Genomic DNA, 72,089 nt, shown 5'->3' with positions numbered 1-72,089 from the left:
GAGCTGTACAAAAAGGAGATTTAAAAAACACAGTAGTGGTGAGGGCCACTAGCACTAATTCATAGGGACTATAAATTGCACCTGACCTTTGTTGTTGGCTTGATTTACTCCTTTTCGTTGTTAATACGTTTTGACTTATCATTGCTTGTAGGGAAGTATCACACTTGCGGGGTAGAGAAGTGACGGTTCTGTTCAAAAACATGTTTTTTTCTCATATTCACAATAATCACCTGTGCCAACAATTTAAAACAAGCATTTGCAATGCAATAGGTCTCACATTTATTAGAGTTTGAGCTATTGGCATTGTAAACCACAAAGCCATTTATTTATGTGTTGACCTAAAAAGGAGAAAAAAAAGCCTAAGACGCATTCAAAAATGTGTCCATCAATTTCATTTTAGTCAATAAGTAGCTACGATGCAACAAGAATAACATTTTCCTGGATGTAGCCTAGAGTTGAGCTTGTTCAGGAACATGAGTATAAACTGCAAACACCACTCACAAAAACACACCACTTAATGCATGATTTCCATTGGTGGAACAGAAACAAAGTAACGGTGCTGCTGTTGTAACCAGGAGAAAGGCCCAGCCACAGTCCTTGGTGTTCAGCGTATCCAGAGTCACAACTTAGGGCAACCAATAAAAGTGAACATTATTTTACATCACGTTAAAACGGTCAAAGGATATATTGGCTAAGGGGTGGGAACAGAAACGTTTCACCATCTTTAGAGGCTTGTAGATCCGAGGTGGCCAGTTGTATATACACTGAGCTTGGAACTTCTCCAAAGTCAACAAGTATAGTGCTTGCAGCAGAGAGACAGGAGTTTTTTTAATCGAAACTGTAGCAGTGGTGCACGCTTCCATTATGTGCACAGTGCTGCACAGACATACACAAAAAACTAGTGCATGTTTTCGTGCCACACATAGAATGGTTACTGAAAATGAATCCACAAAGTATGGTTCCTCAAGCGTACATATCAGAAATAACAGCTGTTCAAGTTTACTCACTTATACATCACAGGCAGCAGCAGTGTAAGCTTTCCTTTGCTTTTGTAACTGTGCATGATTGTATATGATGGAGAGCGAGGTGTGTGGTGTATTAGAGTGAAGTGTGTGCTAGTTAAGTCTGGGCATAGTTTGCGAAGTAGTACTACGTGTAGCTACGAGAAGTGCACTTCGCACTCCGGGAGCTATGCGTAGCTACGCGAAAGTCGTAGTCCACTGCGCAAAATGCTGTTCGCACTGATTGCACAGTGCCGTATGCTTGTCAGCACTGTGCAATCAGGGCAAACTGCATCTTGCATAATGCAAGCGGTCGCTTTCTGCCGATCGAGTAGATTTCTACTCGAGCAGCAGCTTTCTCAACGTGGACTGGTAGTTTCTCATCGCGAGCGGTCGTGAGCATACGTGACCACTCGCAATGACAAACTTGACCTCCCCATGTTGAGAATCTCGCCTGGAGGTTTATTTTCCACGCTCGCGATCGGCAACTTGAGGTTGCTGATCGCGAATGTGGAAAAAGTCTCGCCGGGATGTCATTTTACTTGATTGCGGTCAGCAACTTGACGTTGAGGACCGCGAGCAAGCAAAAAATGACCGCTGCACTACGCTACGTGTGTTTGCACTGTGCTACATGCAATTCACGTAGTGTGAAGTAGAGCAAACTTCGCAAACTACACAAGCGTAGCTTAGTGCTTTGCACAGGGTTAGTGGTAGTAAAAGATCACTTTTGACATGGTGCAAATCACAAGGTTAAGCGATGGTGTATATGAGTGAAATGAATATTTGCAAGAGGGAAAAGATAGCAACACATGGTTGTTGAAAGTTCCTGTCTGCACATCATGACGTACTTTTCCACACAATCCAGGGTGATATGGATAAGTGAAGAGGGGGTGTAAGGGGGCAGGGCTGGAGTGCTAAAGAAAGGGAGAGGCAGTATCATTTCTCCGCTACTATCGTCATGCCTTTATGAAGCTGTAACCCTCCAAATTTGCGCAAGGGGTGCTCTGCTTTGAATATTTATGCTACAGCAAATACAAACATAAAGATGTTCTATTTACAGCAACTCAGCACATTTCTCGGGCCTGCCAGCCAACAGATCTAACACAGCCCCCCGCCATTTGTACAGAATAAACAAAGTGTGTGGTGTATTTAAAAAATGCAATCATTAAAAACTAAAAAAGAATCAAATTCCTTCTGGATGGATGAAACCATGTGAGCCACTTAGAGCGCAAATTATCCAAACCGCTTAGCTGTGTAGGCTCAAATACATGTATATTTTGTAACAACGCAGCGCTTGTGTCCTTACCTGTGTGTGGTCCTATAGAGTTGATTGTGCCCCAAAACATGCCTTTGTTCCGGATTTTGAACTGGATTCGGGTTTCAGGCTCTCTAGTTTCAAAATCTGCAGGTCAACATGTTCACCAGCCCCTTCTCTGCTAGTACAGTTAGCACCCACCCTTCCTCTTGGCCTCAAGTAGCTTAAAAGCACACAAAGATATGCACGCTCGAAACGTTATCTTCTTGGTACATTCCTAGCCGGATTTAGAGATTGCCTATAGGTTCGTGCAAATAGGTTTTAAGAGTGAATGACATTTTTGAACAAAGAAGCGAGGCAGATTTAAAGTTAGTGGTGCTGTCAGAGTGAAATTTTGTTCTCACTATGTCCCATGTCGGGAGTGATTATTTGTTGCTGCCCGTTGTTCTCGAAATGCCCTTTATTCTCGAAACAAATATTTTCTCACCAGCTCTGTATGTTTGGTTCAACTGTTTTCACATAACACTACAAACTTATTTCAATGCATACTATTTTTTCTTTCCTCCATTGAAAGCCCGCGGTTCAGTTGTCATGTGGCTTCCTTCAGCCATTCCTTGCTTTTCACAAAACTAAGCATGCTGGTAAATGTAAACCTTTAATTTGAATATCAAAAGCAGTTATAGAATGCAAATTACACTCGGCAACAGCTCCTCCACGTGTGGGAAGGGAAAAGGCAATATGAAAATGCCAGCATCCGCAAAGGAATTTACAGGGAAGTTGGCGCTCGGAAAAACAAGGGCAACCTTCAACAAGTGCTTGCCATAGGAGAATTACACTTGCAACAGCTCCTCTTCATATGGGAAGACATTGTCCCGCCTTTGCTCATTAGCGTGCGTTTAAAAAAAAAAAAAAGCAAGCGCAAGCTAATGCCAGATGGGGTAGCTTTCTAAACCCCTTTCAAGAGGTCTTGTGCTGCGCGAACAGTGCTACGCACTGCAACGCTAGGTGCGAGACCTAAAAAGTTGGACTTTTTATTTTATTCTGTACTAGCTTACCCGTCGCGCGTTGCTGCGATCTCTGAAGAAAGGAAATTTAAGGAAACTTGTTATGATAACATTCAATTTACATTGTGTCATTTTTATTGAAACGTATTCATTTTAATATGGAAAACATTTTAAAGTGTTATTTTAATTCTGTTTATTTATTCGAGTGCTTGTGGATACACAGCATTTTTAGTTTTTCCGTCTGGGGCGTACATGAATAAATCAGAAGGTTTTTCAATGCGTGAGCTGGCCACATAAAGTTGTCCATGTGAGTAGCACGGATTCTCCAAATATTGTCCACACACTTGCAGGGATTGTCCTTGTGCTTTGTTGATGGTCATTGCAAAAGCGAGTCGTACTGGAAACTGTAAACGTTCAGTATTGGAAAGATTATGAGGGCCCTGGGTGCCAGGGGGCCGATATTTAACAAATGTTTCTTTATTTTTTTTTGCCAGAAACATTCGCGGGAGTGTACTCAACAACTTTAAAAAAAGTTGTTGTTTTTTTTGCCAGAAATCTTCGCAGGAGTATAATCAACAACTTCCCAAAGTTTCATGCCGATCGGATGAATGGTGTAGTAATGCATAAAGGACAAACAGACAGATATACATTCGTTTTTTTATATATATAGATTATATAAAGTACGCATTCCACTTCTGAGTTTATTTATAAAGTGTAATCTCCCAGTGGCATCTGCAGAACGAAAATAGTGTTCATTAGGACATTGTTTATCCTCTGTGCTTGGTGCTGCTTTTGCCACCCTTGAGGCCAGGGGTCACAAAAGCAGTGCTAGGGGTTGCAAGCAGCAAGTCAGCGGTTGCAGCTGCGACCCTCGGCGACCCTTAAATGACATCCATGATGTTAGATCTGGAGACACTGGTCCCACGGACAGGCTTTTTAGGTTTTGTGAGGCCTGGGCCTAAAATGATGAGGCCTTAAGGACACTTCTTTCGTTTTTTTTTACCAGGGACCAGAACCACCTTTTAAAGGATTAAAAGAACAAATGGGCCCCAGGGAAGGAGAAAGCATTGCATCTAACCCCATCCAATTGTATAGCCAAGTAAGCTGGGTTATTAATATTAAAGAGGGTCGGTTTGGTTCGAACTTAAAATGTATAGATACATTTGGCTGAAAAAGTGCAGGACCCTGGAAAGAGAGGGGCCTGGGCCATAATGTCCCATATGTCGCCTGACACCCACTCTTGTGAGATATATTGCACACTTCTCTCTAACCTATCTTTTCCCTTTTCCAATAACCTCTAAATCTTCCTCTCTTTACATCTCACCTTTCTCTCTCTCTCTATCTCACCTTTCTCTCTCTCTCTCTATCTCACCTTTCCCTCTCTCTCACCTCTCTACACCGCACCTTTCTCTTTTCTCACCTCTCTCCAACCCACCGTTCCCCCCTCATCCCTCTCTCTGTCTCTCTTCCGCATACTCCAGCGCCTCTCTCCTTCGCTTCTCTTTGTCCACCCAGCCTCACACCTCTCGGCTTGTTACCTCATACCTCTCCCTTTTCTCCCCTCCCTTCTCCCAATGTACTCCTTTGGCTCGCTCTCTCTCTCTTCCTCCCTTTATATTTCTCTCCTCCTCTTTCCATTGGTCCCCACCTCCCCACCTTCTCCTGCACCCCTTTCCTTTCTCTCAATCTGCATCTCTTTCGCTCTCCCTCTCTCTCCCACTCTGTAACTCTCCCCTTCTTTACTTAGGAGTCCATAATGTGCACAATTAAACTTTCACCTGCTAATTAGTGCAAAGTTTCTTAAACATACACTAGATTTCAGGAGTCGAAGTTTACCTTTTAAGACAGCGGCTCCTATCCAGGAAAGGTGCGATGTCAGGCTGCAATCTGGGGTTCCAAACCAGGAATGGTGGAATGTCAGGCTACAACGAGCGGCTCCTGCCCAGGAAAGGTGAGATGTTAGGCTGCAGGAGAGGTTTCTGGCCAGGAAAGGTGGGATGTCAGGCTACAGTGAGGGGCTCCTGCCCGAGAAAGGTGGAATGTCAGGCTACAACGAGCGGCTCCTGCCCAGGAAAGGCGGGATGTCAGGCTGCAACAAGCGGCTCCTGCCCAGGAAAGATGGGATGTTAGGCTGCAAGAGAGGTTTCTGGCCAGGAAAGGTGGGATGTCAGGCTGCAGACAGTGAGGGGCTCCTGCCCGGGAAAGGTGGAGTGTCAGGCTACAACGAGTGGCTCGAGCCCAGGAAAGGTGGGGTGTCAGGCTGCAACGAGTGGCTCGGGCCCAGGAAAGGTGGGATGTCAGGCTTAAGCATGGGCGGAAAATCCGTTTCGCTCGCGGATTTTGCGGATTTTCGGTAAATTCGCAATCCGCGAGATTCGCGAATCTCCCGCAAAATCCGCAAATCCGCGAGCAGCGGATTTTGCTCGCACTGTTCGCACTGTTCGTGTGAGTTCGCGCCCCGCGAATAAGTGCAAAATTGCAGAAATACGATCTTAGCAAAACTGAAAGTAACTACTTACCAGGTTCAAAAGTTCAGGCTCATCATTAGTAGCCATTTCCTGTAGTGCTTCCTGAGGGGCCCCTCCAGAGTTCAGTTGCCAGTTGAAACTATTATGTGACCCTGCTCTGAACCTCAGAATAGTTACACATATGCCACAAAGGTCCTGAATTACAGCTAAGGGAGACAAGCAGGAGCCAGGCTGGAAGTTCAAATCCATTAATCAGCCCCTAATGCATTATTGTCAGTTGGGGCAGGGCAGGTGTTGTAACTAATTTTGCAACAATGAAAGCACTTAGCAAGTGCAAAAGATCACTAATCAGGAAGCACTAAGGAAGCAGGTGCCAGCTAAAAAAATATTCTGTGACACATTAATCAGCCCCAAATTAATTCAGGTCACTTGAGGCAGGGAAGGTGTGCTTGCGTTGCCACAATAATGTACACTGACTGGACAACCAGAGGGTGCTGTGATGAAACAGAGGGTGGCATGGGTGGGCCAGAGGGTGGCATGAGTAGTCAGAGAGTGGCAGTGGTGACAGAGAGTGGCAGTGATGAAGAAGAGTGTCCCAAACAGGCTGGACACGTAGAAACAACAAGTTCGCGAAACTTGCGACCCGACAGGTAAGTTCGCAATTTGCGACATTGTAAAAAACCCTCGCGAACTGGCAGAAACCCGCGCAAACACAAAAAAAAATCCGCAAATTCGCGAGAATTCGCGGATTTTGCGGATTGCGAGTTCGCAAATCCGCAAAATTGGCGAACGCGAGATTCGCAAAATTCGCCCATGCTTAGTCAGGCTGCAGTGAGAGGTTCCTGTCCAGGAAAGGTGGGATGTCAGGCTGCAACAAGGGGCTCCTGCCAGGGAAAGGTGGAATGTCAGGCTACAATGAGTGGCTCCTGCCCGGGAAAGGTGGAATGTCAGGCTGCCATGAGCGGCTCCTGCCCAGGAAAGGTGGGATGTCAGGTTGCAAAGATAGGTTCCTGCCCAGGAAAGATGGGATGTCAGGCTGCAACGAGTGGCTCCTGCCCGGGAAAGGTGGAATGTCAGGCTGCCACGAGCGGCTCCTGCCCAGGAAAGGGAGGATGTCAGGCAGCAGCGAGTAGCTCCTGCCCAGGAAAGGTGGGATTTCAGGCTGCAAAGAGAGGTTCCTGCCAAGGAAAGAAGGGATGTCCGGCTTCAACGAGCGGCTCCTGTCCAGGAAAGATGGGATGTCAGGCTGCAACGAGCGACTCCTGCCCAGGAAAGGTGGGATGTCAGGCTGCAACGAGGGGCTCCTGTCCAGGAAGGATGGGATGTCAGGCTGCAAAGAGAGGTTCCTGCCCAGGAAAGATGGGATGTCAGGCTGTAACGAGGGGCTCCTGTCCAGGAAGGATGGGATGTCAGGCTGCAAAGAGAGGTTCCTGCCCAGGAAAGATGGGATGTCAGGCTGCAACATGCAGCTCCTGCCAGGGAAAGGAGGGATGTGAGGCTGCAACGAGGGGCCCCTGCCCAGGAAAGATGGGATGTCAGGCTGTAAAGAGCGGCTCCTGTCCAGGAAAGGTGGGATGTCAGGCTGTAACGAGGGGATCCTGCCTAGGAAAGGTGGGATGTCAGGCTCCAACAAGGGGCTCCTGCCCAGGAAAGGAGGGATGTCAGGCTGCAACGAGGGGCTCCTGCCCAGTAAAGGGATGATGTCAGGCTGCAATTAGGGGTTCCTGCTCAGGAAAGGTGGGATGTCAGGCTACAATTAGGGGTTCCTGCCAAGGAAAGGTGGGATGTCAAGCACCAACGAGCGGCTCCTGCCCAGGAAAGGGAGGATGTCAGGCTGCAGTGAGCAGGTCCTGCCCAGGAAAGGAGGGTAGTCAGGTTACAACGAGGGACTCCTGCCCAGGAAAGGTGGGATGTCAGGCTGCAATGAGCAGCTCCTGCCCAGCAAAGGTGGGATGTGAGGTTGCAACGAGCGGCTCCTGTCCAGGAAAGAAAGGCTGTCAGGCTGCAAAGAGAGGCTCCTGCCCAGGAAAGGTGGGATGTCAGGCTGCAAGGAGGGGCTCCTGCCCAGGAAAGGTGGAATGTCAGGCTCCAATGAGCGGCTCCTGCCTAGGAAAGGTGGGATTTCAGGCTGCAGCGAGCGGCTCCTGTCCAGGAAAGGAATGATTTCAGGCTGCAACGAGAGGTTCCTGCCCAGGGAAGGTGGGATGTCAGGCTGCAATTAGGGGTTCCAATCCATGAAAGATGGGATGTCAGGCTGTAAAGAGAGGTTCCTGCCCAGGAAAGATGGGATGTCAGGCTGCAACTAGCGGCTCCTGCCCAGGAAAATTGGCATGTCAGGCTGCAATAAGGGACTCCTGCCCAGGAAAGGATGGATGTCAGGCTGCAACGAGGGGCTCCTGCCCAGGAAAGGTGTGATGTCAGGCTGCAACAAGGGGCTCCTGCACAGGAAAGGAGGGATGTCAGGCTGCAAGGAGGGGCTCCTGGCCAGTAAAGGGGTGATGTCAGGCTGCAATTAGGGGTTCCTGCTCAGGAAAGGTGGAATGTCAGACTGCAACATGCAGCTTCTGCCAGGGAAAGGAGGGATGTGAGGCTGCAATGAGGGGCCCCTGCCCAGGAAAGATGGGATGTCAGGCTGCAAAGAGCGGCTCCTGTCCAGGAAAGATGGGATGTCAGGCTGTAACGAGGGGCTCCTGCCCAGGAAAGGAGGGATGTCAGGCTGCAATGAGGGGCTCCTGCCCAGTAAAGGGGTGATGTCAGGCTGCAATTAGGGGTTCCTGCTCAGGAAAGGTGGAATGTCAGGCTACAATTAGGGGTTCCTGCCAAGGAAAGGTGGGATGTCAAGCACCAACGAGCGGCTCCTGCCCAGGAAAGGGAGGATGTCAGGCAGCAGCGAGGAGCTCCTGCCCAGGAAAGGAGGGATGTCAGGTTACAACGAGGGACTCCTGCCCAAGAAAGGTGGGATGTCAGGCTGCAATGAGCAGCTCCTGCCCAGGAAAGGCGGGATGTGAGGTTGCAACAAGCGGCTCCTGCCCAGGAAAGAAGGGCTGTCAGGCTGCAAAGAGAGGCTCCTGCCCAGGAAAGGTAGGATGTCAGGCTGCAAGGAGGGGCTCCTGCCCAGGAAAGGTGGAATGTCAGGCTCCAATGAGCGGCTCCTGCCCAGGAAAGGTGGGATGTCAGGCTGCAGCGAGCGGCTCCTGCCCAGGAAAGGAATGATTTTAGGCTGCAACGAGAGGGTCCTGCCCAGGGAAGGTGGGATGTCAGGCTGCAACGAGCGGCTCCTGCCCAGGAAAGGAGGGATGTCAGGCTGCAGTGAGGTGCTCCTGACTTGAAAGGTGGGATGTCAGGCTGCAACAAGGGGCTCCTACCCAGGAAAGGTGGGATGTCAGGCTGCAAATAGAGGTTCCTGCCCAGGAAAGATGGGATGTCAGGCTGCAACAAGCAGCTCCTGCCCAGGAAATATGGGATGTCAGGCTGCAACAAGCGGCTCCTGCCCAGGAAAGGTGGGATGTCAGGATGCAACGAGGGGCTCCTGCCCAGGAAAAATGGGATGTCAGGCTGAAATTAGGGGTTCCAACCCAGGAATGGTGGAATGTCAGGCTGTGAAGAGAGGTTCCTGCCCAGAAACGGTGGGATGTGAGGCTGCAATGAGGGGCTTCTGTCCGGGAAAGGTGGGATGTCAGGCAGCAATGAGGGGTTCCTGCCCAGGGAAGGTGGGATGTCAGGCTGCAATTAGAGGTTCCAACCCAGGAAAGATGGGATGTCAGGCAGCAACGAGCGGCTCCTGCCCAGGAAAGGAGGGATGTCAGGCTGCAGTGAGGTGCTCCTGACTGGAAAGGTGAGATGTCAGGCTGCAACAAGAGGGTCCTACCCAGGAAAAGTGGGATGTCAGGCTGAAAGATGGGATGTCAGGCTGCAACGAGCAGCTCCCGCCCAGGAAACGTTGGATGTCAGGCAGCAATAAGGGGAATAGTGGAATGTCAGGCTGCGAAAAGAGGTTCCTGCCCAGAAACGGTGGGATGTGAGGCTGCAACGAGGGGCTCCTGCCCGGGAAAGGTGGTATGTCAGGCTGCAAAGAGAGGTTCCTGCCCAGGAAAGATGGGATGTCAGGCTGCAATGAGCGGCTCCCGCCCAGGAAAGGTGGGATGTCAGGCTGCAGTAGTATCTGGAATTGGCTCAGGGCACGTGCACCCGGCCCCTTTTAATAGCAGGGTCACATGTTCTGTGACACATGTCATGGATGGGTGTGGGGTGGAGTGTAAGCCAGCCCTCGGGGAGTGCCTGGCACAATAAACACTAGAACGGTGACCAGCCGGTCACTACAGTAACAGTTTTCAAGACACTGGACTCAAATGTACATTACATTTGCAGGAGCAATAGCAATGTCAGGTGTGCAATTACAGGGACTACCTATTTTTCTAGTGGTCCCTCCCTGTCACCCAGAGCCAAGGTCAGTCCCTCGGTCATTGCAGGAAACACATTGTTTCTGCCAGCGTACAGCTCGTTGCAGCCTGACATTCCACCTTTCCTGGGCAGGAGTCCCTCGTTGCAGCCTGATATCCCACCTTTCCTGGGCATGCACCCCTCCATATAGCCTGGCATCCCACCTTCCCTGGGCAGGAGCCACATGCTGCAGCCAGACATCCCAATTTTCCTCGTCAGGAGCCCCTCATTGCAGCCTGACAACCCACCTTTCCTGGACAGGAGCCCCTTGTTGCAGCCTGACATACCCCCTTTCCTGGGCAGGAGCCACTTGCTGCAGCCTGACATCCCACCTTTCCTGGGCAGGAACCCCTCACTGCAGCCTTACATCCCACTTTTCCTGGGCAGGAGCCCCTCAATGCAGCCTGACATCCTTCCTTTCCTGGGCAGGAGCCCCTCTGTGCAACCTGACATCCTATCTTTCTTGGGCAGGAACCTCTCTTAGCAGCCTGACATCCCTCCTTTCCTGAGCAGGAACCCCTCACTGCAGCCTTACATCCCACTTTTCCTGGGCAGGAGCCCCTCAATGCAGCCTGACATCCCTCCTTTCCTGGGCAGGAGCCCCTCTGTGCAACCTGACATCCTTTCTTTCTTGGGCAGGAACCTCTCTTAGCAGCCTGACATCCCACCTTTCCTGGGCAGGAGCCCCTCGTTGCAGCCTGGCATGCCTCCTTTCCTGGGCAGAAGCTGCTCGCTGCAGCCTGACATCCCACCTTTCCTGGCCAGGAACCCTTAATTGCAGCCTGACATCCCCCCTTTCCTGGGCAGGAGCCCCTTGTTGCAGCCTGACATCCATCCTTTCCTTGGCAGGAGCCCCTCGTTGCAGCCTGACATCCCATCTTTCCTGGGCAGGAACCCCTAATTGCAGCCTGACATCCCCCCTTTCCTGAACAGGATCCCCTTGTTGCAGCCAGACCTCCCTCCTTTCCTGGGCAGGAGCCCCTCATTGCAGCCTAACATCCCACCTTTCCAGGGCGGGAGCTGCTCGTTGCAGCCTGACATCCCATCTTTCCTGGGCAGGAACCTCTCTTTGCAGCCTGACATCCCACCTTTCCCGGGCAGGAGCCCCTTGTTGCAGCCTGACATCCCACCGTTTCTGGGCAGGAGCCCCTCGTTGCAGCCTTACATCCCTCCTTTCCTGGGCAGGAGCCCCTCTGTGCAGCCTGACATCCTATCTTTCCTGGGCAGGAACCTCTCTTTACAGCCTAACATCCCACATTTTCTGGGCAGTAGCCCATAGTTGCAGCCTGACATCCCTCCTTTCCTGGGCAGGATCCCCTCGTTGCAACCTCACATCCCACTTTTCCTGGGCAAAAGCCGCTCGTGCAGCCCGACATCCCACCTTTCCTGGGCAGGAGCCCCTTGTCGCAGCCTGGCATCCCTCCTTTCCTGGGCAGAAGCCGCTCGCTGCAGCCTGACATCCCACCTTTTTGGGCAGGAACCCTTTCTTTGCCCCGGAATCAACTTTATTGGGGTTGCTGAGGTGCCCTAATTGCTTTGGAGCCTTTCCCCGTCGAATTACGACCGAGAACGGCGGACTTAGCCGAGGTGACGAGGCGGCGACGCACGAGGTTGGTGCGGCCTACACTGCATCGCCCGGAGATCTTCGGCTGCCATTACCCGGGGGACCCTGGGCGACTGCGACCTGCGGAGGGGAACAATCGCAATACAGGACGCCCTGACTGGGACCATCCCGAGCTTAATCTACCCCCCTGTGGATCATTTCGGCTAAAGCCGTCTGGACGAGGTGACAGGGAGGTGCCGACCTGTCTGGCGGCTGCTGGACAGCGCAGAGGGAGGAGAGGAGAAGAGGTGCTGATCCGACACTACCCCATATAGCTCGGGGGCAATTCAACGCACATTGAGAGTGCACGGTGATCGCTGTCTCCTGATAGCTCCGTCCTCCCGGTGTCGGCAGACCGGGGGTCCCGGGGGGTGCGAGGGAGCGTGGCCTGATATCCCGGGACGCTCCTGGAAATCGCGGAGCGCGCGGGGGCCAGCCGCGGCTCCCCATCATGACGATGAGGAATCGCATGAATAAGCCGGGGAAGGATGGTCCTGGGATAGGTCCATCTGCATCGCCACCCGGTTCCAGCAAGTCACCCCCGAAGGAGGACGGGGACGGCCCTGTCACAAAGGCCTTCTTGATCGAACTTTTTGCATCCATCAAGGACAACATCACAGAGCTGAAGTCGCAGCTGGCCTCCGATCTGCGCGAGGTCCGCCGAGATGTGGATGACATCGGAGAGTGGGTGACGACCCTGGAGGACCACGATCTAGGCCTTGCTGGTGACGTCCACCAGTTACAGCAGGACATGCTGAGACTCCGGGAGCAAAATTTAGACCTTCAGGCCCACTGCGAGGATTTGGAAAACCGATCCCGCCGTAATAACATTCGAATCCGAGCGGTGCCCTGGGAAGGAGAAGGTGGAAACTTGCGGGAGTATGTGGAGGCCCTTTTTCTGCAGATTCTAGCAGAGGCGGATCTCTCGGAGATCCGCATGGACAGAGTTCATCGAGTTGGGTTGCCACGTGGCGCGCGTTCACCGCCGCCGGACATTTTAGTTTGTGTCCACGACTTTCAATTGAAAGAGAGGATCCTAAGGAAGGCCAGGGATACCAACAACCTACAATTTCGGGGACACAGCCCCCAGCTTTTTCAGGACTTGGCGGCCTCCACGTTACAGAAGCGGTGGGACTTCTGCCCGGTCACGGCTTTCCTGCGGGAGCACGGGGTGTCCTACTCCTGGGGCCACCCCTTTCGGCTCATCTTTAGATGGAAGAACAGGCTGGTCTAAATACGATCCCTGGCGGCTGCCAGGGAACCTCTGGGCATGGAGGAAGAGGCCGCGTCGGCTGGCGCCAGCGCTTCCCCAAGAAGACGACGCAGTTCCCGCTCCCCGGCATGACAAAGAGTGGGCCGCACTGGAATGGCGGAAGGCCCGAATCCATCGGCGAGCCTAGGTGGCTTTGGTGACTGATTCGAGCCGGATAGACAGCTCTTCAGCAGCCTAGGCTCCCCAAACATCGGCCTGCGGGGCTGGAGGGGCTCTACCACCTCAGGTACATTACGGGACCTTGCTCCACTGGAGGGTTACCCCGACCGTGAACTCGAGGGGGGCATTACCCGGGTCTTCTACCCCCGACCCTTATGGTCATGTCCAGCTGCTTCTTCTTTTGTTCTATTTTTTCTCTGTCAGGTTCTGGGGCTGTTTTCTTTGTATAGTGACTTGGGGTTCCCTTGGGTTGGGGGGGTGTTGATTTGGAATGGGCTCAGTGGTGGTAGCGGTGGATCTGGTATGACTGTGGGTTTATTCGGGCTGTTTAGGGCACTACAGGGGGCACTATGTGGAGCGGGGCGGGGGAGGGGATTGTCTAAATGATGCCAGTCACGATAGGTTCATGGAATGTTAAAGGCCTTAATTCCCCCCAAAAGCGTCAGAAGGTGTGGAAATACATTATAGACCATCATCTGGATGTGGTGGGACTGCAAGAGACTCATTTGGCTCATAGGGACGAAACCAGGCTCAAGAATAGGCAATACCCACTGATTTACAGGTCCTCGGCCACCACTAAGCACCGGGGGGTGGCACTCTTGTTCCGCTCTACATTACAATTCCAACCCATGGGTGTGCGTAGCGACAAGGAGGGTAGATGGCTGATGGTGAAGGGGATGCTCCTTGGCAAGCTCTGTACGTGGGTGGTTCTCTATGCGCCGAACACGGGCCAAAACGGGTTCCTTGAGGCTTTCTTGCGGGAGGTGGGGGAATTTGGGGAGGGTGCTTTGGTGGTAATGGGGGATTTCAATTTGGTTTGGGACAAAGAACTTGATTGCTCGCACCAGCAGCGGAGGGAGGCAGGCCTTTTTTCCTCCGAGTCGCGTGATGCTATGGAAAGATTGGGTCTCATTGATAGCTGGTGCACCCTCAACCCCCATACTAGAGACTATACATTCTTCTCTCATGTTCACCACACGTATTTGCGTCTTGATCACATCTTTCTGAACCAGTCGTTACAGGGGGACCTGAGGGAAGGTAGGATATTTCCGCTCTCTGTATCGGATCATAGCCTCTGGCAGTGTGCCTGACTTGGGCCCCGGGGACGTCCCCCCACCACAAATGGTACTTCCCTGTCTCTCTTACACGAGATCAGGAGTCATGCACAAAACTCAGGGCGGCCATTGGTGAATTCTTTGAGTTTAACAAGGAAGGGGACACTTCGGTTTTCACCCAATGGGACGCCTTTAAGGCGACAACACGGGGCATGTGCATTACTTTGAACTCCGCCTTGAACAAACTTAGGCGTGAGGAAAGGGAGGCGCTGGAGGCGGAGCTGACGACACTTGAAACTGCGCACAAGCAGAATCCTTCTAGAAGTAGTATACCCTCCTGCGCTTACGGCGTCTTTCTTACGCACAAGGCAATAAAGTAGGGAAACATCTGGCTCGACAGCTTCGCGATAAGCGTGAGAGAGAATACATAGGCGGCATCCGGGCGCCCTCGGGCGCCTTGGAGCATCAGGACGCGGCCAAGGCGGAGCTCTTCAGCAAATTTTATGCCGCCCTGTACTCGGCGGATAGCCTGGTGCCGGAGGATCAGGAGGAGTACCTGAGGGCTCATCCGCTTCCGCAGGTTTCCAAGGAGTGGAATGACCTTTTGGAGGCCCCCTTTACTAGGGAGGAGGTGTTGGCCGCGATTAAGTCCCTTAAGCCACTTAAGGCGCCTGGCCCGGATGGCTTTACGGCACCCTTCTATCAGACCTTTGCCTCTGAGTTGGGCGACTTTTTGGTGACACTCTTTAACGGCATGAGGGAGGCGGGTCAGACTTCGGGCTCCATGGCGGAGGCGATGATTTCGATTATCCCCAAAGCCGGGAAGGACCCCTCAAAGTGCGAGTCCTACCGGCCCATAGCTCTACTGAATGTAGATGCCAAATTATATTCCTCCATCTTGGCTGCGCGACTCCAGGACCTTATGCCTGCCCTCATTCATCCCGATCAGTCGGGATTTATAAAGGGTCGCCAGACCCACGACAACACCAGAAGGCTGATTCACCTGATTGAGAAGGCCAATCGCTTCAAGATCCTGGCGGTCTTGGTGGGCCTTGACGCTGAAAAAGCGTTCGACCGGGTAGACTGGAACTTTCTCTTTGGTACGCTGGCGGCCTATGGTTTCTCCTCCAGATTCATAGCTATGCTGCGGGCCAATTACCACGGACCTCGATCAAGAGTCATGGTTAACGGCCATGTTTCACCTTTTTTTGCGCACTCCCGGGGTACGTGGCAGGGCTGTCCCTTATCTCCCCTTCTCTTTGCGCTTAGCATTGAACCCTTAGCTCTTACGGTACGGAAGACCCGGGCATCAGTGGACTCCCCTTTTCAGGAGAGCAGCATAAAATTTCCCTCTTTGCTGATGATGTTCTGCTGTCACTGACAGACCCGGGAAGCTCCCTTCCACAGGTACAGGAGGTACTCTCTCAATTTGAGGCAGTGGCAGGTTTTAGGGTCAATCCTAGCATGTCCTACATCCTTAACCTCACGCTACCATCTGCTGAGGTGGACCGCATCCGGCCGCTCACGCCCCTGTCGTGGGCCAGCTCTTCTATACAGTACCTAGGTGTCCGGCTGACCTCGTCCGTCACCACTCTGTATGCGGCCAACTTCCCGCCTTTGTTGACCCAGATATAGACTGAGCTTAATCGGTAGAAGCCCATGTTCATTTCTTGGCTGGGCCGTATCCATGCTATTAAAATGACGATGCTCCCCAAGCTCCTGTATCTATTTCAAGCGCTCCCTATTACATTGGATGGGGGCTTTTTTAGGCGCATTAAGACCATGATCCTACACTACATCTGGCAAGGGGGCCGCGCTAGACTTTCCTTCCTCACGTTGCGCAGGCCTTTGAAGAAGGGTGGGGTCGGCCTCCCAGATATGCATCTCTATTATAAGGCGGCGCAACTCCGAGTGCTGGTGGAGTGGACCCAGATGGAATCGGAGAAGCACTGGTTGCATATGGATAGGAGTGTGGCGGGGAGGTCGATATGGGACCTGGTCTGGAAGGCGAAGGGAGATCGTCCTCGGAATGCCTATATTAGCACTCCTACGAGCACTACCCTGAAGGTCTGGGACTCGGTTTCCAGCGATGAGAGGTGGACCTCCTTCCCGTCCCCCTTCACCCCTATACATTTTAACCCGGCCTTTCCGCCGGCGCTTGTGGAGGGCCCCTTTGATGTGTGGAGGGCGGGAGGGTGTCACGCGCTCACGCACCTGTTTCACGGGTATGAGCCACTCAACTTCCATAATTGCATGCGTGACTATGCGGTGTTACCGTCCGAGCGTTACCGGCATGCCCAAATGCTACACTGGGCGTTGTCACCTGAGGTGCGGGACGCAGCGACAAGGCCTCCTACAGATTTTGAATCCTTTATCACCCGCACAGCATCCATGAGAGGGGTGATCTCATTCCTTTATGGCCTTCTGCTTGCTACGGCTATCTCGCCTCGCCCTCGTTATATGGGTTTGTGGGAAGAGCACCTGGGTCGGGATATCTCCGACGAGGAGTGGACTCACCTCTGGCGTGACTTGCACAGATTTAATCATTCCATTGACCTTAGGGAGGCCCACATGAAAGCGATGTTGGACTGGTATCTTTACCCAGCCCGGTTGAAAAAGATTTTTCCCTCCACATCAGATAGATGTTGGCGAGGATGTGGCCTCTTGGGGGATTTTCGCCATAATTGGTGGGACTGCCCTGTCATTCGCCCCTACTGGGAGGAGATACTGTCCCAAATCAAAGATGTGCTGGGTTACCCAGTTCCTGACTCGATGGGTTTTGTTCTATTGGGTCTCTGTGATCAGCTCCTGGAGCATCAGACCAAGGCGGATAAACAAATCCTTTGGCTCTGCATTGGTGCAGCTAAGCTGACCTTGGCGGCGGCCTGGAAAAAGAAGGAGGCCCCTGCACTTTCCCTCTGGTATGCGAGGTTGTGGAAACTGCTGAGTATGGAGCGTATGGCGGATGTTTTCAGAGGAGATTTCAAAAACTTCGTTTTTCGATGGGGCCCCCTGGTCCGCTTCCTTTCTCAAGGTCTGCCGTCGGCGGTCTGCCCACCCACTTTGCGTGTGCTCCATTTGTTCCAGGTGTGAGAGGATGTTTTGATGTGTGCCTGTTACTTAGCTGCCACCACTGGGGGGAGGGGGGATGGAGGGTTGCAGGAGTTTTGGGGGGAGGGTGTTCTGTTCCTTCTATCTCTATGGGGGGTGGGGTTTTGTGTTTCACCTCGCTGCATTGTTTTTCTTTCGGCGGAGGGACGAGGAGGCGCAAATTAGACTGACCGACTGAGCCCCCGACTTGGGTGGCTGATGCCTGGCGCCACTGTGAGACTATGCCTTTATATGGACTCCCCCTTGGGGCAATATTACTAGCTGGCGAACTTTGAGAACCATCCTGGCCAGGGTGGCCGAGTTGACCAATCTTCAGCAATGTTCAGTCCCCTCTGCCATGTAGAGCGAGCTCCTGCGAGGGCTCTTGTCGCATTTATTGTGTTTCTATCTTCTTCTTACTTTCTTTCTTCTTCCTTCTTGTACTTTCAATAAAAATATCTTTAACAAAAATAAGTGACGCAACTCCAGCAATGTGTCCTTTCACAATGGGCAGCCCAATGTGTAAGGGCCTGCGTCAGTCTTACGCCTGCTGTGAGGCAGGCGTAAGAAATTAACGCATTTGAGTCCTTGAAGTGGCGCAGTGAAATCTCATAGACTTCACTGCGTCACTTCTACGACCCTTCTTTGCGTCAAAACGACCCCTTGCATACATTATACCCGGCGCAGGGATAATGTGGCGCAGGGGTTTACAAAGTGACGCATCTACCTAGATGCGTCACTTTGTAAATATGGCGCAACAAGGTGCATTTTCTACGCCACTGGTGCGTCACAAAAGGTGACGCACCGGCGGCATAAAAGTGACGCATGGCCTCATAAATGAGGGCCAATGTACTTTATTATACAGACCTTCTGCATGATCAGTTGGTCAATTAGTGCAAATTCCATCCTAATCTGGGCTGGCGAGGTGTTCTTCAGCAATTTAAGTAGAATTCTGAAGACTGTGCTCTGTGAGTTGTACAAGACGGCCCCAATTTCCCGGGGAAAGCCTCTAACCCGTATGCCAATGTTGGAACTGAGACTATTTTCAGCAATGATTCAAAGCATTTTTTTGGTGCTTTTAAAAATTGGTGACCTCCTTTGTCGTCTAGACAACATCCCAAGTATCTACATTTGTTTGCAATGGTCAGGTGGTGGTTGTTAAGAGGCCAGTGGTATTGTTTTTTCTTTTTACAAACAAAAATGACAATGTTGTTTTTTTTGTGGTTAATTTTCATCTCATTCGCACGGCAGTGGATGTATAAAACGTTTAGCAGTCTTTGGATCCCTGTCGGCGTTTGGCTTAACAGGACAACATTGTCCGCATAAAAAAACGAGGTGATGTGCTGGTTTGCTAATTGAAGAGCATCGTCGAATGCTTATTGTTTCGGAAACCATAGTGTGTGATCCTAATTTTACTCTGTATTAAAGTAGAGCAGCAGAATACCTTGTAATAATCTTTCTGGGATTTTCCAAGCTGTACGTTTAGACCACAGTAGCTGACGATTAACCTGAAACGTTTCCTTCCGGGGGAGACGGCAGCCCAGAGTTTAGGTTTTAAGCGGGGAGCCGCGAGTAAGGCAACAGTTACCGCGTGAAGAGTACCCGTGCTGTCTTCACCTAAGGGGGATTTAATACTGCCCCAATGGCGTTTTTCGGCCAGGTCGCACATTTTTGCCCTGACCTTTATCACGGAGACTGCCCGTGATGGTTAAATGTTATTTAATTTTTCACACTTTGAGCCTCACAGTAGGGTGCGCCTTAGCGCGCGCATACTACTGGGGGTCTAATTTTAGGTCCTGACGAATGCTGAGCAAATTGCAGTCTAACAGCAGAAACATGTTGACCATCATTTTTGTATAATCTTTAAGGACATTGGTTTCCTAACATAGAACCTATCAGTCCGTTCACTTGTTTTTAATAAATACAGGTTGGTCATTATTAAAATAGGTATAAAGACTACAACCTAGTATTTTTTTTAAATTGCACCTACTATCACCACACTTTGATTTGGGCACTGTTGCATCCACTACATCCTGCTCCGCTGTAAACAGGCATTGTAGCACGCTGGGGAGGTACTAGATCACTCCAGCGGGGACCCCATGATGAAGCATGTCACCAGCTAGTGGTGAGTGAGGGTCCTTCTACAACAGGGAGATCCCTGTCCTGTTTTACAAAGTGGGATACAGGTACCCAGTTGTAGTCACAACCCAACTGGGTTAGGTGTTTGCCACTCCTGTGAGATGTTTTTGTCTTGACACATCACAATTTTTTAAGACATATGGTGTTTTGTAGCTTATTAGTTGAGTTTGAGCACTGTGCTTTTCACTCCTTCGTTGTTATCGCATCACCACAGCATCACTCAGCACCACCACAGCATCACTCAGGCGAACCACATCACTATGCGCTACCACAGCATCACTGAACGCCACAGCATCACTTGTCGCCACCACAACATCACTCAGCGCCACCACAGCATCAATCTGTGCAACCATTCAACAACAACTGGTTCAAATATGTTCTCTCAATGTTTCAAGCTTTATTACAAATGTCACAAAAAGATGTTAATATTTCACTTCTGTTCTTTGATTTTCGTCACAATAAAATACACTGAACATAATCTTCACAAAAGTTATTTACAAAAGTTTAAACTATTGCTATTATAAATTACAATAACTTTTATTTAAGTATTAATTATTAAAAAAAAATAAAAGCCATTGTTATTTGTAATATCAATACATCTAAGTCACGTAAATATAACACATATTGCATTACAAATGCTATAGGTGTCACATTTGCGAAAGTTAAAACTATTGGAATTGTAAATGACAAAGCTATTAATTTCGCTATTTTGAAAACCAACACATAAATAAAAAATGTGTCATTTACAATACCAATAGCTCAAACTTTCCTAATGCGAGACCTATTACATTGCAAATGCTTGTTTGTTAATAGGATGTAGAATTGATCCTTGCCGGGACTTTGGAATGATGTTACTGATTATGCATCCCTAAATACATTTTCCAGTGCTCCCGACCAGTAATTGATGACATAGTTATAGACTGATGCTGGGATGCCATTGGGACCTGGAGCACTGCTGCCTGCTCTACATATTCGGATTAATGTTGCTATTCTGATAGTATTGAAAGTTGTCGCATATTGGCAAAGTTTTGCATTAATTGGCATTAAGTTCTGCTGTGCTGAAATTTGTACTCTGTAGAGCTGAAAAGGCATTTTGGATGTGGCTCCTTTGTATAAAGTAGTGACGTGCATTGTCCAGTTTTCCGTGGTGACGTTGTTTCCACTTGACATGGTTGGGCTCGAGCCACTATTCAGCTTGTTTATGATTAACCAGAAACGTCTTGCGTTTTTGTTCCGACATGCCATGAACAATTCGGTCTGGAGTGATTCCTCATATTCTTGTTTGGCTTGCCAGGTTTGTTTTTTGGAGTTGCTGTGCAGAGCTTCGACCTCGTAGTGTAGGGTGAGGTTTGACTGTATTTTAAGTGATCAGGCCTTTTTGCTCAGTGCTCTTTTTAGCATCCTCAGCGTTATTGTGTGCCAAGGTTTAGTGTCCATGATATTTGTGGAAGAGTTGTCTTGTTGACTACTGGCCAGGGTGGAGAGTAGCTTTTGTACTAGCATTCCCCAATCACTGGTGATGTTAATTAAAGGAATGTCCTGATCAGATAACAGTGTTTTCCAATTATCATACTTTGTGGCAACTTCTGTGTGTGAAGGAGATGAGTTGTGATTTTTTACTGATTGTATTTATGTACAATGTCTGTTTGGCAAACCTTACATATATATTCCCTTCGCTCAGTAATTGTATCTTATGTTTTATATAAGGATTTGATATGTTTATTTGTTCCCTTTCCCTTCTGTCATAGCACATTCCACTGTTCAGTATCTGTGGCAGTTGAACCAATTCTGCTTGAGGCTTCGAGTGGGTTGAGGTTGTGAATGTTTGTTTCTAATAAACCTTCCTTCAACATTTTTTGGATTCATTCAGCTTTATCATCTCACTTTCTAAAAGTGTCATTTTCAGACCTGTAATTTAAAAACTACTTTCACTAAAAGATCTATTTTTAAATTGTCAGAGACGCCAAACTACAATTTTCTAATTGCTCCCTCTTGGAAGATACACTTGTAAGAAGTTACAAGGTAGCTCCAATGCTAATCTATGGGAGAGATAGGCCTTGCTGTAGTAAAAACCGAAATTAGCAGTATTCACTACCAGGACTTGTAAAACACAACAGTACATGCCCTACCTTTTAGATTCACTGCACCCTGTGCATGGTTGGGCCTACCTCAGGCGTGCCTTACAGGTAATAAAATGGGAGGTTCCCCCCGCTCTAACCTGCGGCCGTCGCGGTGTGGCAAACGTAGGAGTATGGAGTATGGAGATGGTTCAGACATTTACATGAGCTTAGAGAGAGCATTCAGCTGATGGGAGTTTTTGAGAAAAAATTCCTTTGCTAGTTTCTGAAACCGCTCAACGCCCTCATAAAAAATAGAGTTCTGTTTCTGTCCAGTCTGTTTCATGTCCATTGGAGGAGTGGCCAGTTTTGAGGGGAAGTCTGTGGGAGAGAGCAGCTATCTCTGAGGTTTATCAAACTGGAAGTGCTTTATTAGGTAGACAGATGCTTAGCAATGCATAGGATCTGATTAAGATCTTGGCAGGACTTGCGGCACTGCTTGCCTGATTCAGATGTTGGCGGGGCACTGGAGGGAAGGCACTTACGGTCCCGCCGACTCTGCCGGGATCTGTCTTCCACGTCAGAGGTATCAGAGGCTGAATCAGCTTTTGGAGGGACTCTGACCAAGATTCCCGCCTTCCAGATTACAAAAGGCCTTTCTGCTGAGGCAACTGTGTCAGGGATACCACCAGACTTGGGGTGGCGGAAACGAAGAAAAAGGGGTGGGGACTCACCTTTTTTGGTGCCTTACCATCGATTCCATCTACAAAGCCATTGTCCAGGTCCTTGCTGTACTGCTGCTACTTGACCACAATGCTCAGCCACCCCGTTGTCACAGCAATCTACGGTAGGGTTTTGTGGTGGGTGTGCGTGTACAGTCACTGGTGTGTGCTTGTTGTTAGTGTGCAATGAAATATGTAAAAACAAGGGCAAGTACACACTACCTGCATGTACATATTGACATCTAAACAACATATATGTGTATTGAGATGTAAATAAGTAGTATTTACTGTCTCCACACCACCATTGCCTCACTACGTCAAGGGTGCAATGCCAGGAGACTGCCAGCTCAATGACAACATCTAAATTGCTTGGCACATTCCCTCCGACCTGATGGAATACTAATAGCCAGCAGAGAAGACTGCCACCGCGGCGGCATCCATTGCCGAAAAACATCAAAATTCGGCGGGTGGACCTCCGACAACTCAATGGAGTACATGGGACCACAGCCACAGCGGGATTGGGGTAAGACCGCCAAGATCTAAATCAGGCCCATAGACTTTCAGGTAGCACTCTTCCTGGTAGACAAAGCGAAGCTATGTAGCTCTCTGTCCACTAATAGTGTAAAGACATCAAAGGCAAGAGGGGAAGTCTTCCTCTGTTCAAGCTCCTACACTGTGGAACAACAACACTTTAACCTTTTTGCTGCGACGGCTATTCCGCCGCAGTGCCAAGGGGCAGGGGGGCCGCGCAGCGCTCCGACTCTGGTGACGGAACCGCTCCGTCACGCCCCTCGGGTGAGCTGTGCTTGTGACGGAACGGTTCCATCATGGCCCCGCCCGCTCAATAAAACGTGCCTCACAGGCCCGAAATCAGCGCCGCGCAGGCGCGGCGAGCGGGCCGTGACGGAACCGTTCTGTCACCAGCACAGCCCACCCGAGGGGCGTGACGGAGCGGTTCCGTCACCAGCGTGGGAGGGGTTAATACTCTGCTTTGAATATGATCTTCTCAGTTTTAGGAAAAGACAACAATATACACTTCTCTGCCATTGAAATTATGCAAGTGTAACAAACTTGGCAACATTACGAAGGTGCCCAATCGGTCACCTTTTCATAACTTCGCCTGTGGGAGAATATTTCTACCAAATATGAAAAATCATCTAGCTGGAGGTTATGCATTTAATGTAGCTCAAAACAAATCATTCCCAAAGGGATATCTCAGTGCTAAGCTAATACAGGCAAGCAACGTCAATTGAACTAGAGCAATCGACAACAATAGTCAAGTTTTTAAAAGTTGTTTTTTAACTTTCCAAATTTCGAGCATAGTTGAATATGCAAAGGTAGTTTGTTCCAGTGGAAGGGAGCAAGATAGGAAAAAGATCTCCTGCCACACCTGGCCCACACAACTGTTTTCTTGAAGAGTTCACCTGCAAAAAGGTAGGTTTTACAGTTTTTTCTGCAGCAAAACATTATTTATTTAGAATTTGTCGCTTGTTTTAAAAAAAAAAAACCTTGATGAGCTTTGTACATTTTTACACTCTTCGCCAATGATTCTGTCCAACCAGGTCATTTTGTTTTTTTGTTTGGGGGGGGGGGGGGGGGGTTATGCACCAGGAATCCATTGATAATTACTGCTCTCTAGAAAAATAAATAACGCAATAACAATGAATTTTCTGCCATTTTATATAATACACACGCACTATTAGAAATACAGGAAGCACTGAAGGAAAAGCCTGGAGTGAATTCAGCAGTCATGCCCTGAAAAGTACAGAGTTTGTCCCAATGAAGAAGCCGTTGAAAACCACAATAAAGACAGTGGCCGCTGCCCTAGGTAGATACAATTCCAGATTTCCCTATGCATTATTACTAGGTGCCTGCCCATGAAACTGTTTATTTTCAGCCATGTTTGATGCCATCATTGGCACTTCTTCACATTTGCCAAATTCAGTGCTGTCTCCTAAGCGTTTTTTATTGTGGAATAAAAGGTACTAAACAGGACTTTCCTGGGAAACCTGATCACTCCTCTGATACTTTCTCCAGATGTCCACAGTGTCTTCCCACTTTGAACACTTGTGGCTGGCTCACTGTGAATGCTATGGGAACCCGTGTCACAGTATGAAATTAGTTACACCCACAAAGTCCTTACATTTTTTTAAACGTAAAATGGATTTGTTTGCTGAACTTAACACAAGGTTTAGGAGCACTTGCTGATTTCATTGCAAGCCTCTGTGTTTAGGTCTGACATTAGCCAATGCCTTTCCATTGTACTACTACATATAAACATTTACTTATGGGCTTTTTAGCCGGCCCTCTTCATCCATTGGTCTGTTGTGTCTTTCACATTATTCTTGCACCCACTAAAGCATAGATTATGGACAGTAGCACAGCCCTCTTCATCCATTGGATAACTACTTTAGGGAACTGGGCTTTTAATGTCATTACCACCCCACACACTCTTTTGCCTCTTTTTAGCTTAGATGCTGAGTTTCGACTCTGACAGAACACCGAAGCCTGCTAACCAGACCTCAGTGCCAGTGTGCCTTCCCTAAAACATGGTAAAGTCTAATGAATTACGCTACAACTGTCTAAGGAGTTGAGCACCCCTGCAAGTTCCTAGTAAATGGTACACCAGGTACCTAGGGCAGGGGTACTACAGATGGTCCCAATGAGCAGCAGCATAGCTTATGCCACCCTAAGGGACCCACACACAAATTCCCCACCGACTGCCGGTGCAGGCTGCGTGACATGGTGAAAACCATGAGTGAAAACATGACATGACACCCTCCTGTGTGTCATGCCAAAAAGTCACTGCATCGAATATATGTAAGTCACCAGTAAAGCAGGCCTTTGAGCCCTAAGGCAGGGTGCATTATTTTCTTTGTGAGGGCATATCTGCATGAGCAGATATGCCCATGTAATGTCTAGTTCTATTACTAGATATTGCAAGTGAGCAGGGAAGCCATCTTAAGGAATGACCTGGGCAGGTCAAAACAAGTTACCCAGCTGCATAATGGCTTTACTGAAAATTATGGTGTTTGATATCAAACACCTCATCTTAATAAACCCACACTGATTCCAGTGATGGATTTATTAATGCATGCACCCAGAGGGCATCTTGGAGGTACCCCCTGAAAACCTACCAGCTACTGGTGTGCTTACTGAATGGTTTTCGCCAGCCTGCCACCAGAGATGAGTTTCTGACTCCCAAGGGTGAAAGCTTTTGCTCTCAGGAGGAAAGGAACAAAGCCTGTTCGGGCAAAGGGTGTTTTTTTACCTCCTTCTACAGAATGACCTGCTGATTAGCATTTTAAGGGATGTGAGCTTCAAAGGATCCCCCGCCTTTGGTATACGAATCTAGCTTTTCTCACAGGAGAGGATGCCGGACCCACTGCCCTTAGCCATCTGGCACCAGGACAGTGGGAAAATTAGCTTTGCAGGAGGATTATTGCACTGCCAGGCAGGACACACCTCTATGTGAAAAAGCCTGAAGCGAACACCAAATTTAGGATTCCACCATCTTGTGTGTGGTCGAATTAGGAATTCTAGGAGAGGGTGAAGCTCACTTCCCAAAGGAAGTGGTCATCTAGGGGGTGTAGTAACCCCAGGGGCAAGTAGCCCATTGGCTACTACCACCTCACTCCCCTTAAAGCCCCTAAATTTAGTATTTAGGGGTCCCCCTGAAACCAGGACTTCGAATTTCGATGGATCAAGAGAAGGAATGGACAAATAAGAGTCCTGTTGTGAGGACTGAGGAGAAAAACGGACTTGGCGCCAGCCCTGCCAGTCTGACTGCTGCCCCTAACAATTGTGGAAGAAGCAGACTTGTCCAGCTGCTGTGCAGTATCCAAGACACCTGAAAGGCTGCCAGCGCTTCACCAATTGCCTGAAGAAACTCCCTTAGAGTAGAGGAGCTACTCCCCTGCAGCTGCAGGCACCAAAGAAGCAAGACCCGGTACACTGACCTGCCACCTACGAAGCCCACCCACGCAACAGCCTCCCAGGAAGAGGTAGCTGTGCTCTCACAGATCAGATCTGTACGCCCGCCTAGTGTGGGGATGCCAGGACCGACCGCAGCTGCATAGTACCAATCCCTGTGGTAGTGAACTCCTAAGCTTGTTGTGCCCAGTCCACACACCAATGCAGAGGAAGACCGACCAGCACATTGACAGACTTCAAGAACAGTGATACCAACTTTATGAGTGGCCCAGCTGTCTTTTTTGCCCCTCTTCTGCAAAACAAAGACCAATATGTGGGTGTGTAACTACCGCCACCCAACACCTCAAAGCACCTATGCACCTGCACTCCAGAGCTCGAGTCTAAGGAAGGTGATGGAGCCAACGGAATCCCCAGACCCACAAGAGCTAAGCCAATGTTTGGGTTTGCCCAGACTGGGCTTCCAGTCGCCACCTGCAGACACTTTCTGTAGGTCCCCTCCAAATGCTTCCCTCTTCTCCATTGTCAGAGAGTTCTGCTGCCCTTCAGCTACCAGGAATGTCATCCATCCCTCCCAGACACTCTGCGACTCCCCAGCTGACGTCTTCCACCAGAAGATCTCGGACATCTACAGTATCTTCGACCCCCAGCCTACCAACCTCAACTATCTCCACAACTACACCAACGCTACCAATGTCCCCCAACTCTCCGACTGGAATCAACTCTCCACCGAAGACACCTCCACCATCATGATGTCTATCCACTCTGGCTCGCCCAAGGACCCCTGCCCTCACAACATCTACAACCTCGGGAGAGGGGAGATCAGCACACACCCCACTGAACCCCTCAACATCTCCATTATGGCAGTCACAGTCCCTGCCACCTGAAAACACAAAGAAGTCAAGCCCCTTCTAGGAAAGCCCTCCGCCAACTCCAGCGAACTCAAGAACTACCGACCCATCTCTCTTCTACCTATTCCATCCAAAGCCCTGTAGAAAGCCCTCAACCTCCAGCTCAATGAATACCGAGAACACAACAACCTTCTCAATGCCTCCCAGTCAGGATTCTGGACCAACCACGGAGGACATTAGATGCCTTCTCGACCAAAGGAAAACAGGGGCCCACATCCTCCTTGGTCTTTCCACTGCATTCAACACCGTTTCCCATCACACCCTCATTACCAGCCTTCACCACCTAGTCATCCAACACACTGCTCCCAAATGGATCACCTCCTTCCTCTCCGACCGAACCCAGAGAATCCACTTTCCTCCCTTCTCCTCCAACCTCAAAAACATAATCTGCCGGGTCCCGTGGGGATCCTCCCTCAGCCCCACTCTCCTTATCGCATACATGATACTGTTTGCCAACATCGCCCACACTCATGGACTCAACATCATCTCCTTCTCTGGTGACAGTCAGCTCATCCTCTCCCTCACAAACAACAAAGACACTGCCAGAACCAACTTCAAGAAAACAATGTCTGACATTGCGGACTGTATGAGGGACAATTGCCTGAAGCTCAAATCGGACAAGACGGAAGTTCTAGTTTTCAGATGCAACCCCTCCCCTTGGAATGATTGTTGGTGGTATGCCACCCTTGGCCCAGCACCCACCGATCCTAGGATGCTTGTTTCTGGTCCAGGAAGGACCTAGCTTGGCAGTTGGGGCTGGATGGTTCCCATGAGGCACAGGGTCAGACTGATTTGCATATGGCTAGGTCTAATCTGTGGTGGCATGGTGAGCAAAAGAATGATGGTTTTAACCCAGACCTGTTGACTGCGGGTGAATGTTTTGATTTGTTCTGCATTCCATCCATCAATTGTGTGTCTTTTGCTTGGATTATTTGCATGGCATACCTCTTTTTGGTATACTGTATAAAGAGCTACCTTCCTACATCTTCACTCTGAGTGATGCCAGCATTCTACGCAAAAAACAAGCTTTGGCAATCCGCAAAGGTTAGCAGCCAACTCCAGACATATTTGGATTGCCAACCCATGCTTTGAAATCAGCAGTGACTGCTTGTGCCAAAGCACTTGCACTTTTGCTAACTGCATCATGTAATGATATTTTCTAGGCTGTTCGTAATTTCTGATTATATTGTTGCTGCATATAATGAAATGGTTTCTTATAGTCCTCTTATTTTTATAACTTGGTTTGTAATCTTTATGTTTCAGTTGTTTTTATTAATTTGTCAGATACATTTTGTGGGTAATAACTGTGCATTCTCAACGTAATGAAAAAAACAGAAACAGCAATCTAATTCTGTCAACAAGTTACAACATAAAGGTGCTTTCAGTAGTCATGGTAACAGCAGAGTTTTAAGGGTTTTCAAGGAATGCAGGAGCAGTCAACGCTGAGTTGTGTTGGCAGCTCCCTGGGGTCTTCTTGTCCTTTCTACTGCTGTGTAATGCTAGTCTGTGTGCCAACATTAACAACCAAGAGGACACACAGACAGAGATAGCATCTCTGCTGACTCAGTGTACTCGCCAAAGCACTCCTCATTCAAACAAACAGTCAGAGCTTGGCCCAAGAGTTGAAACCGGTCCCTTCTTCTGCACGAGAGGGGTTGAGACCCTGCAGGGCCACTCAAGGACCACCCCAGAGAATGTATTTTTGTTTTCTACAAGAGGCCACAAGCTTTTTGCAGTCACAATCCCAATGCTGTGCCCAACAGGAGGGAGGGAAATTCAGTGTTGTTGGTCGCCCGACCGTACAAAGATGCATTTATGTACAGTACCATCAGTGCTTAATTTGAGCCGGTGATTTCCGGTTCTCAGCATCGGCACTTAATCATCAACACTGGCACTTTTCATGAGCACTAGTTAAGGACGCATTCATTTATGGTAGGCACAGGGAGATTATGTGATTTGCCCAGAATCACAGGATGTTGAGCCGACGCACAGACTCGAACCTGGTTCCCCAGCTTTGAAGTCGGCAGTTCTGGGCACTATGCCACATCCTCTCCCCACTTTCATTGCTAGAAGTTGGTTCTGTTTAAGGCGGTTTTCAAAGGAGAAATGGGCTGGTGCAAGCTGACGGGAGCCCGGGCACTTATGTGTTTTTTAAATTAACCACTGAGTACCATCTCTTAGGCAGTGGTGTCTCTAGATGTGATTTTTGGGGGGGCACACAAGGGGCCACGGATAAAATAAGAAAACTGTTGGGTCCTCTACAACAGGCAATCATGAGGATTGTGGACATGTGTGTATTCGGGCGACTTAAATATTACTATGGTCTGTAAAAGGGGATGGGTCTTCAGACTGTCTGGATCACTCCTGTTCTCTTCACACCACTCTCTTCTGCAGTCTCTTTGTTAGACGTTAATGCTGAATCTATGACAGAATTTCGACAGACAGAATTTCGACCTACACAAATATCGGCGTGATTATATCGATAGCAAAAATATCGACGCCCTATGTACAACATGGTAAGTACCAAAATATCGAAAAAAAAATATCGATGTTAAAAATATCGTTGTTAAATATATCGATTTTTTTTTAAATAACATAAAAAATACTGTAAATAATAGTTATTAATTACTTAAACATATTTAAATATATATAATAATGGTTAAAAAAATAATAATACATATTTAATTTTAAAAATAATAATTAAAAATCATATATAATATATAATTACTTAACAATAATTACTATTCCCACTCCAGTGGGTGCAACAGTAGGGAAAACTGACCCTGAACCCTAAAAATACCCCTTTACCCAAAAACCTAAAACTGACCCTGAACCCTAAAAATACCCCTTTACCCAAAAACAAAAAACTGACCCTGAACCCTAAAAATACCCCTTTACCCAAAAACTGAAAACTGACCCTGAACCCTTAAAAAAACCCTTTACCAACAAACTGAAAACTGACCCTGAACCCAAAAAATACACCTTTACCCAAGACCTGAAAACTGACCCTGCACCCTTAAAAATCTCTTTACCCACAAACTGAAAACTGACCCTGAACCCTAAAAATACCCCTTTCCCAAAAACTAAAAACTGACCCTGAACCCTTAAAAACCCCTTTACCAACAAACTGAAAACTGACCCTGAACCCAAAAAATACACCTTTACCCAAGAACTGAAAACTGACCCTGAACCTTTAAAAATCTCTTTACCCACAAACTGAAAACTGACCCTGAACCCTAAAAATACCCCTTTCCCAAAAACTAAAAACTGACCCTGAACCCTTAAAAAAACCCTTTACCAACAAACTGAAAACTGACCCTGAACCCAAAAAATACACCTTTACCCAAAAACCCAAAACTGACCCTGAACCCTAAAAATAATCATTTACCCAAAATAAATTAATATTACAATTAAATTACTTCCCACCCTATTCCCCTATAAACCCACAACCTGCTCCATCAGTAAAACATATAATTTAGTTAAAAATATAGATAAATTATCAATTAATTATTCTATTAATCAATTAAAATAAATCATTGCCAAATAATATTCCATACCAAAATAAAGTAATCATTAAAAAATTATTTTTTCATTACAAATAAATTACTTCCCACCCTATTCCCCTACAAACCCACAACCCGCTCCAGTAGTAAAACATATAATTTACTTAAAAAATACATAAATTAGCAATTAATTAATCAATTAATCAATTAAAATAATTAATTGCCAATTAATATAGAAATGCAAAATAAATTAATCATTTAAAAAAATTATTTAATTACAAATAAATTACTTCCCACCCTATTCCCCTAAAAACCCACAACCCGCTCCAGTAGTAAAACATATAATGTACTTTAAAAAAATACATAAATTAGCAATTAATTAATCAATTAATCAATTAAAATAATTAATTGCCAATTACTATTGAATAGCAAAATTAATTAATCATTAAAATATTTAATTACAAATAAATTACTTCCCACCCTATTCCCCTATAAACCCACAACCCGCTCTGGTAGTAAAACATATTATTTACTTTTTTTTTTTTTTATAAAAACATATTAAACACATATTATAACAATTAATTTAAATACTTAACTAATATTTCTAACACATATTAGTAAATCGAAATTACTTACATCGATATATATGCTATCGATATAAGTAATGTCGATATTACTTACATCGATATATATGCTATCGATATAAGTAATTTCGATATTACTTACCTAAGAGTCGATATTCTGGCCATCGATATTCTGGACATCGATATTCTGTCCCATCGATATTACCAACTCGATATTAGTGTAAGTCGAAATAACAAAATCGATATTTTGACTGACTACCGTTAATGCTCTTTTGCTACTCATATCTTTCTGAAACAGCCAATCTTCATATCTCACCCCTCCTCTCTTTCCTCTCCATCCCCCTCTTTTTACTCTCTCTCCTGCACATGCGTACTCGGACCTCCTTCGCTTCACTAATCCCCCTACATACAAAATGCACCCATTCAACCTGGTCTTGCATTTTCTTCATCTTTCTCCATGTCAATATTTTGACACCTGTGTACTTCCTTCCTGCACTTTTCGCATATAATTACAATTGGCACTCCTGAGCATTGCTCTGTGTGCTCTGCAGAGAGGCCAAGGATTGGATGAGCATGTATTCCGAACCCTTTTACCACCACTGACAGGCACTGTGGGAAATTTGGACTCCGAGCTCCATATCTCTCATTCGAGGCCCACCTACAACTTGAGCTTAAAACAGCTACATGAGTCTGCCATGTTTTATCTTTTCTCTAACCCACAATGGAGAGTATAGATTTTATCTCACCAGGTTTCGCTTTAACATAATTCATTCCCTTATAGCGTACCCTGTCAGGGTTCCTGGTTCCCTAATCTCTCCCAGTGTCCCTGCGACCCAGCTGTCAAACAGAGCACTCTGCACTTTACGCTGCTCTGTAGTCTCTACTATCCTCATGGGACATGTTTTCTGGCCTCAGTTCTCCGTGCAGCAAATTGTAAACAATACAGGACAGCTTTTAACATGCTGCAAAACCTGGATCCCCAACAAACCTGTGATTACTTTTATCAAATGTGCCACAGCTAGGAGGTAAAAGATATGGCCAGATAATAATTATTGCTGTAACTCATTTTATTAAATGTGCTTTTACCGTGCAGAAGAGATATCACCAATCCTTAGATAAATAATGGTTAATAACTACAAAGATATGCTCTTTTATTGTTTAGAGCAGTTTTATGTCTTTTAGTTCTGTATACTGTATTTTTATGACCATTTTAAATATGTTTATTGTATTTTATGCTATGTGCTTTTATGACTGAAGTTTAATTTGAATAAAGTTTATGATAATGATGACGAGTCTGCCATAATCAGAGCAGACCTCAGTCAACAGGAAGCTTTTCAATTTCACTTACTTTTGAAAATGAGTCCACATATGGCAACTCACAGGCTCTGAAACAGACTCCTGTGGAACATAGTCGAGGCAGGTACTTAGCATAACACTCGCAGGAAAAAATAGTAAACTACTTCAACTTTTTAAATAAATGTACACATTTTGTTTATTTTAAATACATATGTATATTATTGTTAAATTAGTAACCTTTTAAAAACTGTACTCATGGGCATGGCCCGACAGGGGATGGTGTGAGATGTGGCTCGTTGGAGTTCCTGCAGCCCCTGGGCCCAAAAAGCCTCTAAAAGCATTGATTTTGCCCTAAATTTGCCCGAATAGGGCCGGAGTGCCCTTGGAACAGAATGACAGCTGCAATGCCGTGGTCGGAGTCTCCTGCGCTAGCTGGACCAACTTGAGATGTTCCTCCTCGCTGCAGCATGAAGTGCCGCCGCCATCTTGCTCCGACATGTGTTGAGCTCAGGAATACACTGAGGGGTGTGCTGGGCCGCAAACGGATCTACGGCGTGTCTCTACAGTGGCCGGGACGCTGTCCTATAAAAAGAAGTGGGGCGACTGACCAAGTTAGACACTATGCAAGTGACATCATGACGCTTGCTATCACAGCACATGACGTCACGGAGTAACACTATAAAAGAAATAAAATAGTGCTATTTAAATTATTTGTGTAAATACTGGGACAGACCACCCCATCTGAGTCTTACAGTGTCTGCACTTATTTACAGGGACAGAATAAAGGCAAAAGCATGCATCTCTTAACCCCTTCGATGCTGATGATGGCTGGCACCCGTCATGGCACACAGTGCTCGTGTGCTGATGACGGCTCCCAGCCGTCATGACCACGCCCGCAATCAGAATGTGCCGCACAGGAGCGGAATTCCGGCCGCGGGCAAGGGGTTAAATACCTGGAAGAGATAGCAAGCTGTGTGCCTTTGTTTCCCTCTGTGGCATTTACATTTTTGTGAGGTTCCAGGCCGCCTCCAGTAAAGATATTCAAACAAGCATTTACAATGCAATAGGTCTCGCACTGACATTACTTTGAGCAATTGACATTGTAAATGACATTGTTTTTTGTTTTGTTTTTCTTTTGTAAAACATAAATAAAATGCATTGCAATTTAATATGGAAATTGTAAAAAAAAAGTTGTGCCTGCAGTAGGAGAAACTATTTAAAGAAAATAGTGCTAATAGACTAAAAAAGACTCACCGTGTAACAACAGAAGTAAAAGGGCCAGTCCTCATGGGAGGTTACAAATTAAGACAAGGCGGTACTAAGGAGGGACTAACAAGCCTACTAACGAATCAAAAGCCAGCATTTATAAAGGACAATGACACAAGTCAATGACAAATATAGTCAGGGAGTGGGCGGGGCTTGTGTGCCATACTCCAATACAGCATGCCTCGCAGAATAGGGCATGTACTGCCCAAGCTCGACCGAAAAAAAATCTGACCTAGCCCCTTGGTTCATACCAAGCAAATACAAACGCCCTTGGATTAGAAAGGGTTCAGTCTCCTGAGGGATCGGTTGATTGTACTTACTCACATACAATGGTTTTCACCAGCTTGCATCATGGGAGCACCACACTTAGAAGAGACCCATCGATGAGAGGGCAGGCTGGCAGTGACATCCCCATTATCAGCAGTGAAGAGAACCAGAGGTACAGGCAAAGTATATTTATCCAACCAGTAAGTAACACGGGCCTCATTCTGTGCCAAGAAAGAAACGCTCTCAAGACTTAGGAATTGATGTAACAAGGATGGTGTAGGAGCCACATTGATGGAAGTGCAGACTTCACAGAAAATCCTTTCAAAATGAATTAGTGTAGTAAATGGTCTTATGGTGCTACAATGACTACAAAAACGTAAATTGTGTCTTCATAATCAGAAACTTGAGCCCCTGCTTGTCCTGTTTCAAGACAGTTCTTTAAAAAATATTTTAAGAGCATTTTGTTTTTTTTTTTATTTAATAAATGCGAAAGTGATACGAGTTATTTTTCACTTGAGGTTAGATTTAATGACTATTGGGAATTGGTGGGGACTAGATGGACAGATGTATAGTAAAACAAGACCACGGATTGGCAAGTATACTCTCTTTTTCCCCATCAATGTAGTGGCGAAGGCTGTGGTAGTGAATCTAAGATACTGATTCACGCGAGCTGCGATCATACCAAATGAAGATGTATTCAAACGTTTTTTAGAGTGCAGTGACTTCACATTTCGTCGCATTTTCTCCCATTATATGCTCCTATACCCAAACAATGCAAAATGTAGTACATACAGCTGACAATATCCAAGTATACCACATAACAGACATGCACATAAAAATACAAAAAACACACAAAAACTGCCAACAAGGTATACTGGCAAAAACACACATACACCCAAGCACAGAATGAATTAATACATTCATTCATTGTTTGTGGGAAAAGTCTGAGGTAGAGGATGCAAAATCAAGAAGCTGGTGAGCAAAGGGCGAAAGTAAGAATACTACCCAGTAACTATAGTTTGTCTTTCAAGTCTGAGCAGTTCAAATGAGTGTGCTCCCAAATCAAGTGCAAATAACCAAGTTGTGAACGATTACCTTTGAAATTAAGGCGTATTTGTTTTGTTACTTGTGTTCATCCCATCTTTAATTAGTTTTATGAATTTACTGAGTCTATCTTTTGTGCATAAAAAGAGGATAATGTAAATATGAGCTGAGTCACCAAATTGACTTCATCTGGTTATTTTTATGCATTCTGATGATGTCAAGATGGAATGATGTGGATTGAGCTGAGAAGGTCCCCAGACAGTTCTTTACGGCCAGCAATTCTGAGAGGGGTTCCTTCTCTGTGTATCAAAAAAGACCTCATGGGGGGAGGTAGGGGGTGTCACCACAGAATAGTCAACAACCCTATGTGAGATAGGGGTATTCACAGTTTGTGGTAATTAAAGATTGTGCACGAGTCAGTTCTAAAGGGCTCTCTTTGGTCAGTTGACACTTTTCTCCTTGAAAAGGCCCTTATTAGTCAGAGTGTCTGCTCGTAAATCACACGATAGAATGGACGCTGGCGGCAGTTTAGAATCTCATAGTAGCTACACAGGTAGGAAGTATTGTCTTCTCGCGAGAGTTCTGTTGTTTACAATTGGACGCTCAGTAAGGTTAAGCAGTGGATGTTAGAAGTGAACCTAAAATGGGCGCTTTTATATTACCATCAGAAGTAAAACAGCAACGTAAAAATATCCGTTTAGGTTTCCCTAACACCAGAGGTGTGGCTCGGCTGCTGACAAAGTCAGTGACAAAATGAGTGCCTTCTGGTAAATCTCAAACAATTACCATACACAAAACACAGGTTTTTCGGAACTGACATTGCATGCTTTTCTAGTCTCCGTGGACAGACTGTCTGAGAAGGGAGCCTTCCAAATATTGAAATGTCGAAGTGCTGGTTGGTGACAGTGCCGCATGGGGGTGGGAAAGGAGTTGGCCTGCGCGATTTTTTTATGGCCATGAAATGTACGAAATTTCCCCCATTTATTTATGCTGAAATTGCTTTGCTTTGTGAGAGACCTTTTCTTTTAGGCCAGCCTCCTTGGTTTCTTACAGTACTTCTGAATGGGGGCTTGGCGTGCGTTGTGTTCTTTCTTTGGAGAGGATATGCCAAGCGGTTTTTGGGAAATTCCACACTGCCCTAGAGGAGAGTCCTTTAAAAACAGACATGAAATATATCATCTGAATTTAATATGCCAGGGGTTGGCGGGCTCCTGCCTCTTGTTGGTTTTATCCTGCTCTAAACTACATTATTACATATCGCGATGTGGCAAGCAGTCTACATGGCAGAATGGAGTATATTAGGAAACTATGAAAAGCTGTACAAATCAAAGAAAGCGCTGTGAGCCTTGCGCTTGGATTACAATTGTATTCAAACTCCAGTGAAGATATGTACGTGCTGGTATATCTTTAAAACAGTAAATACAATGAGTCCTCACAACTCTGTAGTCGTACACAGAACTCACAGCTTGGCCACAGTCCGCCTTCCTCGGAACTGACACTTGTTCGCTTCACGACAGCCGGAAGGCAGACAATCTAGTCCGGATGGGCCAGACGAAAAGGAAAAAGGGTAGAAACCAAAAAGCCTCAGTTTCAATCGAAGGCCACCGTTTTACATAAACGATGATGCCAGGCAATAAAAATGAGGGGCGGGGCTTCAAGTCCCCTTCTGAAATCTCCTCATCCACAATATGTCTCGTAGAGAGGTCAGCGCATGCGCGCTGCAACGCTAGGCGAGACCTAACAAAAGGAGGCCTGATGGCCCCTTAACTTCGACCTAGCTGGAGGTAATTGAAAATAAACACCCCTCGCTGCCTGCACGTTGATGCTGGAATTGGAAAGCAGACAAAGTGCAGGCGCTGCTGAACATGTCCAGGTGTCTTACACCAGGACAAGTTCAGCATATTTCTGTGGGGCCCAACTTCCTGGCTGGGGGGTCGGCGTCCACCCTGTGAAAATAGTGGGTGGACGCTGTGTACCTGCCTGTACCCACGACTCTTGCCCTGGTTATTGGAGAGCGAGTGGTGCTTTCTACATGTACTGAGCCTCCCATGCAATGTGATTGTGCTGAGCTGTTCTGCTCCCTTGCCTGCAGAGGCTGGTGGTACTGGGCCCACCCGCATCTTTTGTGGCCTGCTCTGCTCTTCACTGCTCTCTAGTTATAGCACTCTCATAGCACCACTGCCCCGTCTATCCGCATCTACTGGCTGGGGGGTGTGCTGGTCCGCAGCACACTACCTGGCACCCCTGGGGTGCGTGGTGTCCCAGCCTTCCTGACTAGGCCCAGCGGCAAGGCTACCAGGGACAGCTGGGTGGTCTCCCTGTGGGCAAAGACGGCAATACCTGACATGGACAGCAAGAAAGATCCCACCTCGCAACCCACTGTAGCCCTAACCATCACACAAGACTATTTAGAGAAATTCCTTGCAGATATCCGCCAAGAGACAGACTCCTTGTAGACGGATTTCAAGACTTGCCTCGCTGACCTGCGCAAGGACATCACTTCGTTTGGAGACTGGGTGGGCGACCTGGAACGCACCATCAACTCTTATGCGGAGGACCAGGAGGCCCTCTGGAGGAGGATTAATGCTTTGGAGGTGCAACGTATTGAGCTTCAGGCCAAGTAGGAGGACCTGGAAAATCGGGGTTGACGCAACAATCTGCGCATCAGAGGCATCCCCCGGGGGCAGAGGGGATGGACATTGTGTCTTTCACTAGGGACCTCCTGATGGCAAGCCGGGGTGAACAGGAAGGGCACCCCCTGATTCTCAATAGGGCACATCATGTTGCGACTGTTTAGTGATGATTGGACACACCCCCAGCCATCCTCGACCCCCAGACTGTGTCTCACCTGACAGAGCCCGGGGTTCAGGGCTTGGACTCTGACTGCTTATTGGCTGCTTGTTGCACCTTTCTTCTTTCCTATTTTATGATTGCGCTATTGAGTGTACTGTTGGCTGGCATTGTCCCTGGCCTCCTATCCTCCTATATGAACTTTCCTCCATTAAGGGTGACATCTCAATAGGGTCTGGTCATTTCTTACTGACTCTTCAAGGAGTGGTTCACACGGTTAAGCGCCGTTGGCCTGTTGGCAAACCCTGTCAGAATAGCTGAAATCTGTCAAGGGTGATTTTATAGTGGGGGAAGACTCCAACCTGATGTCTTGGGGTTGGGTTTTTAGTATAACCAGGAAGAATGGCGCTCAGACTAGTGTGCATTGTGTAAAATATGCTCAGAATATGCATGGTGCTGCCAGGCCGGGAATTACCCTATAATCCCCGGAAGTGTGTGAGCCAAAGAACCTACACTAGAAATATGAGCACAGTCCCGGGCACACGTGGTGGAGATATAACAATGGTATGAAAGTCTTGTTTGGATCAAAATTGCTACGGTCGACACCAGTATAATGTTCAGAGTTATTTAATGAAGCAACAGCTGATACGCAGACCTCTGATATTTCTATCTCAGATCATGCACATATTGAGCTTTCATGGACACCACACGCTAACTTCACATGCACGCCCCCACGTTGGCACCTTCCACCTCAACTCTTGAGAGATTCGGTAGACAAGGCAACTATTCGAGATGCCATCACAGAATACTTTATACTCAAATCTTTACCAGATACCCCCCATGTTCTCTGGGATAGGTTTAATGCCACCATACGCATAGTGATAAACTCCATTTCTATAGCCAGCACCAGGGAGGTGCGCTAATTTGAAATTCACAGAAGAAATTCTCCTGCTAGAGGGAACCAATAAAAAACGCCCTACGCTGCTGGGTAAGCAACGACCGGCTATCCTCCGGGGCCAGCTCTGGGCACATCAGGTCAACAAAGCTGAGCTCTCTCTTCTCGCTCTCAAGCAAAAATACTATGAGGGTGGGGACAAGGTGGGCTCCCTCCTTGCGCGCAGACTGAGAGACCGACATACTAGGGCACCCATAGGAAGTGTTCGAATGGGCGATTTTGGCTGGGCTATCAAGGAGGCAGATAAATAAGAGGTCTTCCGAGTCTACAATCAGACCATGTAAACTTCTGGAGGTAAAGATCCATATGAAATAGCTGCTTACCTCCAGGATTGTTCTTGGCAGCCACTAGATTCCTGCCTTGCTCGTGACCTGGAGGATCCTTTCACAATTGCTGAGCTCCCCAGGGCCCTCCAGGAACTCCCCAAAGGCAAATCTCCTGGTCCTGATGGCCTAATCCAACCTTTTATAGGGTTTTTTGCCCCAGCTGCAAGACCATCTGCTCCCGCTTTATACTTTGTTTACCCATGTCATAGGTCTCACGCCGACTATGTCCAACTCTGAAATGACACAAATTCCCAAACCAGGCATGGATTTGACGCTTTGTTTATCCTACCACCCAATTGCCTTTTAGAACACAGATGAGAAACTCTACACCAAGATGCTGGCCACCTGGTAAACCTCCCCCCAGGGTTAATTGATCCAAATCAGGTCGGCTTTATATAGCACCGGCAGGGACCTGGCAATGTTTGATGCCTTCAACACCTAGTTGAGAAGGCCCCGCGACATTCTATCCCAGCTCTCCTTCTATCATTAGATGCTGAAAAAGCTTTTGACCGAGTGAGCTGGGTCTTCCTCACAGTGGTCCTTCAGAAAATAGGGTTATGCCAGGCTATAATCAAGAGGATTATGGCTTCATACCTTGACCTTACCGCCTCCATTCACATTGATGGCCAACTCACCAGCTCTTTTCCCCTCTTCCGGGGCACATGACAGGGTTGCCCTCTCACCCCCCTCCTTGTGGTAGAGCCACTCGCCATGCACTTGCGATATGCCACCGACATCAGGGAAATTCTCTTTGAGGGACAGGACCAAAGATTCTGCTCCACGCCTTCTTCTTGTCCTAACAGAGCTGGACACCTCCCTCCCAGTTATAGTCCAAGTCTTGCAGACATACAAGCGTATCTCAGGGTACAAGATTAACATAGCTTAATCACAGGTTAAACCTCATTCTCCCACTGCAGCACTTTTGCCACATACAGACACTCTACCCCTTTCAGTGGACCTCCCGTTAGATGCTTCATACATTCAGCGCTTCCTTGAATGTCTCATACACGGAAGGCATCCATAGATGTCTCACACACTAACAGCCTCCTTAGATGTCTCATACACTGAGAGCCTCCTTAGATGTCTCATGCACAAACAGCCTTTTCGGTGTCTTATAATTTGTGCACTGACAACCTGAGTAGGTGTCTCATGCGCTTGCAGACTTTTTGGTGTCTCATACTGTGACAGCCTCCATTGGTGTTTCATTCTCAGCCAGACGTTTCCTGTGTCTCATATGCCAACTGCTTTCTCTAGTGTCTCTGTACTTGTCGGTTGCAGCACTGTCCCTGTGTCTCTCATCATAACCTGTCTCTTACCTCACTGGTCTTCTCCTGTACTTGGCCCTCTGTACAGACCGGTCCTGTGAAGTGCAAAGGGTGACCCTGACGAGATGTCTGCTCGTCTGTTCATAGTTGGGTTTGGGAGCATCTGTGGCACCCTAAAATTGAGCCTGGATCTGAGGGTTTGGGAGAGCTCAGTGGGGTTCTAAGGATCCTTTTGTCCTGAGAGCCTCATGGTTGTCACAGGCGCTGCAGCTGTGGCCAACAGATGTGTCTTATTCAAAAATAGACATATTCCAGCTGGCTGGCATTCCTTTCTCCTCAAGGGTCCAACTGGGGCAGGGGAGATGAGTGGAATTCGTTCTCCCGAGCCTGGGTAAACCCTGACAATGGAGTATTGTGAAGCTGGGCTTCTAGTGAGGGCTGGCTTCCAGGGTTAGGGACCATGTGAGAGCTGAGTGTGTCATAGACACCTCTTAATGAGAGCGTCAAGAGGACACTAGGACCATGCAGGACACAATCCTCCCAGGCACACATCCGTAACACCACTTCCTGCCCCAGGTATGGGACAGGAAGTGAGGGGGAGAAGCAGGGAATTCCAAGTTAGGATAGTGTGATCACTGCATGGGTAGATACAAGATACAAGGTGCCCCTGAAGTAGAGGAACACATTTCCTAGAGCGAGAGAGAGAGAGAGGGAGACAGTTCAAAAATAGAGAATAGTTTAATAATTGACTGGTGTCTGTGTGATCTGTTCACCGTCTGCATGTCAGGAGCCCGCTGAGTCCTAGTGTCTTTTGTTGTAAGGCTGGAAAAAATGACACAACACTGAACCCTCAATACATCCACAAGACAGAGGCAATTCAACTGCAAATCAACCAGGAGGAGAGATGAGAAAACAACCACACATGATCTACTAATGCAACCACACTCTCGAAATCAGAACAAATGCACTCAAGGAAGACAGCTCAAAGGGGGGAGAAGTGAAAGGCAGTTCTCAATCTCACCCGTTGGAACAGAGGCAAGACCCACAGACAAAGCAAGAGAATCCAATCAACAACATCAACAGAAGTCGACAAACTAGGGCAAGAAACAATCGTGAGTGTGCTAAGTATGAGCTAACATTTCAAGCTCGATCCACGCCCTAGATCGAAGAACACACAAGAACAGCTAAGGGCTTAAGACTATAACACCACCTAATGACTTAGGGACCATCTCATGAAAATTCACTGACTCAATGGAGTTACCCACTGCACCACAGTCAAGAGAAACTGCCCGCCATTGTAATATGGCAGGTGTGAAACCTGCTTACAATGGTGGTGAGACCGCCATCGACGTCGGTCGGTGGCGGTCTATCCACCATCATAATCAGACCCTAAATTTCTTCCCACTCTGTACCCCTCGAAATCTAACAAACGCGCACACAAAAAATATATACCAAAATACATAACAATAATTACAAAAATGAAATAATAAACAACTATATTTTTGTAATCGATATTAATGACTTTGATATTTTAAAAGTCGATATTAATCACCCCAAAATCTATATTCTTGACAAAGATTCTTGCTGACGATATTTACATGTCACAATATTTTTTACTCAATATTTTAGCAAGTCGATATTTCCAACTCAATATTTTGTCTCAACACTGTTTTAAAATACATTAACTAGGCTTGCCTGATATGTTCTGTACTAGCTCCTATACCCAGTTCATCCTCGTATACTCAGTACACGTGCCTATCCCCAGTGCATCCTCGTATTTCTGTACAGGCTCCTATCCCCAGTGCAGTCTCATATGTTCTGTATGTAGGCTCCTATCCTCAGTGCATCTTCGTATATTCTGTTCAGGCTCTTAAGCCAGTACATACTCGTATGTTCTGTACTGGCTGAAGATGGCTGAAATGCCAGAAACCAGTCCTCGGAAGCTTGTATCCGGTCCAGGGAAGGCATGCCTTGGCAGTTCGGGCTGGACTGTTCCCATGAGGCACAGGGTCAGACCGATTTGCATATGGCCATGTCTGAACTGGGGTGGCAGAGTGGGCTAAAGAACGGTGATGGATTAAACCCAGATCTATTGACTGGGTGTGAGTGATTGGTTGGTTCAGATGCTCCGTCCATCACCACCCCCTTTTGTACCGCTTTGTTCGCCATAAGTTGGCAGGGTATGCTCAGACGTGAGTCCCTTGCTCACTTTGCCACTGGATTCAAGTAAGCCGGGCTGAAGACGGCTGAAATGCCAGAAACCGGTCCTCAGAAGCTTGTTTCCGGTTCAGGGAAGGCATGGCTTGGCAGTTCGGGCTGGACTGTTCCCATGAGGCACAGGGTCAGACTGATTTGCATATGGCCATGTCTGAACTGGGGTGGCAGAGTGGGCTACAGAACGGTGATGGATTAAAACCAGATCGGTTGACTGGGTGTGAGTGTTTGATTGGTTCAAATGCTCCGTCCATCACCACCCTCTTTTGTACCGCTTTGTTCGCCATAAGTTGGCAGGGTATGCTCAGACGTGAGTCCCTTGCTCACTTTGCCACAGGATGCAAGCAAGCCGGGCTGAAGATGGCTGAAATGCCAGAAACTGGTCCTCAGAAGCTTGTTTCCGGTCCAGGGAAGGCATGGCTTGGCAGTTCGGCCTGGACTGTTCCCATGAGGCACAGGGTCAGACTGATTTGCATATGGCCATGTCTGAACTGGGGTGGCAGAGTGGGCTAAAGAACGGTGATGTTGGGGTTCAAGGGGGCCTGGTTCCATCTGTCTAGTTCCCCGTTCAGCGGTTTTTCTTAAAAGTGCCAAGTGCATATGCGAATTTATGGACGCTCCCTAGGGCTCGCTTTAAAAGGGGGCTGCCAACAGGAAACAGGTGCTTGGTTTCTTTATTGGTCCCTTGCCGTGTGATACCTGTTCCTGTGGTTCTACCTTGTTTCCCTTCCTTCGAGCTCCGTTCCAGCTGTCTTTTTTAGTGCTGGGTTTTGATACCATTTTTCCCCTGCTCCCCTGTTTTCCTATTCCCTTGGGCATTTCTGAACCCTTTTTGGGGGCCTGTTTTTGATCTTCAGTGACGTTCTGGGATTCGCGGCTGCGTTTCCTTTGAGTTTTAACGTCCCGTTATTATCCCTTTTTGTATCCAAACCACCTTGTTATACGCTGTGTTTGGGTGGTTTCACGAAGGAGCTGAATAACGTCCGTTTTTGCGCTACCTTCGTTTTCTTTTTTAGATTCCAGGGTTTTTTTGGGTGTCTTTCGTATTTCCTTGATACCATTTTTCCCCTGTCCCTTTTTTGTCCTAAGAACTGTAAATTCCACCCCCTTTGTCATTCTCTGTGTTTCCCGAGGGTGCGTGGTTGGTCTGGGGTTACGCAAGAAACAACCAATACGATTGCAGTGGAAGAATTCCTGTTTCGTATCAAGCCACTCCCGTTCGTTATCCGGGGTAAGCAGGGAGGTCGGTGGTTCGTGTGTGTACTTGGCACTGGTAATTGTAGTATGGGTGTATTTAATCTTGTCCCCTTCTTTCATTTTAGCGGTCTCGTCTGTGTTGAGCTGTCAGCTGCCAAGAAGCCAGAGGAGACGAGTTGTGTTCCCCAAGACCTTGGGTTCCCTTGTTTTGTTACCCACCTTCTCCCGGTGTCGTGTTCTCCACCATCCGTTTTGATTGCGGGTGTTGGGGGTCACGGTGAGGGTAGAGGATTGGGACGTTCTTCACTCCTGCGGTGTTGGGCCGGTCGGCATCGGAACAGGTGATGGATTAAACCCAGATCTGTTGACTGGGCGTGAGTGTTTGATTGGTTCAGATGCTCCGTCCATCACCACCCCCTTTTGTACCGCGACAATATTTACATGTCACAATATTTTTCACTCAATATTTTAGCAAGTCGATATTTCCAACTCAATATTTTGTCTCAACACTGTTTTAAAATACATTAACTAGGCTTGCCTGATATGTTCTGTACTAGCTCCTATACCCAGTTCATCCTCGTATACTCAGTACACGTGCCTATCCCCAGTGCATCCTCGTATTTCTGTACAGGCTCCTATCCCCAGTGCAGTCTCATATGTTCTGTATGTATGCTCCTATCCTCAGTGCATCTTCATATATTCTGTACAGGCTCTTAAGCCAGTGCATACTCATATGTTCTGTACAGGCTCCTACGTCCAGTATGTCCTTGCATGTTCTGTATACAGGCTCCTATATCCTGTGCATTCTCGTATGTTGTGTACAGGCTCCTATCCCCAGTGCAGCCTCATATGTTCTGTATGTAGGCTCCTATCCTCAGTGCATCTTTGTATATTCTGTACAGGCTCTTAAGCCAGTGCATACTCGTATGTTCTGTACAGGCTTCTACGTCCAGTATGTCCTTGCATGTTCTGTATACAGGCTCCTATACCCTGTGCATTCTCGTATGTTGTGTACAGGCTCCTATCCCCAGTGCAGCCTCATATGTTCTGTATGCAGACTTATATTCTCAGTGCATCCTTGTATATTCTCTACAGGCTCTTACTTTTATTCGTTTTTATTTTTGAGTTTGATATAGTGCTAGCTAGACCCGAGGGTGTCAGAGCACTTTACAACTTATGCACTTATGCGATTACGTTTATAAGAGATATGTGAGGGGATTCATATGAGTCAGAGCTGCAGAAACAATACAGCATTCAGTGGTACGACAGTGCATCCTCTTATGTGCTGTACAGGCTCCTATCCCAATTGCATCCTCATGTGTGCTGCACAGGCTCCTATCCCCAGGGAATCCTCGTATACTCTGTTCAGGCTCCTATCCCCAGTGCGTCCTCGTATGCTCTGTACAGGCACCTATACCCAGTGCAGCCTCATATGTTCTGTATGCAGGCTCATATCCTCAGTGTACCCTCATATACTCTGTACAGGCTCTTGCGCCAGTGAAAACTTATATGTTCTATGCAGGCTCCTACACCCAGTATGTTCTTGTATGTTGCGTATACAGGCTCCTATACCCAGTGCATCCTTGAATGTTCTGTAGAGGCTCCTATCCTCAGAACATCCTCGTATTTTCTGTACAGACGCCTATCCCCAGTGCAGCCTCTCTATACAGGCTTCTATGCTCCGAGCACCCTCATATATTCTGTACTGGCTCTTACACCAATGCATACTCGTATGTTCTGAACAGGCTCCTACGCCCAGTATGTCGTTGTATGTTCTATATAGGGCTCCTATATTCAATGTGTCCTTGTATGTTCTGTCCAGGATCCTATCTGCAATGCAGTCTCATATGGTCTGTATGCAGGCTCCTAACCTCAGTGCATCCTCCTACATTCTGTACAGGCTTGTACGCCAGTGCAAACTTGTATGTTCTGTACAGGCTTCTATACCTGGTAAGTCCTTGTATGTTCTGTATACAGGCTCCTATACCCAATTCATCCTTGTATGTTCTGTACAGGTTCCTATCCCTAGGACACCTTTGTAATTTCTGTATAGGCTCCTATTCCCAGTACAGGCTCCTATCCCGATGTCCCTAGTTCTCAGTTTTCTTTTTGATGTAACATTTGTAAAGCGCTCGGATGCCCTCACTGGGTCTAGTTTGTGTTATATAAAAAACTTTATAAAATAAAAAAAATCCCCAGTGCATCCTCATAAGTGCTGTACAGGCTCCTACCTCCATTGCATCCTCGTATACTTTGTACAGGATCCTATCCCCAGTGCGTTCTCGTATAGTCTATATAGGCTCCTATCCCCAGTCTGTCCTAGTATGTTCTGTACAGGCTCCAATCCCCAGTGCATCCTCGTATACTCTGTAAAGGCTTCTATTCCCAGTTCATCCCTGAATATACTGTACAGGTTCCTATACCCAAAGCATCCTCGTATGTTCTGTACATGCTTCTTTTCCCATTGCATCCTGGTATGTTCTGTACAGGCTCCTATCTTCAATTCACCCATGTATATACTGTACAGGTTCCTATACTCAAAGCATCCTCGTATTTACTATACAAGCTCCTATCCCCAGTGCATCCTGGTATAATCTGTACAGGCTCCTCTCCCCATTGCATCCTTCTATGTGCTGTACAGGCTCCTATCCCCATTGCATCCTTGTGTACTCTGTACAGGCTCCTATCCCCAGTGCATCCTCATATGTTCTACACAGGTGCCTATACCCAGTGCAGCTTCATATGTTCTTTACAAGCTCCTATCCCCAGTGCATCCTTGTATTTTCTGTACAGGTGCCTATACCCAGTGCAGCTTCATATGTTCTTTACAAGCTCCTATCCACAGTGCATCCTCGTATTTTCTGTACAGGCTCCTACGTTCAGTGCTTCCTCATATGTTCTGTACAGGCTCTTGGCCCAGTGCATTCTCGAAAATTCGGTACAGGCTCCTATTCCCAATTCATCCCTGTACATAATGCACAGGTTTGTGTATCCTAAGCATCCTTGTATATTCTGTACAGGCTCCTAACCCCAGTGCATCCTTGTATGTTCTGTACAGTCTCATGTTCCCAGTGTATCATCGTATGTTGTGTACAGGTTCCTAACCCCAGTGCATCCTTGTATGTTCTGTACAGTCTCATGTTCCCAGTGTATCATCGTATGTTGTGTACAGGTTCCTAACCCCAGTGCATCCTTGTATGTTCTGTACAGGCTTCTAACCCCAGTGCATCCTCGTATGTTCTTTACAGGCTTCTAACCCCAGTGCATCCTTGTATGTTCTGTACAGGCTTCTAACCCCAGTGCATCCTCGTATGTTCTGTACAGGCTTCTAACCCCAGTGCATCCTTGTATGTTCTGTACAGGCTTCTAACCCCAGTGCATCCTTGTATGTTCTGTACAGTCTCATGTTCCCAGTGTATCATCGTATGTTGTGTACAGGTTCCTAACCCCAGTGTATCCTTGTATGTTCTGTACAGGCTCCTATCCCCAGTGCATCCTCGTATGTTCTGTACAGGCTTCTAACCCCAGTGCATCCTTGTATGTTCTGTACAGGCTTCTAACCCCAGTGTATCCTCGTATGTTCTGTACAGTCTCCTATCCCCAGTGCATCCCCATATGCCACGTACAGGCTGCTATTCCCAAATCATCACTGCATATACTCTACAGGTTCCTATATCCAAATGATCCTTGTATGTTCTGTACATGCTCCTATAACCAGTGAATACTCGTATACTCTGTACATGCTCCTATCCCCAATGCATCCTTGTATGTTCTGTACAGACTCTTGGCCCAGTGAATCCTCGTATGCTCTGTAAAGGCTCTTATTCCCAATTCATCCTCATACAGGCTCCTATCTCCATTACATCCTCGTATGCTCTGTGCAGGCTGGCATCCCCAGTGCACCATTGTATGTTCTGTACAGTCTCCTATTCCCAGTGAAGCCGTATATGTTCTGTACAGGTTCCTATCCCCAGTCCATCCTGGAATATTCTGCTCAGGCTCCTATACCCAGTACATCCTCGAATGTTCTGTACAGGCTCTTGGCCCAATGCATCCGGGTATGTTCTGTACATGTGCCTATTCCCAGTGCATCCTCGTATGTTCTGTACAGGCTTCTAACCCCAGTGCATCCTTGTATGTTCTGTACAGGCTTCTAACCCCAGTGTATCCTCGTATGTTCTGTACAGTCTCCTATCCCCAGTGCATCCCCATATGCCATGTACAGGCTGCTATTCCCAAATCATCACTGCATATACTCTACAGGTTCCTATATCCAAATGATCCTTGTATGTTCTGTACATGCTCCTATAACCAGTGAATACTCGTATACTCTGTACATGCTCCTATCCCCAATGCATCCTTGTATGTTCTGTACAGACTCTTGGCCCAGTGAATCCTCGTATGCTCTGTACAGGCTCTTATTCCCAATTCATCCTCATACAGGCTCCTATCTCCATTACATCCTCGTATGCTCTGTGCAGGCTGGCATCCCCAGTGCACCATTGTATGTTCTGTACAGTCTCCTATTCCCAGTGAAGCCGTATATGTTCTGTACAGGTTCCTATCCCCAGTCCATCCTGGAATATTCTGCTCAGGCTCCTATACCCAGTACATCCTCGAATGTTCTGTACAGGCTCTTGGCCCAATGCATCCGGGTATGTTCTGTACATGTGCCTATTCCCAGTGCATCCTCGTATGTTCTGTACAGCCTCCTAACCACAGTGCATCCTTGTATGTTCTGTACAGGCTCTTGGCCCAATGCATCCGGGTATGTTCTGTACATGTGCCTATTCCCAGTGCATCCTCGTATGTTCTGTACAGCCTCCTAACCACAGTGCATCCTTGTATGTTCTGTACAGGCTCTTGGCCCAATGCATCCGGGTATGTTCTGTACATGTGCCTATTCCCAGTGCATCCTCGTATGTTCTGTACAGCCTCCTAACCACAGTGCATCCTCGAATGTTCTGTACAGGCTCTTGGCCCAATGCATCTGGGTATGTTCTGTACATGTGCCTATTCCCAGTGCATCCTCGTATGTTCTGTACAGGCTTCTAACCCCAGTGCATCCTTGTATGTTCTGTACAGGCTTCTAACCCCAGTGTATCCTCGTATGTTCTGTACAGTCTCCTATCCCCAGTGCATCCCCATATGCCATGTACAGGCTGCTATTCCCAAATCATCACTGCATATACTCTACAGGTTCCTATATCCAAATGATCCTTGTATGTTCTGTACATGCTCCTATAACCAGTGAATACTCGTATACTCTGTACATGCTCCTATCCCCAATGCATCCTTGTATGTTCTGTACAGACTCTTGGCCCAGTGAATCCTCGTATGCTCTGTACAGGCTCTTATTCCCAATTCATCCTCATACAGGCTCCTATCTCCATTACATCCTCGTATGCTCTGTGCAGGCTGGCATCCCCAGTGCACCATTGTATGTTCTGTACAGTCTCCTATTCCCAGTGAAGCCGTATATGTTCTGTACAGGTTCCTATCCCCAGTCCATCCTGGAATATTCTGCTCAGGCTCCTATACCCAGTACATCCTCGAATGTTCTGTACAGGCTCTTGGCCCAATGCATCCGGGTATGTTCTGTACATGTGCCTATTCCCAGTGCATCCTCGTATGTTCTGTACAGCCTCCTAACCACAGTGCATCCTTGTATGTTCTGCACTAGTTCCTAATCCCCAGTGCCTCCTCGTATGTTCTGTAAATGACCCTTTCTCCAGTGCATCCTCAATTGTGCTGTACAGGCTCTTGGCCCAATGCATTCTGGTATGTTCTGCACAAGTTCCTATCCCCAGTGCCTCCTCGTATGTTCTGTACAGGCTCCTATCCCCAGTGCAGCCTCATATTTTCTGTAAAAGCTCCTGTGTCCAGTACATCCTTGTATGTTCTTTACAGGCTCATATCTGCAGTGAGGACCAGGTCTGGCAGTTCGGGCCGAACTGTTCCCATGAAGAGCAGGGTCAAGACGGATTTGCAAATGGCTGGGTCCAAACTGAGGTAGGTGGTGAGGAGAGAAACAATGGATTGGGATGCGGCCCGAGTGATTGCCACTGGCTGAGATTAATTTAGCCATTCCATCCATAACCTTGTTGTTACATACAAACGGGCTTTACGGATTGACATACTTTCCGGGAATGACAGAGCAGTATTGCACTGCACGCTTGCAAACTCTCCGATTATTCACATCGGCAGCTGCAGAACATTGGAGAAAAGAAATAAGAAACCACTATTGCTTAATAAAGCAGACAAAACCAGCGCTCTGTTTATGGCACCTGCTCACTGTAACAGCTGCTAGACAGCGCTGAGTGCTTGTGGCCTGCACTGCCAGGGCCAGACTGGCCGTAGCGGGCATCAGGCATTTTCCCGGGAGGCTGGAAGGGTGGGGGACTTTTTTTGGTACTGGGAGCGGGTTTTGCAGCAGTGCTGCCATATTGGCCTCCAGTACCAAAAGCAGCAGGGCTTCACATTTGCATCGCCCCCCTTACCTCCTACCGCCCGCTCCTTCCCTCCTAACCCCATCTGGGGCTGGCCCTATAACATTGCCTGGTCTGCTTTGGGTTCCCAAAAGGGGGTGGTAATGGACGGAGCATCTGAACCAATCAAACACTCACACCCAGTCAAAAGATCTGAGTTTAATCCATCACCGTTCTTTAGCCCACTCTGCCACCCCAGTTCAGACATGGCTATATGCAAATCAGTCTGACCCTGTGCCTCATGGGAACAGTCCAGCCCGAACTGCCAAGCCATGCCTTCCCTGGACCGGAAACAAGCCTCCGAGGACCGGTTTCTGGCATTCCAGCCGTCTTCAGCCCAGCTTGCTTGAATCCAGTGGCAAAGTGGGCAAGGGACTCACGTCTGAGCATACCCTGCCACACTTATGGTGGCTTGTAGTGACTGACACATGAGCCATAGACCCAGACATACTGCCAGCACCTGAAACAGGAGTGTGAGGCACAGCCAGAGCTGTAGTGACTGACACCTGAGCCATAGACCCAGACATACTGCCAGCACCAGAAACAGGAGTGTGAGACACAGCCACAGCTCTAGTGACTGACACATGAGCCATAGACCCAGAACCACTGCCAGCACCAGAAACAGGAGTGTGAGACACAGCCACAGCTCTAGTGACTAACACATGAGCCATAGACCCAGACACACTGCCAGCACCAGAAACAGGAGTGTGAGACACAGCCACAGATGTAGTGACTGACACATGAGCCATAGACCCAGACACACTGCCAGCACCAGATACTGGAGTGTGAGACACAGCCACAGCTCTAGTGACTGACACATGAGCCATAGACCCACATACAGGAGTGTAAGACACAGCCACAGATCCCTGGTTTGTGCAGGATCATAGACGGTCACCCACAGCCCGCACCCAGCAGTGGGTGACCGGCCAGGGCCAACCATGCCAGGCTAACATCAATACACAGGGCGGTCACCCACCACCGGGTACGGGCGGTGGGTGACCGCCGGGTGCGGGCGGTCAGTGACTGCCCTGTGTATTGATGTTAGCCTGGCATGGTTGGCCCTGGCCGGTCACCCACTGCTGGGTGCGGGCGGTGGGTGACCGCTGGTGCGGGCAGTGGGTGACCACCGGGTGCGGGCGGTGGGTGACTGCCGGGTGCGGGTAGTGGGTGACCAGCCAGGCCCGGCGGTGTGTGACCGGCCAGGGCCAACCATGCCAGGCTACCATCAATACACAGGGCGGTCACCCACTGCCCGCACCCGGCGGTGGGTGACTGGCCAGGGCCAACCATGCCAGGCTAACATGAATACACAGGTCAGTCACCCACTGCCCACACCTGGCGGTCACCCACCGCCCGCACCCGGCGGTGGGTGACCGGCCAGGGTCAACCATGCCTGGTTAACATCAATACACAGGGCGGTGAACCACCGCACGCACCCGGCGGTCATCCACTGCCCGCACCCGGCGGTCACCCACCGCCTGCACCCGGCGGTAGGTGGCCGCCCGCACCCGGCGGTCTGCTCTGGGTGGTGCTATGTGACTGAAAGGGGGGATACCAACTGGCATTTCAACTTGTACATTCAAATGTATGTGTTAGCCTGCCCCGCCCACGCGGAATGCGTGCTCCGCCATTGTGATGCCAGTGAGTGATGATTTTCAAAAGATGCACCGTCACGGTAGTGTGCACATGCGGTTTGCAGGGTGTGACCGAGATGGTACTTGACCAGGCAGCAAATGTTATGCACTATTGCAGTATCAAGGATCATCTTATGTGTTGGGGGAAGGCGTACCCGGATGGCGTGTGTACACACACTGCATGTCTCCGCACACATGTAATGTTCATAGTTGTACATGTGTGTCAGGACATGTCCGGAATGCGTCAAGAATCATTATGTCATGTCAATGGCCCGTGTACACGTGTCTCATTTATGTCCATTGCTTACATGTGTGGTCATACTATTGACCTTGCCAGTGGTGAAAAAAGGCCAGTGATGTGAGCCCAAGTTGCGTGAGATGTGCATGGCTATGTGTTGACGTCTTGGTTTTGAGGTCACACGTTTCTATTGGTACACATCTACACAGTACATCAAGGCTCTGTACCCACATTCTGAAGCTGTCGTGAGTGTGTGGTTTGTGTGCGCAAGTAGCATTGATGGGGGTATAAATGCATACTGTGTATGCGTATGTGTGTCGCCTGTTGTATGCCCATGCCTGTCATGTGAGGATGCAGAGCATTGTAGGTGGGGTCATGGGTGCATGATGACAAGGAGGGTGTGGTCCACGTTCGTGTTGTGTGTGCACGTCTATTTGTGTCTGTGGGGACGCTTGTCCACACTTGGGCATTCAGTCATGTGATGTTGGCTGTTCTTTCAACATGTGTGCACGTAACATTGGACATGTTTGCACACAGGATGTTGTTTGTGGGTGTACATTGTGTGTGTAGTCAGCTGTAGTGCCTTATATTTCGGTCACATCACACATACAATCAGTGTCTGCAACATGTATTATTTGTATTGTGTTGGTCAAGATGTGATAGTGTGGCACAGCTGTGCGTTGTTGGTCAATTGACATCTGCTCCCATCCACTCCCACACAGGAGGGCTCCAAATGTGCATCAACCATAGACTGTGCTGGAGGACATGGTTGAAGAGGAGGTAATCCGCAAATTCCGGCTGGACAGACGGAGATTGCAGGAACTTGTAGCCCAATTGTCACCTCATCTGCAGCCACGCAGGCCATATCCAGGAGCAATTACACCCACAGCAAAGGTGATGACAGCACTTCACTTCTTCGCAACAGGCACTTTCCAGTACGCAGTTGGTCATGCCGGGGGGATGTCCCAATCCATGTTCAGCATGGTACTGCGGGATGTGCTGGATGCCATGATGCGTTACAAGGATGAATACATCCATTTTCCACGTCCGGCAGAGCTGGCTGCAATGAAAGGTGACTTCTATGCCCTGGGCCAGATCCCACACGTAGTGGGTTCCATTGATGGCACACATATTGGTCTGATTCCACCCCAGGCACGTGAAGCCTTCTATCGCAATCGGAAGCACTACCATTCTATCAATGTGCAAGTGGTGTGCCTGGCTGACAACATCATCTCCCATGTGTGTGCAAGATTTCCTGGGTCCGCACATGACTCCCACATCCTGCGGAGCACCATTGTCCCCCAACTGATGGCTAATCTGCGTCAAGAACGTGCATGGCTTGTAGGTGAGTGTGCTGTGATGACTACTGTGTTGTATATGTGCCATGCTGTTCCCACCAATCCTGGTAATGATGTATGTGTCTGTCATCCCCCCACCTAGGCGACTCTGCGTACCCAAACCGACCATGGCTGCTGAGCCCCCTACGGAATCCTACTACCCCAGGTGAAAGGCGCTATAATGAGGCCCATGGAAGGACACGTCGGGTGGTGGAACGTACATTTGGGCTGCTGAAGTCTAGGTTTCGCTTCCTGGATAGAACCGGAGGGGCCCTACAATACTCACCCGGAAAAGTATGCAAAATCGTGATTGCCTGCTGCATGCTCCACAACCTGGCCTTACGCAATAATATTGCACTGATCATGGACCCTGCAGACCAACAGGTTGCTTCGCCTCCTATACCACCCATGTCCAGTGATGAGGAGAGTGGGGAGGAAGAAGGTGTGGACCAAAGGCGTCAGCTCATTGCTCGCTACTTTCCTTGAAACTGAGTAACTACCTCTTGTGCTGGTGTTCAAAGCGTGATGTATGTTTGCTGGTGATGTGTGAATGTGGTGTGTGAATGCTGCCTGTTCTGGTATGTTCTGTTCGTAAATGGGTGTGGGAGATGGTGTACACGCAATGCTCCCTGATGTGTGTCCTGTGATCCGCTTAATTAGTGATGAGTGTGGTTTGTGGGATGTTGCTGTACGGTATGGTGTGATGGGTGTGATTCAGTTTCTTGACCTGTGCTTGCTGTTCTCTCATTATCCCTAGGTCACTCCCACAGAGGCATGATTCTCAAGAACATTGATCCCTGCACCTGGTAATGACAACTACTAAGACAAACTTGTGTTTAAAACATGGAGGTCACATAGCATTGACTGTTTACGTGGTGTTTATTTACAGGGTGTGGCTTACTGTTTGTGCATATTTACAAATAGGTGTTGGGGGGAAGTGAGAGTTGAAGGTCATGTCAGATGAAAACACTGTGGGGACACCACATTGTGTGATGTACACCTAGTCCAACAGATGTGTGCCAATGCTTGGCATTGTGGGGGAAGATAGTTCGCAGAGTGAAAGCCAGGCTCAAGGAAGGGTGAAGTCAGTGGCGGCCCCTCTTCTAGCGGGTGGATGGTGCATTGCCACTGCTCTCAGCTGGATCCAGCCTCGGATGGCGCCTCCGTCTTGGAGCCGGAGCAGGACCAGCTGTGGGGGCAGGTTGTTCAGTGACGACATCCCTGTCAGTGGCCTCAGGTGATGGTGGCAGTGATGTTGGTGCCCTGTCCCGCTGGCCACTTGGAAGAGGGGGAGGTGGTGTTGGTGCCCTGTCCCGCTGGCCACTTGGGGAGGGGGAGGTGGTGTGGCGCGGGATAACCACTCCCCCCAAAGAGCTATTTGCTGGCCCAGGAGGTCAACAATGTGTCCCATTCGGATGTCCACGGACCGCAACAGCTGGCAGGTCTGTAGCGAGTCTTGGTGTGCCCGATCCACCTGTGCCTGCGACCGCTCGTAGGAGGCTTCCACGCTGGCAATGGCATCCAGGGTCTCGGTCCCAGGATGGGTTGGGTGTTGTTCCCGACCTCGCCTTGCACCTACACTCCTGTTTGTGACCTGTGGCCTCACCTGTGTCCTCCCTGTCCACTCTCCCTGCTAGCCTGAGATGTCGATGGCCCATCATCGGCCGATGGGTCAGGCAGGGTGGCACAGGCAGGAGTGGTGGTGGTGGTGGTGGTAGCTGCACAGCTCACAATGGCAGGTGTTGGTGTTGTGACACTGGCCAAGGTGGAGGAGGCAGGGATGTCCTTGGAGTCTGATGGCCCTGGGAGTGTGCTTGGGCCAGCATCGTCCTCTGCACCCGAGGTGTCCATGGAATCTTCACTGGAGAGTCCTGGCTGTGAGGGGGGCGACTGGTGCTGGCGGTTGCTGGTTTCGCCTGTCAAGTTGCGATCACCTGAGGGACAAGAATTTCACAATCAATGCTGTGAACATGACAGGTTTGTTGTTGTTACATCACAAATTACTATGGAATCAGGACATGGTTGTTGGTGTCATCATGTTGGTGTGGTAGACAGTACTGGGCATTATGGTGGTGTGGAGGTGGGAAGACAATACTTGGATACATGTGGTCCGGTCCTGCTATTGGATGGTGCCCCTGTGAGGATGGCTACCTACCTGTAGGTTTGTAGGAGAAGATGCACTGGTCAGCAAATGGTGGGCGGACTCCATCTTGTTCTGGGATGGGACATGGGGGCCTGTTGGGAGTTGTAGTGCTGGACCCACCCCCCCTAGACACCCCCACCCTCCCTGTAGACATGGGGGTTTGTTGGGAGTTGTGGTGCTGGACCCACCCCCCCAACCAACCCCACCCTCCCTCTAGACATTGGGGCCTGTTGGGAGTTGTAGTGCTGGTCTCTCACCCACCCCCCCACCACCCCCACCCTCCCTGTAGACATGGGGGCCTGTTGGGAGTGGTAGTGCTGGACCCACCCCCACCCTCCCTGTAGACATGGGGGCCTGCTGGGAGTTGTAGTGCTGGACCCACCCCCACCCTCCCTGTAGACAAGGGGGCCTGCTGGGAGTTGTAGTGCTGGTCTCTCACCCACCACCCCACCCTCCCCCACCCTCCCTGTAGACATGGGGGGCTGTTGGGAGTAGTAGTGCTGGACCTACCCCCCCCCCCCCCACCCACCCCCACCCTCCCTGTAGACATGGGGGCCTGTTGGGAGTTGTAGTGCTGGACCCACCCCCACCCTCCCTGTAGACAAGGGGGCCTGCTGGGAGTTGTAGTGCTTGTCTCTCACCCACCACCCCACCCACCCCACCCTCCCTGTAGACATGGGGGGCTGTTGGGAGTAGTAGTGCTGGACCTACCCCCCCACCCCCACACTCCCTGTAAACATGGGGGCCTGTTAGGAGTAGTAGTGCTGGACCCACCCGTCCCACCCACCCCCACCCTCCCTGTAGACATGGGGGCCTGTTGGGAGTTGTGTTGTTGGCTGCTTTGACAACATGCACGCCTGGGAACATAGGAGGTAACATTTGTGCTTGGTCATAGTGGGTGCATTTGGGCCCAGGCCTTCACATTTGGGTGACTGTGTGGTCCACATGCATGGATTGGAGTCTGGGAGATGTGTCTTGGCAGTTGTGCAAGGCAGACCATGACAGTGTGATAGTGGTCATTGGTTTGTACTTACCAGCCTCAAGACCCTCTTCTATTCCTTCCAGGCTCTCAGGGTGCAGTATGCCCAGCACCTTCTCCTCCCATTCGGCAAATGGTATAGGCTCCGGGGGAGTGCCGCCGCCAGTGTGGTGTGCCCGCAGGTGGTTCTTGGCCCTAATGCCTTTCACCCTTGCCTTGAGGTCGTGCCACCGCCTCTGGATCTTGTGTTTGGTGCTTGGCACGGTCCCTGAAGCATTCACTCTGGTCTCTATCCTGTCCCACATGTTGGTTTTGGTTGCCAAGGTGGTCTACTTGTCTAGGTTACCGAACAGATGTGGTTCCACACGGATGATTTCATCCACCATGACCTTCAACTCAGTCTCTGTGAACTTGGGGTTTTTCTTGGGTGCCATGGTGTGTGATGTGCAAGGTGTTAGTGGGGTGGGGTAGGGTGTGCTGGTGTGTGGTATGTAGGGATGGTGTTGTGGGGGTTTGTGTGGTGGATGTGTTGGGGTGCAGGTTGTATGTGTGTTTGTGTGTGTCTGCTGTTTGTGTTATTCTGCCTCTTTCTTCCAGCTGTGCTGTGATGCAAAGGATTGTGGTATTGGGAGGGATTCCTTTTATACTCTGTGTGGTTGTTGTGTCCCAATGGTTGTTGCCAGTCAGGTGTTCTGTGGGTGTGGTACTTGGGTGCTCTTGTTTGTGCTGGGGGGGAGGGGAGTGGGGCATTGGGGCGTCTAGTTGTTGGGGGTGGGTGTTTCAGGTGTGTGTGTGTCCTGTTTAGTGTGTTTTCTATTTACTTCCGTCCGCCATTTTTGAATCGGTTTGACGGCAGGGGTGATGTTCGTTTGGTCCTTCCCCAGTCATGCTCCGTTTATCGATGATTTTTTTCCACGGCGGTCGTGGGAGGTGGTGAGTTCCGTTGGGATGGCGGGGTTATCCTAATCGAACGGCCGGAACCTCCGCAGGTCTTGCTGCGGTTGGGCCTGTTTCCGCGGTGAATGCGTCCGCGGCAGAGGGTCTTTCTGTGGTACCATCCGCTTGATGTGATCCGTCCGTCCCGGTCGGTGTTTAATGTGATCCGTCCGCCGCGGTCGGTGTTTGCTGTCAGTAATATCCTAAACGCTATCGCGGATTATCCGCGGAGCGGTCGGGAATATTTTTGCCGCGACCATGGCGGACGGAACATGTTTCCGTCCGCCATCCTAATGACCCCTTAATAAAGTTGTCAGGTAATAAAAAACAACTCTGATGGGCATGGCCCCCAAAGGAGTAAGAGTCTATGAAGCCTACAGTCTTTACTCCAGAGGTTTTGGGAAAATAGCAGTAATCAAGTGGACTGTACCATGCTGATCTGCATGGATGTTTCTCATGGATGCATATTCTCCCAGGGCCTGCACTGTATGAAAGCACAAAAATACACTTTTCAAAAACAACAGGGATGCGCTGAATAACTGGGTACACCATTAGTTACATGAAGTGTGACATGCACTCATGTCTATACAATGTATTTCAATGGAGGAGCTAGAAAGGGCAGTGTTAAAAATCCCTTTCCTGTGCTTCCATGCATGACGAAATCACTAACTGTTGGTGACTAACATTTTGCATAGTGTCTGCCAAACGGGCATGGTACTTGTTGGACTTGACCCTCTTGGCAGGGTCACCCCTGAACTTTTTGCCTTCCTCCAATATTCTCTCTGACCTGTTTTTGTTGGTTTAATGACTCTGGGCACTTTACCACTGCTGACCAGTGCTAAAGTGCATATGCGCTCCCTGTGTGAAATGTATATGTGATTGATTTCCATGATTGGCTCATTGGATTTACTGTCAGTCCCCAGTAAAGTGCACCAGGAGTGCCAAGGCTTGTAAATGCCAATACTGCTAGTGGGCCTGCAGCGCTGGTTGCGCCACCCACAGAAGCAGCCCTTTAAAATGTGTCTAGGGTCTGCTATTGCAGAACCTGCGTGCAGTCTGGTACTGTCATGCTGGCTGGGCAAGTGCACACACTTGCCAGCCTCTAAATCTTCCCTTAACTTCATATTAGTCACCCCTATGGTAGGCCCTAGGGCAGGGTGCATTGTAAGTGTAAGGTAGGACAAGCCCTGATGTATGTGGCATGTCCTAATAGTGAATTACAGCCAATTTCGTTTTTCACTATTGTAAGGCTACCTGTTCTCTTAGGCCAAGATAGGCTGCTGGAATTATTATACCCTATAATCCCAGCAGGCTCAGGGAACTTGGTAGAAAGTCAAGTTTAGTATGCCTGAACTCAGAATAATAAAATACATCTTTTAGTTAAGTTTATTTTAATATCCTGTGTTTGCAAATGCTACTTTTAGAAAGTTAGCATTTGCTTGCCTAACCATTTCAGCCCGCCTCTGCTAGGATGTGTATCTGCTGTCTGGGTTGTGTGAGTGACAGGGCTGGGGGATGACAGGTGGTGAATGCAAGGATTACACCTTGGTGGGAGGTGGGAGTGCCCCTGGACGCTGAATAGGGCTGCGCTCTGCCACCACAATGCTGGCTCCGCCCCCTGGGGAGCGACTGATGACTCAGCCCGACACCTGGCCCAGGAAAGGAGAAGCACTGTCAACAAGGTACTCCTGGCTGCCCCTGTCCACACAATGCTGGCTCCACCTCCTGTGGAGCGTCTGATGTGCCTGCCCCTCACACTGAAAGAAGAGACCAGAGTACACCCAACAAAGTGCTCAGAGACTGAAAGGAGTTATGCAGAGGCCCTCCTGGCCTGCAAGAACAAAGAAAATGCTGTATAAAAGTAGGAGCCCTGCTCCTTGTAAATCAGAATCCTGTTTCCCACAAAGAACTTCTGCCAAACTAGAAGGAGAAGAAGACGCTGGAAGGACTGGCCTGCTGCTTGCCTTGCTGAGGAAGGAGAGGAAAAGACTTGCTGGAAAGACTTTGTAGACTTGTGCTAGAAACTTTCTCCAAGGGCTTGACTGAGCTTGCCCCCTGACCTGAGCCACAGGATCATCTGGCTCAACCTGCTCTATGCTCATCTGGTGGTAATTGTGAGGATTTCTGCCCCCGCCGGAGCCGTGACCCTGGTGCCCCCCAGCCCATCCGCTGAGGGAAATCGCCGTGTCATCTGCCCCTGGAGGCTCGTGGCCGTGACCTTGGTGCTCCCCAGCCCCTCCTCGAGGCCATGACCAAACTGTGTTTCCCCGTCTCAGCCAAAGGAGAGCCCCGCTCCACTGAGCTGCCCCCCCCCCCCGCTGAGGGAAATCGCCGTGTCACCCCGCCATTGGAGGGTCGCTGGTGTGCCCCCCACGCTCCTGCCTAAAATCCCCACCGGACCCTAAAAGACCCAGAGAACAGACCCACCGAAGCCCGGACGCCTCGGGCGCCAGCCTCGCTCTGACTGGGAGCCGCTGTGTACCTCGCATCTGCCTTCGCTGTGATCAACACCAAGAACCGAGTCGCACCGCCCAGGCATGACTCGGCCTGAAAAGGGAACTGATATCCTAAGGTACGTCGCAGCACAAACGGACTCGGGCCCGCAACGTTTTCTTTCCCCGTGATCGAGTAGAATCACCTGTGCGCCTCGTAACCTTAAAGAGAACTGTATCTTTGCCTTGAAAGAATCCATACGCTTTGACAAGTACGCCCCGTAGTGCCTGAATGCGCTGAGAACTGGGAGCTGTGCGCGCCGTAGAGTTCGCCAGCGCGCTGTGAAATCCTTCCCCCCCCCCCGCAGTACGAGCCGCACCAGCAGGGTACGGCTCGCACTATTGTTTTTATTAGCTGGGAGCGGTACGCATTGTACCCGTGCTCACGTCAGATGCATGAGACGCTGTAGGGTGTCACCCGTTTTCACCGGGAGAAGCGCACAGAAGCGCTACGAAGCGGCCAGTACGCCCCAAAAGGGTTTCAAGGAACTAAGAACAGTTTAAGTAGACTCAAAGTAAAAGAAACTAAGAAGAACCAGTTTTGCAACCGTAACAAAGAGAACTTGCCTATTTACAATCTTGTGGCTTACTTAAAAATCGTTATATTGGTCTTGTGATAAGTCTTACCTGCATATATATATTTACATAAAGGAACCGTATTTTTACATAAGTACAGCCTGGAGTCCATTTGGGGGGGGATTGGTGTATTTACTGTGTGTGTGACTGCAAATGCTTAACTCAGAAACGCCTGAAGAATAGCCTTGGCTGCTCACGCCACGCACCTAGAGGGTGAGCAAGGGTAATTCTAAGGGGTCATCCTTCGCCCTGACTTAGAGGAGAGGGTCCCTGCTTGTCACAAGTGAATACTTGCGCCAACCAGAGATCCCCAATTCTAACAGGACTCTTGCTTGAGAAATCTCAGTATTTTAGTACCACTGGTATCCTTTTACTATCAAAGTGTTTTAAATTACCAAAATAGCCGGAAAATAATGCCACAGGTTATGCCTGGAAGGAAGGGTTCAACAGATATGGCTTCCACCGTCCTCTTCTTCTTCCCAGGTAGTGATCACAGGACATCCGCAGGGGTCCTCCCTTAGCCCCCTACTTTTTAACATCTATTTTACACCTCTGGTGTACCTAGCAGAGGAACTTGGGGCTAAGGTCATGGCCTGCTCTGATGACACCCAGCGCCTGTTTACTTGGGATAAGAATGTGGACTCGGTCTCCTCTGCTTAACACTGTCTGTCCTCTATTTTTCATTGGCTAGCCGCTGCACAACTCAAGTGCATTGAAGATTAATCAGAGATTCTCCTCTACGGAAAGTTTCCTCCAAACTTTAGAGATACTCTCTGGCCCCCGAGTTCCCCAGCCCAACTTTTACAGGGAAGCCGGCTAAGAACCTGGGGGTATGGTTTGAGCAAAATCTCTCCTTCAAATTAAGAAACTTGCGGGGACATGCTTTGGTGTTTTGAAATCTTTGAGAAAAAGATTCCCTCTCCTGCCTAGGAAGGCAAAGGAGTCCAACATTTGCGCCCTTATTTTGTCTCCACTGGACTACGCTAATGCCCTAAATGTGGGTACTCCGGGCTATCTGTTGAAAAAACTCCAGGTGGTCCAGAATGCGGCAGCCAGACTGCTTCCGGAAATTCCGGCCTGGACTAGCATGAGACCTCACCTGCGCTCTCTGCACTGGCTCCCAGTGGTTGAACTGGTTAAATTAAAATCCTTGGTCATGGCCCATCGCGCTCTTCATGGGCTTGGTTCCATCTACTTGCTTTCTACACCCCAGCGCGTTATCTGCACTCACTGTCCCAGCGCCGCTGGTCCCCCGCTTCCAACGTCAGAGGCTTGGAGGCAGCTCTTTAGCGCGAAAAACTGCTATTGCCTGGAACGCTCTCCCTCTCACCCTTCGGAATATCCAGGACCTGCTGATCTTCAAGAAGAACTTGAAAACCTATCTCTTTGCCTGACTCTCTGATGGTTGCTTCTCTATGTTCCGCGCCGGGACACTTACGAGTATCTGTGCGCGATACAAATTAAAATAACATAACATAACATGCCGCATAATTTGCCATTAATCGCACAATGTGCTACACAATTTGCTTTTCCTTTCTCCTTCTTTTGTCTTTCCTTGCTGCACAATTTAGCCATCCCTGCTGCATAATTTGGCGATTCTTTGCCCCATAATTCCAGTGGCCCCACCCTTCACAGTAGGTCAGGCCACCTCGACACCCCAACACTGAGCTTGAACTGAGACGGGGCTGGTTAAATGGAACTGGTGGGCCAGCTGGCCCCCTTCCTCCCATTCCAAATCGGGAACATGGCCACTTGCAAGTTAATTATAGCTACATACTTTGGTACAGAAAAATAATATTCCAGCTGCAATATTTCAGCTGTGCCCAAACGTCAGGGTGGGTGATTATCATGAAAGCCACTGCAGCTGTTCACTGATAGCAGAAGAGCTGAAAACCGGCAAATTCTTCGTTTTTTCATCCCATCCTCGCTCAGCCCCTCCTACTGCCTCAACCCTGTGAGCTTCTGCATATGCTGAAAAGTGAGAACCGAACAGGCCCCCCCTACCCCCCCCCCCCCCACACACACACACACACACCAGAGCCCTGGGAAGAGGGACAACCAGAGCTCTAAACTTTGCTCCTCACATGGTGAATCAATAATACTAAATGGCTTTTGTACTGCTTTATATAAACTGAACAAATTAAAAGTTACATTTTGTCAGCAACTATCACACAAATCAAGCATTGGCAAAGCCATCAGGTTCAGCTTTTACCTGAAATTGCCTCTTCCGTTATTGACGAGTTAAGGCACTCAGTAAGTCATCATGTATGCACTGTGACTCATTCTTGTACTCATGCACCCATTCATTCAAGTACTGAGTTATTTTCACATTCACTCACTTACCAATCTGCAATAAAGCATGACAGCACCTTAACTTGGTGAACATCTACTTGCAGCACAAAAATAAAATTAAACAAAAGCGAGTGACGGTTTTGAAATTGTAATGTACACAGGGGATCACATTTTTAGGTTCCAGTATAGCTGCTATGTTTGCAAGCAAATTGTTAGCCATCTTGGAGTGGAAAAACAATGATACACTATGTACAGTACCATTCCAAGATAGCTGCTCAGTAAAGATTGCACCGGATAGCCATAGCTTCCATTCCTAAATATATAGAGCATTACTGCTGTTATAAACCAGAGTGGCCAACATAATGCTGGCAAACAAGTTGGCAATCTTGGGATAGAAAAAAATGTTACACTATTGAGAATACTAATCTAAGATGGCTGTCCAGTTTAGAATTATTGGCCGCACAGAATGCAGCAGACTGCTGATGAACTGAGAGGCAAGGGAGCAGCTGGGTAGGATTGTCTATGGAGCTGCAGGATGCTCAAAAAAGATGAAAAATAAAACTGACATATAAAACAAAAAAAAATTGTACTAAAGAAAAGGCTGCCAACCCAGGCACTGAATGACACTCATGGTTAGGCAGATGTGTACATGTGATCAGACCAAATGTTGTTACCTACAGGCAATAGACCCAGTGGCAGAAATGGGCTAACTTATTGCTCCATGCAATATGCTGTCACGAGAGAAGCGGAATGTGAATGACATTTGAACAGATAGAAAAGGTCTCACCCGAGGACCCCTATATATGCATAAGTATTGGATTTTTTAAAATATGTTTTTTATTACAAAGAATTGACAGACAACTACACCTTCGATGCCCTCCAACGACGCAATAGAAAAGATTATCACAGGATTTGTCACTGAAAGTAACCAACAACAAAATATTTGCTTACTACAGTGATCTGGGAAATTAATGTAACAAAATGGCTGTCTACAGGAAGTAACACAGAGGGCCTCATTACGATGGCGGTCAGACGAGCGTCCGACCGCCATCATATTATCGGGCAGCTGTCTGACTGACTACATGTTGATGGTTCCACATGGTGCCAGGCACACGGCCCCCCATAGGCCCATAGCGGAGGCCTACAGGGCCCTACTAGGGTCCCCCAAAGTCCTATTTTGTCTGCCTTTACCTGGTGGTCGGAGCACCATGTAAAGGCAGAGGGAAATGGGTCATCGTAACCTCTATGGCAGTGCCTCCTCAGGCACCACCCCCATTGTAGAGATTACGCTCTGACCAACACTCAACTGGACTTCTTGAGCTTAGAGGAGGTGTCCGTCGGTCCCTCCACCCGCGGCACTTTGACCGACCTGATCATCATGCAGCAGTCGGGCCACAGATGTCGGACAGACCGATACGAACGGCCTGTTCATGGCGATCTGTCCGACATTATAATCGGTTCCAGAGTGACATCAATCCACTTTTATGGGTATACCGGCTTCACCATATGTTTTTCATAATAAATAAGTCAGGCCTACTGCCTTTGCTGTAATATTTTATAATAAATAAATCAGACCTATGCCACGTGACATACCTTGTCTTAATGAACCAATCAGACCCATACTGTTTCTGGCTAATCACCACAACAAATGCAGTACCACTGTTTGCAGAAAACAACTTTGTCACAAATATAATCCTAAAGTTACAAATATGTTCAAAACTAGAGCTGTCAAAGCAATACGCAACCCTTTCCTTTCAAAAATGGCATTTCAATGATTCTCGAAGCCCAAATCTTCCTCCAAGGTTTTCACAGGGAGACCCAGCACCAAAGCCTGGTTTGCGATGAGGTTCACATGTAACGAAATACCCGTCTACAGTCCTTATTGCAATACAATGACAATCCACACTTAAAGACATATTGACTTTAAGAATAGTTTTTCACAGTAAACAAATCAGACCTACTGTCTTTATCATAATTTTCCAGAAGAAACAGATTATTATAAATATTAACCAAATTACACTAGCTAAAACAATATACAACCCTTGCTGAGATGGCATAACAAGGATTCTCAAAGTGCAAATGTTCTACCCATAGTGGGCCCGATTCACAGAACTAACTTAAGACAAAATCCTAAACTTACTACTTTTGGTATTCACAGAAGTTAGGATTTTGTCTTAAATTTGTCTTAAAACAGACTTAAGACAGACTCAAGACAGACTTAAGACAGACTTAAAACAAAATCCTAACTTCTGTGAATACCAAAAGTAGTAAGTTTAGGATTTTTTCTTAAATTAGTTCTGTGAATCGGGCCCAGTGTTTCTCACAGAGGTACCAACAAAAGAAGTCATGGGTGAGATTCCCTGTAACAAAAGAAACTGACAAGCTTTAACACAGCACCACGACAATCCACCCTTGAAGGCCTATTGGCTTTTACATGTATTTTTTTACAATAAATAAATTAGTTCTATTGGCTTTGTCATAACAAACAGATTAGGCCTATAGCCTTGATCAATGGTTTGTCACCATAACCAACTCATTCCGCTGCATTGCGCAACCGCTCTCACACAAGATAAAAGTGTCATTCAAGCAATTCTTTTTCATCTGAAACTCTGAACTACTTCTGCCCAATCAAAATCTGTACTCAAGGTGACCTACTTTTGGGAGGAGCCAATGTCCCTTTCTCAGTACTACTTCTTAAAAAAATGATGGTGATCTCATAAGGTGCAGCTACAGCTGAGCTGTCAAGCCAGACTGACACAAACAAGCACCGTATCTAGCATCTGAAACTACATGGTGCAGTTTCGAAATTATCACAAAACCAAAGGAGAATAATCATTAGAACTCTTTTTGATGTTAAGGGGCCACTTTAACTCTAATATTCCAGGATGCATGGCGAAAGAACTTCAAACCTATATGGAGGGCCTCATTCCAGTGCAGCCGGGCCTCTCTAGCCTGTCAGCCAGATGTCAACAACTGCAGCTGCTGAGTCTTTCCAGAGTCCATGAACCACTTTACATGCTATTACCGCAGCCGTTAAGGAAAGCAGTGTTTCCCTGGACATAACATTATTTCATGGGCAAAATTACAAGGTCATAGGGATTAAAAACATTAGTCTGTAAAATCGCAAAAAACTGCGTAATTTATCAGTCATGCGATACATGTAAATTATGTTAGAATTACAGAGTCCATGCATGTTACAAAGGAGGGGGCCTCCATGTGGGAATCAAGACTTTAGATCTATATTTTCACCACCTGCTGAAGAGTAAAACAAAACAGCGGACAGAGCGTGGGGGGCAGGAGGGGGCAAGAAAGATGACGGACAGTGCAGACATAAGCATTCCCATGGTGTGCTTCCACAACAAGCATTTACAATGCAATGGTTTTGCCTTTGTTAAAGTTAGAGCTATTGGCATTGCTTTTGACATTCTGCACTCTGAAGCTCCACTCTGAAGCTCCACTCTGAAGCTCCACTCTGAAGCTCCACTCTGAAGCTCCACTCTGCACTCTGAAGCTCCACTCTGAAGCTCCAATCTGCACTCTGAAGCTCCACTCTGAAGCTCCACTCTGAAGCTCCACTCTGAAGCTCCACTCTGAAGCTCCACTCTGCACTCTGAAGCTCACATACACAGCTCGGTAAAACAATAAAACACACACACAATACCTCAGAAGCAGACTCTGCTGTGGGGGAGGGGGATAAGATTTAAAGTCGTTTATAAAGTAATCCTTCACAGATAGCGGAGCAGGAACTGCCGTCTCATACTTGCCAAAAAAAAAAAATGAACAAAAGAACAACATTTCAAAAAGTGAATCAACAAAAAAAGCTGCCTTGAAGGTCACCTTTTGATCTCGCGCACACGGCCCGGTCTTTGCGGGTCATCCCGGCAGGACGGGCACTTCAAAGGGCGAACCTGCTTCAAATGCACTAATTACCGAGGCACATTGCCTGCCTTCCAAAGTGAAATTTATTAAGGAGACCCGCGCCCGAGGATTACAGAGGCATAAATCACCCCGAAAGGACAGCTCACTCCGGCAATTTCCAATTTAAGGGGCCGGGGATGTGTCCGGGCTTCAGAAGTGCCACTTTCCGCCCCAACCTCGCGTTTTACTGAATACCATGTCTGGAGTGGGCAGCCCTTTAAAAAGCTTAATTGTGCTTTTGTTCCTTGCAGAGCAGCCACAGTAGGAATGCTTACCCACAGGAAGAGAGTAAAACCACTCCCATGGAGAAGGGAGAAGAGAAAAAGAGGACACAATGGGAACATGAAGATTCAGAGTCTGAGAACTACAGCGACGGAGATGTACAGAGAACTAATGAAACTCAAACTGTAGAATCCATCGGTGAAATGAAGGACATCAGTAGTGATGCTTCCACAGGTTTTCTGGACACGGTGGGTGTCTATGAATCAGATGAGGAACAAGAGGAACCTGTCTGGCACGAAGAGGATTCAAACAACTACAACAAAGAGACTGAAAAATCTCTACCATGTGATGATGGACACTTGGCAGTTCCCACGGGGGCGCCCAAAAGTGATACAGGTGGAGCAATAGCCAGCACCAGTAGCTTCGGTCGTGTTTTAAGCAAACCCAACAAATATGAAGACTTTGTGCGTAAGGTGCACAGCGTTATGGCTGCTTCTCATACTTTCTTTTTAGGGATAGAGATGTGTTGTATCGTACCCTTCTTCTCTTTCCCTTACCCCTGCTCGCGCTTGCTATGCCCGCGCGTAATTGGTTGGCATCAGCTGGAACGTTAGCAGCTGACAGTTCTATTTGACAGTTGTCACCTGTGGCAGTTGATGTTGTGATTTTGCTATGACCACAAGCCTGGGTGTGCTGTCTAGATAAATAAAGGGCTATAACCTTCCATCAGTTCCTGCATCTTCTTTACAACTACTGGATGCAAATATATGGCTGCATTTTGTCTGTCTCTTTGGTTCGGATAAATACACACTGCAGCAGTTAGTGTAATTCTGCGTGTACGGAATCTTCTCTGTGGGGACTAACTGTGGCTTCACTGACGCGGCAGACGTGGGTAATCGAGCGCGCTGTTGACTCGCGCGCCTCTGTCATTCATTGACGCGCAGCAGACTGCCACGTGTCTAATTCCACGCAGCATAACTCAATTAATGACTCCTCAGTTAGCTCCCTCTCCGCCTGCGAGCTATTCATTGGAGTCCTGGCCCCCGTCTCCCGCGCAGAGCTTCTCGCGGAGGAGAAACCCTACACGAGGCTGTGAGGAAGTGTCCGGCCTTATGAAAGTCCTCTACCGTGGCCGAGGGCACGCGCACATCCGCATTAATGTCTCCGGCGCCTCGGATGCTTGGGAATTAGCGCCCACGGTCTTGCTCGTAAGAGTCGCTCTAATAAGTCTGGTAATGCAATTAAAATTTAATAACAAGCTATTAACCACAGTGAACGGACACGGGCACATTAAAATGGTTACAGGCTGTCTGCCCACATCCTCTCTTTTCCGATTGTTTAATGTGAAGTCTGCTAAGTGCTACGCACTACGACCTAAATTGCAATAAATAGCATAGCATCCAAAAATAAAAGTCTCGCATCAAATAACACAGCCGAGCATCAAATAACACGGCATAGCTGCATACAATCAAATAACACAGCCTAGCATCAGATAACACGACATAGCAGCAGACATTCATCAGTTCCTGCATCTTCTTTACAACTACTGGATGCAAATATATGGCTGCATTTTGTCTGTCTCTTTGGTTCGGATAAATACACACTGCAGCAGTTAGTGTAATTCTGCGTGTACGGAATCTTCTCTGTGGGGACTAACTGTGGCTTCACTGACGCGGCAGACGTGGGTAATCGAGCGCACTGTTGACTCGCGCGCCTCTGTCATTCATTGACGCGCAGCAGACTGCCACGTGTCTAATTCCACGCAGCATAACTCAATTAATGACTCCTCAGTTAGCTCCCTCTCCGCCTGCGAGCTATTCATTGGAGTCCTGGCCCCCGTCTCCCGCGCAGAGCTTCTCGCGGAGGAGAAACCCTACACGAGGCTGTGAGGAAGTGTCCGGCCTTATGAAAGTCCTCTACCGTGGCCGAGGGCACGCGCACATCCGCATTAATGTCTCCGGCGCCTCGGATGCTTGGGAATTAGCGCCCACGGTCTTGCTCGTAAGAGTCGCTCTAATAAGTCTGGTAATGCAATTAAAATTTAATAACAAGCTATTAACCACAGTGAACGGACACGAAGCTCATTCTGTGAGTGTGGAGGGCTGGAGGTCCCCCGCAGCGGCTGCCGGCGGCGGGGAAAGGAGCAGGGGCGGAAGGGGTGGCAGGGGCCTTCTTCGGCGGCGGGGGTGACGGGGAGCGGGCGGCAGGGGGCTTCCGGGCCTGAGGGGGAGACTGGGAGCGGGCGGCGGGAGCCTTCCGCGCCGGGGGAGACTGCGAGCGGGCGGCAGGCGCCTTCTGGGCCTGCGGTGGGGACAGAGAGCGGGCGGCCGGTGCTCTGCGTGGCTGGGCGGGAGAAGGGGCGGGAACGGGGACGGGAGCACAAATCGACTCACCTGCACCTTCGGGAGCCCCGCGGGCGCCGCCATACTGCTTGCCGTCTTCCTTCTTGTTGCGGGGGGCGGGCACTTCCGGCCGGCCGCGCTAGGATTGGCCGGCCGGCCAGTCACGGGGTTAGGAGAGACGCAGAAGTGCCGGCAATGCCGGACCAGACACGGGGGCGTTCCCGGTGTCCCGTGACGTCGGCAAAAGCCAAAGAATGTCGGGAACGCCCCCGTGTCTGGTCCGGCATTGACGGACAGGCCCCTCGTCCAATGGCAAGGCTCCGTTTACGGAGCCAGCCAATCAACGACGAGGGCCGAACCAAAGCACCCTACAGTTCTCAACAGGATTTCGCCTGCGCGAAAAGCTGCGCAGAAAGCGCAGCTTTCGCTAGGCAAAACCTAATAAGAAAAAAAGTAGCTCCGAAAGTGGGAGCAGTGGAAGGATACTGGGCAAGGAAGTAGTACTCGGGCCATTCTCAGAGTGGGGGGCAGAGGGGTACACAAGAAGAAAAAGTCAAGCCCGCGCGTGCTCAGTAGCGACTGCTACCGGGCAGTAGAGGTGGGGCCAAAGGGGGTGGGGGGGGGGGGGGGTCAAAAAAATTATGACAATATGGTTCAGCACTCTAGTTAAAGTATGTCAGTAAATTTAGAACTTAAATTAAAAGCCAACATACGAGCATGTAGGTGAGCCTAGAAGTCCTTTTGCAGTCACACGAGGATCCAATGTGGAATATAAAGAGATACGCTTCTTCACATTCATTAGAACATGATCCAACGTGTTTGCTGAAGCCAACGAGTTTCGTTCATAAAAACTTCTTCAGGGCTCATATATCCGATGCCATTCGGAATTCACCGGAAATATGTATCACCACCAATCATCCATTTCCGGTTTAAAACAGTCACGATTACAACTATGATATGGAGTGCAGTCTTCACATTTCGTATTGTCAGTGTGGATTTTTAAATCAATATTTTAAAAAGCAGTTGAAATGTAATGTAATATATTAAAAGTAATTACATATTTACTTATAAATTAAGTTAATAGTGTAGTAGCTTTCTTTATTTAGTTCTACATTTAAAAAACATTTATAAAATTAATTTACATTAAGATTTATTATTAAAAAAGTTTTTTTTTTAAAGTTGAATAGACTTTTTTTTACTTTTCCCTATACTTTTCCAAAACACTGATATGGGTTCAGCCCTTCTGGACCTAAGCTGCAGACCAGTGATGTAGCCCAATACAGATTGTATCTTATTAACTCCTACCAGTATGCATTCCTTTTGCTTGAAAAAAAGAATTCTCAGGCCCTGTGCATGTCCCATACTCACCTGTATTCTACGCATCCTATAGACACCGATCTAGGAACCATCACTGGCCCTACAAAAGATGAACTAATAATGAGGGGACATGAGCCATGGGCTCCCTCCGCCTGCGATACTGCCTGGCGCTGCACATCACTGGACATTAGTGAGATTGATATGTTAATTTCTATCGAGGAAGGACATGTTCCTCCAAATCAAATTATAAGGAATAATAAGCGGAGACGTCCAAATCGAGGCAATGAGCCAGCTGCGAAGCGCAGATACGAAGAATAAAACAATAAAGTCAGAAAATCTTTCAGGGGCTACTCTGAGTCCATAAGAGGTGGGCGGATTCAGGGCAATACTTGCTATGTCGATACTCATTGCTTCATGAGTGGGGGTGAGAGACAAGACTCAATGACGACTGAGGGTCACTTTCTGTACGTCTTCAGTGAAAGGGTGAGTGAGTACTACCAAAGTGGAAGGATCTGGGTATTCTAAATGTTTTACCCAAAACCCTCAACCAATCTCTGCCATTGGTGGAGTATATAATCACCACTGTGGTAAATCGTTAGGCGTCGTCATCATTGGGCTTCACGCCTGGGTACTCGCTTCCCTAGGTCACTTTCTATAGTCTGCTCCAGAAGCCCCAGAAATGGAAGCCACCAGGAATGACCTGTAACTCAAGGGGTAAATTTAGAAGGCCGAGAGGATAACCAGCTGGTCATTGACTGATGCCTTGGAGACGGTGGGCATGACCCTGTGTACATTAGGGTCTATCATGGGATGTGGTAGGTCCTGTCACAACATCAGTGGTTTGGAGGTTGTCAACATATTTCATGTGGCAATGACCTGTAAATAATTGGCATTGTGTACTGACACAGGATCAGGCCGTAGAACGGAACCAGAAGCCATTACTATCCCAGGGTCAGTAGCAATGGCCAGGAGACATTGCCAGCCAGTGGGAATGACCCAGAAATTGTTTGTGTGATCTCAGGGTCAGCCAGAATGGCATCGAGGTCTTCAGGTAGAGACACAGAGCGGTCCATTAGGACGGCGGGCAGACTTCAGTCCGCCCGCCACCCTAGCGCTGCTGGGTCAGGCCGCCAGTGATGCGGCTGTCCCGCATCGCCAATTAAGATGCGACCTCCACCCCGGCTGTCGCATCCTGCATATTCCACATTGTGGCAGGCGGTACTGTGAGCAGCACATGGCACAATGTAGAAAATGCATGTCGTGCATTGGGATGCACAACATGATAGGCACTGTGAGGTGCCTGCCACCTTGTGTATGCCAATGTAGGGGGGCTACCATGGGTACCCCCCAAGTGCAGTCCC

The sequence above is a fragment of the Lissotriton vulgaris genome, chromosome 11, assembly GCF_964263255.1.
Source record: "Lissotriton vulgaris chromosome 11, aLisVul1.2, whole genome shotgun sequence".
NCBI classification, from domain to species: domain Eukaryota; kingdom Metazoa; phylum Chordata; class Amphibia; order Caudata; family Salamandridae; genus Lissotriton; species Lissotriton vulgaris.
The sequence above is the reverse complement of the archived record's forward strand: the minus strand, read 5'-3'. Positions refer to the sequence as shown.